This window comes from Vigna unguiculata, chromosome 1 (assembly GCF_037176805.1).
Source record: "Vigna unguiculata cultivar grain cowpea cultivar isolate G323 ecotype 2 chromosome 1, ASM3717680v1, whole genome shotgun sequence".
Lineage (NCBI taxonomy): Eukaryota > Viridiplantae > Streptophyta > Magnoliopsida > Fabales > Fabaceae > Vigna > Vigna unguiculata.
In genome coordinates, this window is record NC_140792.1 from 30,694,664 (window position 1) to 30,763,343 (window position 68,680).

Here is a 68,680-nt window from a genome sequence, read left to right on the forward strand (position 1 = left end):
AGTCAGATATTGCTCAGTATGTGTCATCCTGCTTGACGTGCCAAAAGGCTAAGGCAGAACATCAGAGACCTAGAGGGATGCTGCAACAGTTGGAGATCCCGGAGTGGAAATGGGATAGCATTGCTATGGACTTCGTGACCCATTTACCACAGACAGTGAAGAGCCATGATGCCATATGGGTTATGGTAGACCGCCTAACTAAGAGTGCTCACTTTCTAGCAGTGAATTTGAGGATGTCCATGACGAAGCTGGCACAGTTGTATATCAGTGAGATCGTGAGATTACATGGAGTGTCGTCGAGCATAGTCTCTGATAGGGATCCACGATTCACCTCCTGATTCTGGCAGACTTTACAAAGTGCCTTGGGCAGCAGGCTGACTATGAGCTCAACTTATCACCCCTAGACGGATGGCCAATCAGAGCGGACCATTCAGTCTCTTGAGGATCTCTTGCGGACGTGCATACTTGATCATCTAGGTGCTTGGGATAAGGTCCTGCCCTTGGTAGAGTTCACTTATAATAATAGTTTCCATGCGAGTATTGGCATGACACCCTATGAGGCCCTCTATGGCAGGAGATGCAGGACTCCGTTGTGATGGTACCAAGATGGAGAGTCAGTGGTAGTGGGACCGAGTTGCTGAGGCAAACTACCGAGAAGATTAAGTTAATAAAAGAAAGGATGAAAACATCCCAAAGTAGACAAAAATCCTATGCAGATCAGAGGAGAAGATCGTTAGAGTTTGCAGCTGGAGACCATGTATTCTTGAGGATTACCCCGACCACTGGTGTGGGAAGGGCTATTCGCTCGAGAAAGCTATCCCCCAAATTCATTGGTCCATATCAGATTCTGCGGAGGATTGGACCAGTTGCTTATGAAATCGCCCTACCTCCTCAATTGGCCAATCTCCACTCGATGTTTCACGTCTCCCAGCTCCGGAAGTATGTGTCTGATCCCTCTCATGTACTGGAAGCAGAGGATTTGCATATCAGGAGTGATCTTTCAGTAGAGGTTCAGCCTATTAGTCTAGGGGATAGCCAGACAAGACAACACATGGGAAAAACCATCAGCCTAGTTCAGGTCATCTCGGACAAGAAAACGGGTGATTCCACTTGGAAACTTGAAAAGGACGTGAAGGAATCATATCCACATCTATTCTCTGGTAAGTCTCAATTTTCAAGTCGAAAATTTTTGTTGATGGGGAGAATGTGAGAACCTTTCTCTGCCACCACTTCACAAAAACAAAACCCATTATCTCTCCCTAATACCCTCTCCTTCCCTTACTCTTTCTTTGCCTTCTCTCTACCAAATTCACCCAAAGATTTACTGTAGTAGGTCTAACCCTCTTCCCTGTTGTAGAATTTAGGGCTGAAGCAAGATCAGAACCACTTCCCCAAGCTGAGTCTTCCTTTCCTACGTGTAAGTCAACTTGTATCCTCCCTCGTATTCTGATTTTCGAATTCTAAGTAATTCCAGCATTTTGGGTTGTGGTAGAATTTGTTCTCACCAATTGCAATTGTAATTCAGTGCCTTAGGTTGGGAGGTTGAGGTATTCTCTTTGGTTGAAGAGTCATTTCTTGTGGAAATTCCAAAGGTAAGGGGGGTTAACGAATTTTTACTCAAATTATTTAGAATTTGTCTTGATAAGTCTGAATTGCATGTTTAATTATTAAATTGATGATTGAATTGCGTGATCACTGTGGGTTGATGATCTTGTGATGAATCTGGACTCTTGCATGTAAGAACAGGCTTGAAAACTGGTATTTTCGCCTGGGCGAGTGGCTCTCGCCTGAGCGAAACTATCAGAGAAATCACCCATGTTCCTGCGCGAAGTCTCGCCTAGGCGAGCTGGAGTCGCTTAAGCGAGAGTTGTCCTCGTCTAAGCAAACCAGCCTAGCCTGAGCGAGAGTTCGCTCAGGTTTTTAATTTCGCCATTGTTAAAGTCTCGCCTGAGCCAGACGGCCTCTCGCCTAGGCTGGATTTTCTAGCTTGGGCGAGGGCCACTGCAGTGGATGGCTTGGAGTCCTGTTTTAATGAGTGAAATGATATGAAGTATTGTAATTATGTGCAGTTACTCTCCTATATGCTTGAAATGTTGTTATGAACATAGTGAGAATTGAATAGTTGATGATTGTGAATGATGAGAAGTTGTGTTTGTAATGGAGTTTTAAGGGAAATTCATAAGAGCTTGTTAGTGTGTGTAAGGACATGAGGAATCCGTATTGGATGGCATCCTGAAATTCCAATAATCATTCATGCTCATGTAAAGTAGAATGGATTATGTCGTGAGGAGTAGCAGGAGGTCCTAGTCTTTGGATTCGATAGAGCCTTAGACGCGAAGGGGACTTACCCTGTGAGAGGTTGGGTGGTAACCCCTTGTGTCCAAACTCTGCAGAGTTTGAGAACCTTCACAGGTGCAAGCCACCAAGAGCTCCAATGTCACTTACACAATCCGGATATCGAGTCTAGAATTTTATGTATAATTGCAATATGTTTGTGATTGATATTTTCAATATGAATTGTAAGTTTTTCTCTCAAATCTTAGTTTGCTCACCCTTATCGTTTATGTTTGTTTTCCTTATGTTTTCTCCTTGCTATGATCACCTGCTGTTGGTGTGAGCAGGGCTGAGTCCAGATGATGATGGCCCTCTCTCTAGCAAGAGCTGAGTGATTGATTTGCAGTTTTGTGATAGTTCTCGTGGATTAGATACCTTGTAGTTTTGGGATGTTTTAGTTTATGTTTGAATACCTATGTTCTTCACCAGGAATTCATAGAATATGTTTTGGATGACTGTATCATATGTATATTCTATATTGCTGCTCTCTTTACTATCTACTGTGCTTAATCATAATATAATGTTTTATTTGATAGCGTGAAAAACTATTAAATGGGATGTTACAAATTACACCCAAAATTAAACTAAAAATTGTAAAAACAATTAGACGGTAGAGAAATATATTTTCAGAATTTGGAAAATTTATCAAACAAAAATGTTTATCTTCAATTGCATATTCTGAAATAAGTATTTAGTAAAGGAACATCTTATATCTCTCGACAAAAGTCAAGTATATCAAGTATATTTAATATTGAGTTAGCTGTTTAAACTTCATTTAGCTATACATGAAAATAATTCAAAAGATGTAAAAAAAAGACTATTCTTCAGATGACAAATATGATTAATAGATTATCAGGTATAATAATTATGATTTTTTTTTCAAGTCTATTTTAAAGATACACCTTTTTGTTCAAGTTTATGTATGTTGTATTAAATATAAGTTAGTCACATTAATATATTATTATATACATATAAATATTAATGTAATTATAAATTCTACTTAAAATGTGCATTCCGAGAATGTCTCTATTTCTAAAAGATAATCATAAAAAAGGTTATTATGTATTCAATTATATATTTACTTTTCTAGTTTACCGATAATTTATCAATCAAATTAGTTCATATAAGATATATTAAAGTGAGTTAATCTAATTTATACAGATTAACTTATAATGAGTCGAATTAAAAATTGAGTGAGTTCAATCCAACTTATTTTATAGTGAGCCAAAAATTTTGCAACCGAGTTCAACTTATCACGGGTTGGTAGATTAAGTGGATTGACTCACCAACCCACATAAAAAAATTATTTATTTATTTATTTTTAAGTATTCAAATATTTTAATAAATTTTTAAACAATTCATGAAATGACAATCATAGTAAGATCAAGAACCAATATCTTTATCATATTCATCACTAATTATGAATTGTTTTTAATAAAGTGTTCATGTAGTCTAAGAAAATATGACTAGTATTATATATTTTGTGTCATGTTATTCAACAAAATATAAATGAAAAATTTACACATTTTTATCATATTAATTTTTAAAAAAAAAATTATAAAACGATTGTTTAAATAATTTACTATAAAATTAAAATATCACCGTATATAACTTTTAACAATCAAATTAATTAAGGATACAAATATTATTAACCAAAATGAAATTAAAAAAAGAATTGTAAAAAAATATTAAATCCACTCAATTTTATTTAACCCAATTTAACTTAAACCCATAATAAATAAACCATATTGACTCACATATTTAAATCTATAAATCCATTTTAATATCTCTGGTTCACATATTAAATTGGCTACAACATTCATTTTCGTCCATCCGCTATTTGTTATGGAATCTCAATGCAACCTTATCTGTCAGAACCTTTCATTAGATAGAAGGCGTTTCCTTCGAAGGAATTTGTAAAAATAATAAAATATTTAATCTTTATTATAAATACGAAGTCAATGTCTAAAATTTTTCTATATTTTAAATATTTTGTAACATTTAACAATGACAAAATCGTACTATACTCGTCACGTGTCTTCACTGACCCATTTTATACCACATACTCAAAAGTCGGCAAACACGACACCAAAGCCATTAATGCCGTGCGTCGAGCTGACAAAATACGCTGCAGAAGGCTCAGCAGACCCCACTGCCGATGGACAAGACTTATGCTTCAGATCACATGCATGTTACACAACTTCCAACCAATAAAAATGGAAATTGCAGTACCAAACGGGCTTCAAAAATGCACAAATGCAAGCCCACGGCCCAGAATAAAACCCAGAATCAAACAAACAACATAGAAAATCTAAAAGGTGATAGAAATCATTCATTGTATCTACTAGTGATACACAGAAGTTGTCTTGTTTATAACGTCTCTGATGGCTCTTTCTCGCTTCATGCAAGAGCAAAACTAAGATTGTTACCTACAATCGCGGAATATTATACGGACAAGGAGGCCGGCTCCTAAAATTTTTGGACTTTTTTTTATATATATTTATATATTTTTTAAATTATAATAGTATATTATTTATATTAAGTTTATATTATAAAAAATAATAATAATAAGTAAAATAAAAAATTTAATGGAAACATTAATTTATAAAAAAATTAGGATTTTTTTATTATAAGATCTTTCCAAAGTTATTGTGAAGGTGTGTGAGAAGAAAAAAAAAATACAAAAAGATAAATTGAAAAACAGATGTCAAAGAACATATATATTAAAATTGAAATATATATTTTTTGCATGATCTCTTACATATCAATGTATCTTATAATGATTTATGTATGTTAAATTTATGATTCTTCTTAGGATGTTTATTTCAAATTAGTATAAACTCTAATTATAATTTTAGGAATTCTTTTATGAAATTGATATCAACCTTAATTATAATTTTTCCCAAATTAGTATAATTCTTAATTATGAAATTTAGGGATTTTGTGTTTTTCTGCCTATGGTAAATTTTTTAAAGTTTTGAATTTATACAGGGTTGCTTATTTACTTAAAGTATGTGTTTTGTTATGTTTTGTAATGTGATAATTGTGAATATAAATTTTATCTTCTTTTTTTTCTAAATAGGTGAGAAGTGATAAATTTATATTAGAAAGATTATAATAAAGAGTAAAATAATGGATTCTTTTTCTGAAGGATGAAGGTTTGTGATAAAAATGAAAAAAAAAATGTATTTACGTTAATTAAACTTAAAACATTTCACGAGAATCAAGAATTCAAGACAACGAAAAACAAATTTCTAGAATTACATATAATGAATTTAAAAATTCATTAGAACGCGATCAGGAAAAAATGTCCTGAAATTTGATAATATTTATCCAATCAAATTAATGAAGTACCAAGAATTTATATAAAATTGGTATTCATAATTTAATATTGTGATATAATAACGAATAATAATTATATTTTTTAAAATATACTGTTATGGGACTTGTTTTAAACATACAAAATAAAAAAAATAATAACTTTTTTTTTTAACTAAAAAAAATTATATATAAAAAATCTAATTTATAATCCTTAAATTTTTTATCAAGTTACCGCTGCATACCTGCTTATCATCTTTTTTATTATTTTCACTATATTGTCATCCGCAAAGTTCTTCCTCTGCTTTGCCCTTGCAAAGTTGCTGGAAAGAAAAAAAAACATCTTCAGAAAAATATGAATAGGAGGAATTATCATCGGTGAAGAGGGTGTGGAAAGAGATGAAGATGACGTGGATAGTGGCAGAGCACCAGCCTTTGATCTCAATGTTATAAGCCAAACATTTGTTTGGGAACTTGCCTCTCGTCTTCACTGTCATCACACGCTTCGCCATTGGTATTCTGCTACGTTCTTACTCTCACTTTCATTTTCCTACTACCATACATTTTCAAAGCGATTCCTTTTCTAGAGTTTTTTTTTTTTTTTTTCACTTTAGCACAGTTTATCATAAATATTACACAAATAGTATAATGTACATTAAATTTACTAATTTAACATGATTTTGTTTTAAATTCAGAATTCGATTTTCGAAAAATTGAATTCTAAACCGAATTCTAAATTACGTTTATGATCTGGTTAGTCTGAAAACAGGTCCGAATTCGATTATCGAAAAATCGAATTCAGAGTTTGATTTTTATTTTTTTTATTAATTTTTCACATTTTTTAAATGGAGGGAAAGAAAAAGTTAAAAAATTTATTTTTATCTTTTTAATTTGGGTATTTTATAAGAAAAGTTTAACAAAGAAATGTAAGAAATATAATAAATTAATTTAATAATGATTAATGTAATAATTTATAATACTATAATTTATGTAATTTTTTAAAATAAATAAATTATCTTATTATTTAATATGTTATAAATAAATTATTAAAAATTAAATTAAGTAATTGATTGAAAATTTATTAAATAATATTATTTTAAAAATGAAGGAAAAAAATATTAACTTGATTTATTAAAAAGTAGTAGAATTAAAAAAAATAATAAATATATTCAATAAAATTTAAATATAAATAAAATAAAAGTTATATATACAAATATAATTAAAGAAATAAAAAAATTATAAGTATATTTAATAAAATTTAAATATGAAAGAAGTAAAAAATAATAAAAACACTAAAATTAAACAAAATAAAAAGCTATAAAATTTAGTAAATAATGACAGTAAAAATTATGAAATTAAAAATTAAACGTTAAGAAATAAATAGTGTTTTATTATTAGAAAAAAATAGTTTTTAATATTCATATTTATTTTTTATTATTAAAAAGTTAATATTATTTGTGTTTGATTTAAGTTAAAATATAAAAAGTGTAAGATGGATATAATGAAAACTAACAATAAAAGATATATGATTTAATACACCTAAAATTTATTCATTCAATATAATTATCGAAGATAAATTAGTGGTGAGATGTTGATTCTTTTAAGTTCAGGATTTGTTAGGATAATTATTTTTTGTGTGTCCTGCTGTTCTATAATATGAACATTTTTATTGTTGTCGTTTTTTCTTGATGTTCATCTCAGATTTTATTCCAGTTGATTTTGGCCGATCCCTTTCACTTTTCTTTGTGGTTGGATGAGGTCAAACCTGTAACTCTTGGTATGGTGGTCAATATTCTTCACACCACCGTTCATCTAGTCTAACAAAAAATTTCCTAGAGGACGTACTTCTCTCGAGTTTACCATCTCCTCCACTCAAAATCTTGTTGTATTTCTATCAAATTCAACCACCCTATGGGTGTTTGATTTTGAGTCCGCATCTTGTAGGACCCTCGTGGCATATTTAGAGTAAACATGACCAGCACTTTCCATTGCAGTTATTTGGTTCCCGTTTTTGTTGAAGTAGATGTTGCATTAGGTGTACGTGGCCAACACTATGGAAGAGATAGGTAAATTTCTTGTCTTCTTTAGGACAAAGTTGATTGCTTCACCCAGATTTGTTGTTAAGTGACCCCATCTTCTGCCTTGATCATACGCAAGCGTTCATTGCTCTCTTGGAATATGGTCAATCCATGCTATTGCTTATAGATTGTTTTCCCTAATTATGTTGTAGTAATAGTTGCATCGTGGCTCAGTCATTGCATATCGTCAAATTTAATTAAAAAAATTACTTAGTAATAATGAGGATGAATAATGAAGATCATATAATAGGTAATAAAAATATATACATGTAAGAACTTTCCCATGTTGACGAAGTCCTCTTTCAGGGTTGAATTCTAAAATCTTTTATGTGAAATTTTGTGCAATGTGTCGAATACAATACACATGCAAATAGTTTCCTTCAGTCCAACCACTTGTGGGTTTGTTGAATGTTGCACTGATAGAGCTGTGGCGGTTTGACATTAATCACAAATTTTCTTGAGGTGTAACATGCCTCCAAAGGTTTTTAAAGAAAAGAAAAACAAGTTTCACTGTTTCACCCCCTACTATAACAAAAGCAATGGAGAATTATTTTGTTTCTCTTATCTTGTGCTACAGCCACTAGAAGGGTGCATGTATATCTTTTGTATAGGAAGGTTCCGTCCATTTGAATTATTAATTTGCAATATGCACATCCATTAAAGTAGGGTTTGAAGGTCTAAAAAATTCTTCCAAAGTGTTGCTAGTTTTGTAGGACCACGTCCCCATTTGTAATTGTATGTGTTTTGAGTTTGTATACAAACCCATAAAGATAAGTTTGCATGGCTTGTAGGAGGCATAACAATTTGTTGAAGGATTGTTCTCAATTCTCGTAGACATCTTCAATTGCTTGTTGTTTAGCCAACCAAGCCTTTATGTAGGATGTTGTACCCCATAGAGGTTTGGATGGAAGAAATGATAGTTGCAATTGGTGTGGACGAGTCAGACTTCACCATTTGACGAACATGTTGGAAAATGAATCGTGACCTCAGGTTCTTGTGGTTATGTGTAATAAGTTGTATGGCACATGTGTGCACACCTTCAATTTTTCTTATTTCCCAAACTTTGTCTATTGTACGTAATATTGCTTGACACTTTCAAGGACATAGTTGTTGGACGCATTGCACCCTCAACCTTGTTGTGTTTTAGTGTGTGGTTCTGTATGTGCAATGTTTTGTTATGTAATATCTGTTTAGAGCATCTACCACTTGTTCTGTTGTTTGGAACCTCATTTCATGGGTTAATGTAGAGGCATCATGGTTGAGGTTCTCATGCAACACTGTATGGTGGTTGTATGCATTTGAAAATTCTTAGTATGTGTTTTTGGTGAATTCTTCATATGATTGAAAGTGTTGGGGTGAGTTGTATGGGACATATGTATGAGGGTGTTGTTGTGTAGGGTGGATGTTTAAGTTTTTGTTGTCCTCTTCGGGTTGCTCAAAAATATTCCATCCTCATCTTCACTAAAAGGGTCTAAGGACGCAGTAGGTAGATCAAGTGTTTCAACTTCTTGTATAGCAAGAGGAGACAACCATTACGTGTTCTGATGTGTTGGGATTGAAAAATATTTGAGTTTGATAGACCTATTAATAGTTGGGTATATGACCCTATCATTTCCCCATTCCCCTATGTAGGTGGTGTTAAGGTCAAACGATTGTTATGTGGATTTGGTGTGTGATTGTGGGTGATGCTCATTACACTGTTAAATAATTTTGTTGCGAATTTGTCGTACCTAAGTTATAAGTCGTGCACAGTTCAATAGATGTTAGATTTGGGGTGGTCAGTATCATTTCGAATGTGTCATCCAAGTTATTGTCATCTTGGATTTGAGTGCTAGTGTAGGTGACATGTCTGAAGTAGATGACTGAAGGTTCATTGCTTGGATCTTTGTTTGTCTTCTCCATTATTATCTAAAGAAGTTGTGACAATCCAAAAGCTCTACGGATGCAGATCATGATTGTCTTTGTAGATGCAAAGGACACTCCAGTTTCAGGGTCGTTAACCATTTCTCCATTGTCATATACACAAACAAACATGAAACCTTCCATTTGAACTTGTAGTGGAAGAATACTTCTAGAGAATTTACAGAAGGAGATGAAATTTGAAGATTGAATGTGTCAGTTTTGAATATGGTGGTGAAGTCCCTTGTTTATAGTGAGAATTAAACATGTCATGTGAGTTGCACGTTACTCTAAGTAATCATGTGACTTGCACATTACAATAAGTTATCATGTGACTTGCACAATATCTTAGGTCATCTCATTTTAATTTTCACCCTAATTAAATGATGTTGAATGAGGTTTTGACTAAGTTAAACATGACCTAACTCATTTGTTAAGGACTCGAAAAATGCGTTTATCACATTTTTAACACACTCACAACACCACTCATTAGAGTACAAAAGTCATAGTCTCGTTTTAATTTTCACCCTTACTAAATGATATTGATGTTGTTTTTGACTAAGTTAAACATCACCTAACTCTTTTCTTATGGACTCAACTAATTCAAATGTCTTTAGAGGATGAAATACTTAAGAAGAGAGAGTGTTTATCCTATCTTTAATACACTCATAACACCACTCATTAGATTGAAAAGTTATAGTCTTGTTTTAATTTTCAACCTTACTAAATGATGTTGATGCAATTTTTGACTAAGTTAAACATCACTTTACTCTTTTCTTATGGACTCGAAACTCATTCCAATGTCTTCAAAGGATAGAATACTTAAGAAAATAGTGCTTATCATATTTTTAATACACTCACAACACCACTCATTAGTGATAACATTCACACAATTCAACTCTGGGGCACAACCTTTCATAGGGTATCTTTGGGTTTCACAATTGTCAACATATGCCAAAATCATTGATCTCGATTAAAAATCAAACATCATTATAACATAATGAGAGCAACCACAAGCTCATGCTCACAAGCAAAATCAACATCATCCCACAAAAAGCACAACAGATAATCATCCGACCCAAGCACAAAAGTTACTCAATCAAAGTACCAAATCATTTGCAAAATATTAGTTCACTAGCCAAGCTATAAAGTTTAACAACTATCAACTGAAAATTAAATATGAAATTTGAAAATTGGAATCTAAAAGCATAAATAAACTTAGGACTATCCACAAAAAGAGTCTTACAAAAGGTAGAATCCCTCCAACTCTATGCGTCGTCCTCGCCCTCTCCATTTGACACCTCATCATCATCATCTCCAAGCAATTATTGTAGCAAACTCCTCAGCTGAGGGAGTGTTTAGCTATAAAATTGTGAGAGAGATGCCCCTCAGCATTTTTATGTTCGCCATTCCCATTCGGTAGAGGGCTTACATTTATGGTTCCAGAAGTTGAAAATTGTCTATTTTGGCCTCTAACAACTCCAACCTCATATCCAAAGTGGGAGATGCATCTGGTTTAGGCTCGGCCTGTGACTTATGGTGCCTCCGGGGTCTGGGAGCATTTTAGCAGAACCTCTGAGTTTCTATCCAACAATATTAATCCCAACAATATTAATCCATTGCATTTCTATCCTTTTCATACTCAAGAGTTTCAAATATTCAAGTTCACCTTTTATTTGTTTATGCAAAACTTACTTTTATGCACAAAAACTCAAATTATGGATTTATTCTTTAGTTTACATTAGTTATTAATTGCACAATTATTTAATATACACGAGTTTTTTGGGAAATTATATTTCGGTCTTACCAGTTACTACTTACACGACTTGGCACGCTTGCCAAAGTCTTAACACCATGCCTATATCAAATGGATTTAATAGTCAGTATACTAGATCGATCTTATCAAATTTAATATCATTGACAAAGTAGATTAAATATAGTTTAAATTTAATTTAAATTGGATTAAAAAAATTCCATATTTAGTTGATGTAGTTAAAATGGATTTAGATTAAACTTCATATCTATTATAACTAGATCAACTAAATTTTGACCGTAGATCTAATCCATTTTATTGGATTTATATTGAATCTTGATGGAAATTTGAGAAAATTCAATCCATGTTCACCCTTATACGTGGGAGATTAGAGACTTCATTCAAAAGTTGTGTGGGGTTAGTGACTTCATTCAGAAGTTGTCCTCGATATAATGACTTCCTATTTTTGTGTGAAAAATTTTCTTAATAATTTTTTTAGGGTGTTTTTATTTAAATAAATGAGATGATTCTTTCGATTTATATAGTTTTTGAATTATTTAAATAAGATTAAATTACATATTTGTCTCTATTTTTGTTCAGATTTTTTAATTTAGTTCTAATATTATTTTTTTTTCAATCAAGTTTTAATTTTTGTTCAATATGGTCATTTTTTGCTAACTCAGTTTAAATTATTACGGTAATAAGCAGTGATTGCCACGTGTCAGAGGTAATGTTTTATACTTAATTTAATTCCTATATTCATCATTTTTGTTCATTAGTTTAATTTTTTTTTAAATAAAACAATTTTATCCTCTTCAAATTGAGACCAAATTTAATTTTAATATAAATGTTATAAAGATGTTTTATTAAAATTCAATATTTTATTAAAAAAATTTGGTTTATGGTTATAATTAGTTTAAAATTTTATACCAATAATATTAATTCTCATCCTTAAACCAAAAATATTTAATAAAAATATAAATTTTAATAAAAACCTTGTAAAATTTATATAAAAATTAAATGTTTCAATTTGAAAAGAGATAAAATTGTTCTATTTTTTTTTAAAAAATTGGGATTAAATCGAACAAAAATAATAAATATAAAACCTCATTCTGACACATGATACATTGTTGGATTGACATTTAAATATCTTTTTCTAAAATTAAAAAAAAAATCAAAAGAATTATGAAGTAACACCTGACCATCATGATTTATTATTAATCATTTAAAAGGAGTTAGTAAAAAAAAATGAACAAATTGAATATATTTTCTTCTTAAAGAGTTAGTAAAAAATAAACATATATGTAGAAAAGGTACGAGGGAATAATATATATCATACATATATTAATGAGTTTCACTTAATTATCAAACTTAAATTCCATAGCACACTTGGAATAAATATATATACATATATATATATATATATATATATATATATATATATATATTTTATAAAATAAATAAGAGAGCAATTATTAACTAAATCAAAGGTTTATATTACACATTTCTTCACAATTTTTCTTAATTTAACATTATTTTCTTCTTTCTCTCATCTTTTCCACTGTCCTTTAGTCCAAACAAAGCTAATCTCCACATAAAAATTTAGAAGATCATAAAGATGACAGAATTAGATCTAATAGTTTACTTTACTCGATCCCTGTGTACCTATAATAGTTTAATTATAATCATATATTATCTTGTGAGAATAAGACGACGATAACATAATTCAGACTTGAATATTTTTAAAAGTATATATTCCGGCACTCGTACACTTGAATTATGGTAATTATTGGGGAGCTGAAATTTTATGAAGAACTTCCTACATGCTCATACACATGCTTAAATACAAGCATGACGGAAATCAATAAAAAAGATTTATCTGATATTTGCAATTCTTCATTTTCCCGTTTCTGTATACAGATAAAGTGGCAAATGCTTTAGACACATTTCATCTTAATATTCTCCGTCAAAAGAAAAACAGAGAAATGTTGGAACTAAATCACAATTGTCAATCATCTCAACATGCTGTAAGCAGGTAAATCTTTAACGCTGGAGATGTCTTCCAAAGCAAGCTCGCGCTCTAACTGCGCTCTGGTGAACTTCAAAACATCCTAGTGAAAAAAAATTATAAATGAATCAAGATTATCAGAGAGTAATAGAAATAATGAAGAAATGAACAGATAAATTTTGATGCTACATTACATTAAATTCCATATATGTCGCACGCTTCGCTAGCCACTGACCATCCATCATTTGAAAAGCAATACAAAAAAGGTTATCAAATGCCATTTCATCCTCTTCAAGCAATTTGAGAAAACGGATTCCGGACAAAGAAGATGGACTCCCTGAAAGGAAAATAGTTGCATCAGAAGAGTTTACATATATGAATATGATGTATCTGACTGAGCAAGAAACAAAGATCAACACTAAGTGCAAATAAGGAAACCCCCTAAAATATCTATTAAATGTGTGAATTGGTGAAACATGATTCTACAATAACTTGATTACTTAGAGGAGAGAAATAACCAGCAGCACCATTACAACAACCGAACACTGATTTCTTCTAGAGAGAATATAACGGTACCTGCTTGAAGATCCAGCATATTAGCCAACATAAAAGAAATGTTGATTCCAGCTACTGCAAACGGATATTCCCAGTCTGCTCTGGTTCCATCTTGTTTATTCAATAATCGCTGGAATGAATCCTATGACAGCGACAGGTAGAAGCGAGCTTAATTAACCAAAACCATTCTACTCATTGAAGTATGCAATACATTGTGTATACGCGTTGTTTTCAAACCATTATTGTAATGCAGAAAAACATACTTAATTGTGCACAATGAATTTATAATCAACTTCTGCTTCATATAAAGACATGAAAGCAGAAATGCAGTGGGGAAAGAACGACTTTATCAACAGTATATTGAAAATTTATATAATTGCAAGAAATTCCAAACCAGAAACACAAGGAAAAGTTGGTACACCGGTAGCAGTTCAGTCATCAAGAATAAATTTACATAATATTTCTTATATGTCAGTTAGGAATTTCTAAAAGTCTTCTCAAATAAAAAAAAAAATTGAATTACGGGAGTAATTTGGTACTCTAATTCAGAAACAGCAACATATAATTTTACTAGCATTGGCTTTGATGAAAAAAAGGAGTAAAATATGGCAGAGCAATGCTTATAGAAGAGCTGGAGGGTGAGGGAGTATTTTTCTATTTTCTATTTTCTTTTAGTTTCTCCTTTCACGGGGATATCTTATCATCCCCGTGAAATTTTCACAGTTTTACAGAATATTTTCTAAGAAAAAGAAAATATCTAAGCTTGAAAACAGAAGCAAGGTATATGGATCTGCAGGATTTTAAAGCTCCATCAACCATAGGCAAAAAAAGGCTTCCTATATACATATAATAACTTATTTTCTAAATCACAACGGGACATTAATTAGCAATCTGGTAATTTATGAATCGAAGTTGATAAATTATGGGCCAATTTCTATCATGCACAAGTAGATAGAAGAGTACAATCAACAAAGGTTATACAAAGTAAAGCACTCTCTTTACAAGGATAGGGATAGAATTTGGCCTTGAGAGAAAAATATGTAAGCAAATTATAACTTTAAATATGATGAAAAATCAGTAAGAAGTGAATGCATAACTGCAAATGCAATAGAAGAAACTTACTGGATACGTCTTTGCGAAGAAGATGAGATTCTCTAATGAAATAAATCCTCCACCCCTGCAGACCATGATTAGAAGTTCAATATTAACTAAACATAATTCCTCAAAATACAAAGAATATGCAATCGACTGTCTAAAGATCAGAGACTTCAAAGAAACTGTTGTTGGAAAATCAAGATTATGATTGAGAAATATCTTGTCAAAAAATTGTCTTTCAGGAGACATTTTTCTGGATAGAAAAAAAGAATCAGTACACGCTACCATAAGAACATGTAGGGAGAACGTAGCACATTAATCCCAAAGGTACACGATAAACTACCCCTCCAAAAAATCGAACTATCAAACATTTAGAGTACAAAACCTGAAAGGAGTGTTAGCCCGCGATTATTACAGAAATCAACAGAACGGATGAGAGGGTCAATATGCTACCACTTATTTACTATTGTAAACCAGTAAAGCGTTAACAGTCTGAGATAATATTTTGAGTCTTTGACTTGTTGTTAATGAAACCCTATCCATACCCAAGTTCCTAACCTCTCCTTAAAAGTATAACGCGTTGTTTTTTTATCACACACCTAAAATCAGTTGAAGGGTCTGAACCTTGCCATCCCATTTCCTTCCAAAGTTCCGATTTAAGCGGAGGAAGCTCCCTGTCAGGGTAAGCTAATTTCCACAGTTGTTTAAGCGCATCCTGCAACCAAAAAAGATTGAAATGGCATCCTACTGTCAGTATAATAAAAAGTATATTACATATTATATTGACTATTTATTTATATTGTACATTCTTAGAAACATCCTATCGGTAGATTAGATACCTATACTATATACTACAGACATGCAACACAGTCATTTTGCTTGTCCACCTTTCAGTTCATCCATGTGAGGGAATTTAATTTTAAATTTTATCTATCTTCGTGTGCAAGCATTTGCAAGTCAAGAAATTGTCATGCTCACATTCCAGTTCAAACACAATAAGATCACATATCAAGCATGCATGCAGATTGCAGAACAAAGTAGAAAAGCAGCTTCATTATATCAAAAGATACACAAGAAGACAACAACAGAATAAAAGACAAGTTAAAAATAAAACAGATAGGATGTAGGATATAGTAGCAAATGTCAGTAAAGTGATATGAAAATTTAAACAGAAAATGCATTATTTAAATACTTGGTGCTCAGCCTTGGAACCATCAAAGGGAACTTCAAGCCGTTGTCGTAGGTGTCTCAGTCTTACTTCCTAAAAAAGAAATACATGTTAAAATAACTATGAATTGCTATAAACAAGAAAAGCAGGCAGCCAGAAGCTATAAACAATAACTACCAATATATAGCATATAACAAGCAGCAAACAAACAAATACCTCAACTACAATCATATCGGTTAAAAGGGCTACAGAAGCTCAACAAAACAAAACAAAAAATCTCCACAGATCAGATGTTTGAGTAAAACACAATTACAAAAGGAGTACACTTCTTCAAATTTCAAAGTTTGCTTCTTTTTTCCATGCAAAATTTACCATTTATAACTGAACCAAATAAATATCAAATTTTGAAGAAATATTGACTTCCCACTTATGCCTTACAGAAAACATTCAAGAAGCCGTGCAGTAATATTAAACTAAATCCAATCAAATTCTTGATTACATTATCAGAATTTCCCTGGCATCATTTCATTCATAAAAGAGGGGTGGTAGATTCAGGAGATTTGTTTTGATCAACTGTATTTGAGATAGGTTCATAAATTTAAGACATTTATATTTTAGGAAATACAAATTTTAAAATCATTCGTATAAATTCATTTTCCAAAGACTTAAATTAGAATTTGGGTACTTGATTTGGCATAAGCAAGCACACAAGAATTCCAGATAAGATTTCCCTAGACATACCTGCAGAGGGCTTAGTGATGAAGGAAGCATCCTATTGTTTGGCAAATTTAAGGCAGAAGAAGGAAAAGACAAAAGACGCCCAATAATAGATCCAGATCCTAGTACAACATTTGCTGCAAAGACAATATGAATTAAATAAAAGCTTAAAGGTCAGAAAATCACTGTTAAAATCATGACATGCTGCATGCATTGTATTCCCATTTGTACACCAGTCAGATATGAAGAAAGGATACAGATAATAATACATGAAATCCTGATGTTTACTACTTACAGTATAGGTTTATATTTTTTCAGAAGCGTAAAAAAAATACATGAAATAAATAACAGTCCTCTGATAGAAAGTTCGTGTATTTCAAAAACTAAATATCCCAAGCACTGTTTCCCGTTTATCTCTAGGCTTTACATTTCAAACCTCATATGTAGTGATCCAATCAACATGTGATTCTGCCCCAAAACTCAATAACTAACCTAGTATCAATCATCTATCTCCATCATTTCAGTCAACTAATACTTAGAAGATCCATCAGAAATGCTTCACAGCCCGAAGATTGATCCTTTTAGTTACCAATATAAATGAAAGACCTCAAGGGAAAAAGATCATTGAATTTCTTCACTTGAAGAGTACCAAAAGCATTGGTTCCCAATAATTACCACTGGTAGAAAAATTAAACTAGCACTTCGCACAAAATGTGTAAACTATTACCACAAGAATCATGTTTAACGTTAAATGCAGAGCTCCCTCTGAGAATGTTTGGGAAACATGGGTCAGTCAACGTATGCACTAAAAGAAGACAACTTCCGCATAGGAAAAAATGAACATAACATCATTAGATTAGTTGCAGCTAATGAAAAAACACTCATGATGAAAAAAGTAGTCAAGTATTGCTCTATGCTAACATTAGTGAAACAGCCTACAACTCAATTACTGATACTATCAGACTTAATTGCATCTGAAAGGTCCAAAACAGTCATCCACCACACACCTAACCACTGAGCCCATTGCGCAATGATGTTTGAGAATATGAATGTCCAATGAAACTGCGCCCTCTTCCTCTCGTCATCCCATAGATCTTCAAGAGTACATATCTGTAAGACAAGGAAAAACATAACATCACAAAAATGTATACACATTTAAAAATGAATTCAAAATACCCGCCCCCCAACACACACACACACCAAAATTAATATAAATAGTTCCTCACCTTCTTATTCTCGGCATAATCATCATCAGCCAGCAAGGGCTCACTCAAAGAATCTAATCCCGAAGAATCGAAATGCTCCTTCCTTTTGCCATCGACATCCCCGTGATGGAGTCGTCTCCTCAACGATCTTGAAGACATTAGTATGCCTCTTTACTATACAGTTCAAGCCTACAAGTCAAAAAAGTAACCTTTATCAGAGCACACAACCATCAAGTTAAAGGAGATTATGATCATCAATGTTCTCAATAAAACTCCATGAATTTCAATTTTCATGCATCACACATGCATCACACCAGCTAGAGCTCTCTATTGTTTCCATAACCCACATCACAAGCATTATTTCGGTTCAGATGCTGATAAACACAAACGCAAGGGCTAATTCCCCCTGATTGCCCTAACCCCGGATACAAGAGCCACAAAAGAACTGAATTTCAATAACAGAGTACGTCCAGAAATGAATAACAACAGAAATTGCATAAACCCTAAAAGTGTCTCATTTACCGATAATAATAAAAAATAAAATAAACTCTTTTCTTCTCAATTGAACCCGAGACGAATAAGTTGAAACGTAAAACACAAAAATTGGGGCGTTCTTAAATACCTGAATTTTAAAAAGGGGAGGAATCTTGGAATGAAATGAAAATAATAAAAATTGTGGTGATGAATGAGAAAAATGAATTAAAAAGAAAAAGGGTTTGCTTAATTGTATTGGCAATGGTTTTCGTGGATGATAAGGAAACAGAAGAATAAAGAAATTAATAGAGAGATTGTGTGTTATGGTGTGTTACCAAATCAACAGTAACGTTCTGGGTGTGCTAACTCTTGACTTGCGAATGATTCAATTTTAGGAAGAGCATTGAGGAAAGGGGAGAAATACTACATGTATGAAATGAAACGAAACTCCCAAATTTTTCTTCCATGAAAACCAATTTATACTCGTATCAATTTCCGCATCATGCTCTATTTTAGTCGGTGATTTATATTGTGTGTCACTTCCTCAAGAAAACATACTATTTGCCAACTGTTCTGTAACACTAATAAATTCCTGTAAAACGAAAACCAGTACCCATTATATTCCAGTTTTCTATCTTTCTATTTCATTTTAATAATTTAATATTTTTATTATTTGTAATGTTAATATATATATATAGAGAGAGAATTTTATTTATTATATTTACAATGCAATGATACTCCGGCAATATATTATTTTTATAATAATATGTAATAAATATCATCATTTAATATTGATTGTAATAATAAAAAATAAATAAAGTAGTAGTTTTCTCTATTATTTTCTTTTCATCATATTTTTATATTCAGAATATAAGATATTATTAAAAGTAAAATAAAAAAATAACTTTTATGCATGAAAAAAGATTCATATATATATATATATATATATATGGCCGGGTCAAGAGTAAAAAACGAGTAAAACATTTCTTTTAAGCCTTCAATAAAAGAAGATATCAAAAAAAAATTTACTACTAATATTTTTCTATTAAATTAATAATAAAATTAAGTTTTAAGAAAAAAAAATTCCAAGAAAATATTTTATTATTAATATAATTCTATTAAATTAATTATAAATTTATGTTTGAAATAAAATTTAATTAAATTAGTATTGTGTGATAATTTTTATTGATATTAAATATGATAATTAATGAGTTAAAAAAATTAATAAATTATAGTTTTGTTTCCGTAAAAGAGAATTATTAGGCATATTTATTCTCATACAATCATTTTGTATTTTATTTTCTTTTATTATCTCTATGTTATCTCTTCTTACTTTCTTCCCTTCTAAGAGTCACTTTTTGGGGGTTTTACTCTATTACATTCCTTGGATCTCATGTTGTTTGTGTGTATCAATTTTTTCATCCTCATTTCTAGTTAGTGTGTTTTTTCTTTCTATTTGTGTTATTGTTATCTTTATTTTGTTTTGGTGTTGTATTAGAATTATAAATGTGTTTCATTTGTCCGATTTTGTTTTTCGGTACTTTCCAATTTACGGGTTTCGAGTATCTTTTTTCATATATCTTGCTCATCTATTATCGAGTTGAGAAGAACAATATTTTTTTTGAATTCTTTTTATTAATGATTAATCTTAAAATAAACTCTACAGGTTTGTGAAAAAATTGAGACTTGAGAAGGAGAAAGAGGCTTGAGACATCAAGATACTGCAAGTCTAATATCAAGTTTACTTTCTTAACAACCAAAATCAGGTTTTATTGTTTTAATTCACTTGTTTTGTATACTTGTTCTTAGTAGTGTTTTATATATTATAATTTTTGATTTCATATAAAAATATATAGATATGTCAACTAGAAAATTTGAATTAGGCTATTCAAAAATCCAAGAGAACAGAAGATTTAAGGAATTAATTGCATCACAAAAAGGACCTATGAATAAATTTATAAAAATATAAAAGAAAAATGAATTAGAAAATACAGGTGGGTGCACTTTGAATGAAAAATATAATAACAATATAGATATAGGTAAAAGCAACAATAGAGAAAGAAAAATAGTTAATGATGATGATAATTCGGATTTTCAAACCTATGACAATGAGGAGGAGATTGAGAGAGTAGATAATGATTCTACTCTTGACAAAAATATATATGATCCAAGCCAATAGAAGAATATTGATACAAATTTGAGAGATTTATTAGTAGAAAGATGTCCTATTAAGATCACTGATATGTATTTTTCTAATGATATACATTTTAGACACTTTTCTTCATCAAATTATATTCAAACATTGCCTAATAGAGAGAAATATGAAAGAAGATGCCTAATTTATTTTAGACATTTAGATAAAGTCTTTTGTTTTTGCTGTAAATTATTTAATGTTGTTTTTCATACAAGTAAACTAGCTAAAGAAGGTAGTAATGATTGGTGAAATCTTAGTAATAAGTTAAAGAGACATGAAATATCAAATGAGCATATTACTAAAATGAATGAATGGATTGATTTGGAAATGAGATTGGAAAAAATAAAACAATAGACAAATATGTTCAAGAACAAATAAATATAGATAAAGAACATTGGAGAAATGTGTTGTTAAGAATTATTGCAGTTGTTAAAACTCTTGGTAAAAATAACTTAGCCTTCCGTGGAAACAATGAAAAATGAAAAGATTTATCAAGAAGCTAATGAAAATTTTTAAGTCTAATTGACAAGATTGTAGAATTTGACCCAATTATGCTTAAATCTTGAAAATTTTTTAAAACATGATAATTTGTTGGATATTGATGGATTTAATTTATTTTCAGAATTAAATATCTTAAGAAAAATTATACGTGTGGAAAATGATAAATCACTTGATATTCTTAATTATATAAAAAAAAGAATATATTTTTTTTTCAAATGCATATATAGCTTATAGAATAATGTTAATAATTTCGGTGTCAGTTGCTTAAGTTGAAATGAATTTCTCAAAACTAAAAATAATAAAAATTTATGTAAGATCAACCATGTTTCAAGAAAGGACTCGTTTTTTAAATAATAATTTTGCATAAAAAAACTCAAAAAATTATTTTTAATTAAAATTACTCTTTTTTTTAAGTTTGCTTTAATCATTCCAATCTCTTTGAACCCCTGTATATATAGAGAGAATTTAAAAAAACAAATGTAGTTGATTCATGTTGTTGACGAAAATTTATTTCTTTAAAAAAAACTGATTTTTGGATAAATGGTTTTAAATAACATAATTATAATGAGATTTTTTCGTTAAGATTATTTTGAAAAGTTATAAGAAACAAATTTAAAAAATAGTTAAAGAAAACTTAAATAACGGACTCATTTCTACGAATAACGAACTCATTTCTACAACATTACGTTAATATATATATATATATATATATATATATATATATATATATATATATATATATATATGGAAAATATTATACAAAATAATATAAGAGGCATATAACGTCATTTCTTACAGTACTTAAGGTACTAAAATAAAAATATTGAGGCATAGATGCCAATACAAAATAAAGTATGAGGATCAATAGTATTCAAAATGAATGCCCAAAGGGCAACTAATACATGAGCTATAACCTAAAGAAACTTGGACAACAGAATTCAATTCAGATAGACTATGCAGCGGAATATCCATTACCCTGTTGACCACGAGTATCACATCAATAAATTGATGATCATCGCAAAAAGAGAAAACCACACACAGAACATACAACAAGCAGAGAGGGTAAGCTATAGTAGAAAATGATTTCATCATACAAGTGCATACATTTTCATAGTCCAAGATACATACATCAACCAATAATGTGATGACTCGCAACCAATACACTAAGACTCAAGACACGACTTATCCAGATAAGTATAATTAATCGAATTCAGCGGATGTTTGCACTTGTAGTGGCCTTTACTGCTCTACGAGCTACTCTACCAAGCTACTCTACCAAGCTAATTGTTACACTGTTTCATTCTCACGCACAAGGTTAACCTTAAAGTGTTTCAGGTCTCCTGCTACTCTCACCACTTGAATGAGTACGCTCTACGTGAGACTCACTAACTCTTTAGAGTGTCAGGATGCAATCCTTACCTTGAATCCTTACTAAATTATATAAATGAGGCACCACCACGAACTCCCACTAACAGGGGTCATGAAATTACGTCCTGACCAAATGAGGCACAACCATGAGATCTCACCTAGAGATTCATGGAATTACGCCCTGACCAATGAGGCACCACCACGAAACTATCGTGGAATTACGTCCTGACCACACCAACATCATGTTCCATCAATCAATATAATATTATTGCTCATACAAATTCCATGTCACTTTTATAACCAACCATCCCATATTCATTACACACCAAGATCATGTCAAACTCATCAATAACAACCCATAAACCATTTTACTCATGCATATTCACTCATCTCATGCTTTAACATAGCAATCCAACTTAACAACACATTATGCAAACGATTTTGCAATTTTAGAAATAAAACTGAAGCTTGTGTAAAGCTCCAAAAATTTTGTATTTATATTCAAATTAAATATGATTGAATCAAGAACCAAATTAAACAAGAACCAACTTAATTGAATAACTATAAAGAAAGTTATGCACCAAACAAGCAACAAAGGTCAATGTTGTCAACAAGCAAACTACAGTGATCTTGCGATAAAAATTTCTCTCCCTATAGAGCTCCGATTCAAGATCGGACCGGTCAAAGTCAATAACTATGCGTTAAGGATCATCTGTTAAAATATCAGCTTGATCCAACGGTTAACGAAGTAGAAACCTTCATTTTACAAAAAGTATGCAATGTTATCAACAACCAAACTACAATGACCTTGCGATAAAAACTGCTCTCACTACAGAGCTCCAATTCGAAATCTGAACGGTCAAAGTCAAGAACTGTGTGTTAAGGATCCGCGATTAAAATTTCAGCTCGATCCAACGGTTAACGTAGTAGGAACCTTCATTTTACGAAAAATGTGCAATACAAAAGAAAAAGAGTAGCACCACATCAATCAAAGATACTCGCACACCATACATTTTTATTCGACCAATATCCTCATTCAAGCATCACAGCCATACAACCAGACAAAAATTTAGCAAAATAACTTTTAAAACATAAACCCTACCTTCCCTTACCTGGAAAAATACTAGCCAAGGTCTCGGGCACTCAAATAGTTGAGCACAGTAGCTCTAAGAGCATATTCGAAGCTGGAAAAAATAGCGCGACAGATTTAGGACAAGCTCACTACGGTAAACCCTAACTGAAATCACAAAAATATAACTAGATGGGAGAGAATACGAGTTGAAGACCAACTTACGTGACATAAGAACGAAATTGAGCTAGCTTGAAGATGGAGGAGATGCAAACCTTAGCAGAACTTCTGTTGAGAGAAAAAGGAGAGAGTAAGGTACTGGTTTTGCAAGAATGACAGAAATGAGAGGGGTTAAGCTGACCCAACAGATAGGACTGAGCTCTTTAAATTTTTAGAACAGAAAAAAAAAAATTTACAATAGACGTCTTAATTAATTGTACAATACGATTTTGAGTTCTTTTCGTATAAATATTTTTTATGAAAAGAACCCAAAATCTAATTTTTTTAGCTTGCATAATTGTATTAAGATTTTACTGTTAAAACTCTGTTTGATATAATTAAAATGTATTTATAGTTTTCCAAGAACTTTATGATAAATTATTTTGAATATCAATTTTTTAACAAATTAAAGAATGTAAAGATCACAAAAACTATACTTTTATATAACAACTCTTTGATACCATCCGCGATCTTACTGTTTAACAACTCTCCTATCATTAACACTTTCTTGTTTCTGCTGATATTTTGACTCTTAATTAATGTAATAGTACAGTTACTTTATAATCTATAATAATGTTATATGTGGTATGTAAAAAATTGTCATATCTAGGTTAAATGAAAATTTATTATTAATACTATTGGCATCATCTTTAAAAATAATTTTAAATAAAATAAATAATTTAATTATTCACTGTAAAATTATTCAAAAAGTAATTAATAGTTAAAAATAAAAAAAAAATTAAATAATTTCTGACAGTTCTAAATTTTTAGTGATACACAATAATAAATATAATATATTTTGCGATAATTTTTTAATTATTAGAAAATGATGAAAAATTATAAAATTAAATTAAATTTTATGATGATTTTTAATTACTAAATTTTTATTTTTTGAACAAAAAAATCGGCAATTAAAATATTTTGTCACAAATTATTTTGACACATGTAATTTTGATGATTATTTTAACCGTTAATAATTTTATTTGTGACAATTTTAATTGTTAAATTTTATAATTTTAACCTCCATAAATATATTTTTTAGTGTTTTATGTCATTAACCTCATATTTATTTCCTTTATAATTAGACTTCCATAATTTTAAATAACTAACAAATATTGTCATCATGCTTGCAATTAATTACCATAAATCTAAAATATAATTTAAAAATTTTAAAGTTTTTATTGAAAAAATTAATTATAATATAATAATATAAATATCTGAAAATATTTACCAAAACTTTATTTACAACCTGTCGCGGTGAGTATGAGATTATATTTGAGGAAATATCTCAGATAAGAGAGATAACCAGTGGCGGATCTTGCCCAATAATATTGGGGGAGCCAAAAAATGTACTCAATTTATATTTTTAATTATTATCACTATATAATAAAAATTAATACATAATTTAATATAACCGTAACTACAAAACAAATCACACATATCTAAAGTATTGTTTTTTCATATTTTTAAACTCGTCAATAATTAAATAAAAACTAAAAATTTCAGCTATTTCTTTTAATATAAATATGAAAACATTTCTAAATAATTAATAGGAAATTTCTCATGTAACTCGTTGAACTTTAAGAAAATGACCTTCTAATTGAATAATATGATTATTAGTATTATGTTTCAGAATATGTAAAAAATTGAATTAGTCTTGTTTTCATCTTCACATGTAGCTTTCCTTTTATCACTTTAAAATAATGAATCTATTATCTTATTCTTCATTAATATTTATCACAACCTAATAAAAGATTGAGAGTTCCTAAAAATGATTAAAATCAAAAAATAATTTATTACAATCTAATAAAAAATGAGAATTCTTAAAAAAATCTATGATAATAAAGTCATAAGTCAAAATCGGTTATGAAAAAACACATCATACATTACTTTTACTTCTATATTCATAAAAAATAAATATAAGACTCATGAGATAAAAAATAATGCTAACTATTAAACAAATATTTCAGGATGAAGTAAGACATGAGAATTTCTTTTTTTTCTTCAATAGTAAAAGAGAAAAAATGAAATTAAAAGAAAAAAAAAGTTTGTACCCAACTTCTTTTTTAAAAGCGAAAAAAAAAACATGTGAGAATAAGAGATAAATATAATATGTAAAAAAACTCAAAAAGATAATAAAAAAAGAAGTATCTTAATAAATATTTTTAATTTTTATTATATTTATTTTATATTTTATCATTTATTATTATTAAATGTTATACTTGATAAAAAATTAAAAATATACTTAATTTAAAAATAATATTTTTTTAATATAAACTACATATAATTTAAATTTTTTAAAAAATATTAAAATTTTCTAAATTATATATAATATAAAAAAATTTGGGAGGGAGGGCCATGGCCCCTCCCTGCTCCTTAAAACATCCGCCACTGGAGATAACCATGAAAAGAAAGAATCAGAGTTCAACTCTAAAGAGTTAGAATAACATTGGCGGACCAAACATCATATCAAAGCAACAAAGACAAAACAATTCTCTTTTTTTTTTTTTTTTCTATTTCAAACTATTGGGACCAAGTTGATGAAGAAAACTTTTAAAGGTGGGGAAAAGTGAAGAGATACACATCTCAATGAAGACAAATGAGAGGGGTTTTCTCATGGCAACTTTATCATACATGATCAAAATTTCAATATCTATCTCCATAAATTTTTGTATTTCAAAACATTTTTTTATTTATTTTGAATTACATATTATAAAATATAAAATAAAAATATATTTCAGATTATATAACTCAGAGTACAATTTTTATATTTCAGATTAGTGATTTTCAAAACATAAAAAGTTGTACTTTAAACTATACATTTTAAAATATAAAACGAAAAATATATTTTAAATTAGACAATTTAAAATGTAAAATTTACATCAATATGATATAAAAAAATTTATGAAAATAAAGGCTAAATTTATGGAAGTGTAAGGAAAAAGTTGTCTTTTGCTGAATACCTAAAGGTAGGGAGAAAAAAGGTGTTTTGTTTATGGTGGAACTGTGTGGGTCATGTACATACACTAAAGAATTGTTATTTCCTAAAAGACAAATTAATCATGGAAGGAATAACAACCATAGAGGAATGTAGAGTAGTTGGTGAAAGAAAAAAAAAAGATACAATATGAAAAAGTTAATGTGGTAAAGTGTGGAAGAAAAAAAGTTAGTGTCCTTCAAGATTGACTTTGAAAAGGTGTATAACTAAAAAAATGAGTCGGGTTTCCTAAATTTGATGATGTTTGGGGTTTCATGCAAAATGGAGGAAACATAATAGATAATTTATCTCATTTGCTATTATGTTTGTTTGGTCAATTGATGCCTTGTAGAATAGGTAAAGGGGTTGTGTCAAAGTGACCTCTTTTCATCATATTTTTGCATAAAGTCTCAATATGATTTTTAATGAGAAAAGAAAAACAAGTTTGTAGGGTTTGATTGATTAAAGTTAAGCAATGTTGTTTACCATGTTTTACCATTAGAGTAAATGTCGTAGTGTTACTTGTATAAGTAAACACTACTTAAGATAAATTATATTATAAGATAAATTATATTATAAGATAAATTAATAAAAAAATTAGTTATTAATAATGAGTTAATCGCAAGACTTATAAAATAAGATTAGTCATTCACTTCAACAACTTTAACATTTGGAGTGAATGTTTGTATAAAGTGCTTAATTTTATAGAATTTCAACAACTTTAACAATGATGCTCACGTTTCAAAATTATTCTTGGATACATCAATCTATTTTTTTCCTAATTGAGAAAGTGATTTTTGTTCATGTCAGTTACATTACCCTTTGATATGCCTTAAAAACAAGTATATATCATTGTTGTGATGAAAACGTTGAATAAACACTAATATTGTATGAGAAAACTATATCCTACTAACATTGAAAAGTGTTGTGACAAGCAACAGGCAAAGCACAAGCAAACAATTTCTTAACATACATTTTGAGATTTTGAATTAGAAATGATAAAGGTCTTATCTGTTTAGCGTGCATCAGGTCGTATTAGACTTTTTCTTATAACACTTCCAAATCTGGTTGTTTAACAGAAGTTTCAGATTTTAAAAATTATTCCCGAAAGATTTGAGAATACAACTTTTAATTGAGAAAGGGGTTTTGATATAGTAAGAATACCATGTTACATTTAGAACATAATTTAATGTATAAAAAGTATTTAGTTATAATTAAACATTAAGAAAATCATAATTATTGAAATTAAAGACTTGCAAAAGTCATGACCACACACAAAAAGATATTTATCTTCCACTGAATGCACCCTTAATGAATAATTTAATTCTCATCCGTATTTCTTTGTCACTATAACTTGAAACAAACACTTTAAGATATTTTTTTAAAATTTACTTTTAAAGTGCGATATACTTTTTAAATACCAAGTGTATTTGCAATCATTCATAAAAAAAATCAACTAGTATTGATAAAACTACATATTAAAGTATAAAATACACTTCCATATGAAAAATCAAATCCATATTTTCTACGACTTCATCTCAACTTTTACATTTCATATCAAGCTAGATACATGATGGGTAAAATAAAATACTTGGTGAAACCATCAATTAAAAATCACCTCACGTCAATCAGTTAATTTCAACAATATGTAAAGTGAGGTATCATCACTTTATTTTCATGAACTAACACATGTAGTTGTGTGTAGGTAAATGGTTGTCCTTTCATTGAAAACTTTGTGAAGAGTTCAACCAACACTGAATCTGACGTCATCTTTGAAACACATTTTAATCTATTTGTTAAAATCACGAGTCACAAATTTAGGAATAGGACGCACCAAGTAAAAATTACTCATAACTAGTCTAACAGGAGTGAGGGGGAATCAGGAAGGGAGTATTAGATAGTGTCAATCAAATTTCTCTAAGCATAAACAAAGATCCTAACACACCAAGCAGACAATAAGAATATCAACATTTGTCAATTGGTATTAATCTACATTAACATTCCAACCTCGAAGGCGTTAGAAAGGTGAAGCGCTGAAAATGATCTAGAGGTGAATAACACCATCTGCCAATGTTTATCCCCATAGGCAGCTTCGTACAAACAAGATGTCCACATGCACCGTAACAAGGGCCTCCGTGATGTTTCAGATAAATACTTAAGGCACCAAGAGGTTCTTTCTCTTAACAGTTAAAACTGCTGAGGTAGATCTCAACTATTGCTATCAAAGCCTACTACTACTCAGACTTTAGACAGCAGGCGGAAAAAGGCAGAAGTGTAAAGAGACTACAGATTAATTCTGGCCACATCTAATTCTAACAATTTACATTATTACACAGCAATTTCCCAGGGATGATCTTGCTACAAGGTTTTTCAACAATGTTGGCCAATGATCTTCAAATCATGCTCACTGCCTAGGTACCGGGGGTGGTGTTGAGGGGTGGCTTTGCCCATAAAACCCTATGCCAGGTGGCCGGTAATATCCCCCCGGAGAAGCCTGCTGTTGCTGCTGCGCCGATTGATTACCAGGCATTGACAACCCCATTGCCACATGCGGAGGCAAAGGAGGCGGAGGTGGAAGGCCATTTGGTCCATATCCATAAGGAATTCCCCCAGCCATCAAACCAGTTGATTGGACATATTGGTTTGATGGTTGATTTGCTGAAGAATGAGGCGGGGGAGGGGGTGCTGAAGCAAATGCAGCTTGTAACTGGTTGGCTTGAGACCCAGTTTGCATGCCAACTGACGGTGCAATTGGTACACTTGCCAGTGATGGCTGTTGTATAGGAGCAGCATAAAAGGAAGAGCTGGTCATATCAGAACTGTTGACATCAAGAACAGGTGTTGGTTTTTCAAGTTTGGGTCTTTTCTCTGGGTTGAAAATAGGTAATCCCGATGAAAATCCTGTAGAATTTAAGCTCCCATTCAAGGAGGCAGCTTCTTCAGCTACAAAAGAACAGAAAACAGATGTAAGCATCTGGGCAGAGGATGCAGAGGCAGCAAGCTTAGCAGCAACAGCAGCTGCTGCTTCCTTCGCTTTCTTGTTATCATCTTCAGTAGTTTGGAAAGGTGCAAATGGTACTGATTGGGTGAATGCAGGCTGAGATGGATCTGCAGCTTCTGCTGCTTGGTTAAGCCGTTTCTTAATACCAACTGCTTTCTCGATCTGCCCTCGTGCAACCTTCAGAATATTAAAACCATCAATTTATATGAATAAAATACACGTGAATCAGTTTATAAGTAGTAAAATGTTACACATTTAACCATCAAATACACCCTTTTGATGAGTAATTGGTCTTAGTAAAGTGTACCCTATCTTAGAGAATGACATACTAACTTTCTTTACATTTTAGACAAAATCTAATGAATTAGTTAAATTATACATATCTTTTTTAATATTCTTTAACATTTTCTAATATATACTATCTAGATTCTACTTAAATTAATTATGCGTGTCATTTTATATGTACCAATTTTTTCTTCGAAGTATTTCCTGTCAAGTTGCAATTTTTAAATATCACCCGAGTTTGGAAAATGTTACTAAGAAGTTATATCTCATGGATGTAAAGAGAAAATTTAAACTGCGCCTATCAGATGTTAACCAGCTACAGTTATTTTTTTCTTGATTTATCTACAATTAAACCAGGCCAATAACTGAACAGAAAAAAGTTTCAAAACAAGCAGAACATAGAATCTCAAACAATTGTGGGAGGTAAAATATATTTAAAAAGGAAGATTAGCATATCAATTGTGACTTCATGAGTCACTTATTCAAGTAATAATAAGCTCACAAAAAGAGTTCGAGATTCCTTGAGACACATTTTCTGTTATAGTGAATATACAATTTGGTCTCTTAAAGTGGCAATTTGTTAATTTAGTCCCTAAAAGTGCAGACTTATACAGTCTGGTCCTAAAAAGTGCCACTAGAAAAAAAGTCTGAAATGTTATAAAACTAGGCAAGTTGAAGAACCTCAAAGTTAGACTCACTTAGTTAACTCATGTCCCATTAGTAAATATCTCAGATATTTATCTTGCCCAGATTTCCTAACATAATTTAAATACATGGGCTCAATCAACCAACCGACAGTAGTATCTATAAAAAGTATTTTTTATTTTGGTCCTTAGAAAAAATGTTTATCTTCCTTATAAAATTTAGAAAATTTGTTTTTATTTTCCTATAAAATGACTAAAATTTTGTTTTGGTCCCTATGTATATTTTTCTTTGATTTTTGTCATTCCAAAATATGAAATTACTTGTGACCCGTAAAATTTATTTTTATTTTAGGGATCTATAAAAAAACTTAAAGTATTACATGTTGACATCATGTCAAAAACACTAACTGGCGTAAGTTGGATAATCACCTAACTTTCAATAAACACATAAACATATAAGTATTGCATAATAGTAGGAACCAAAAACCAGATTTCAACTTTTTCAGAAATGAAAAGTAAAATAAAATTTTATAAGGACTAAAGACATGTAAACCTATCTATTTTCCATCATCTCAGTAATAAAATTAATTGTGTTATGTCAGGTGACCAATTGACCATATTGACGAAATCTACATATGTCTTCAGTTCAAAATTGAAAAAGTGTTCCCCTTTCTTAGTCAGTGTAACATACTAGCCAAAAAAGACAGAAATCTTAAGAATGCTTGAAATGAACGTTATTAAGTGCCAACAAACACTTAAAATCATATTGTAATTAGGAAGAGTGATACTGATAGAGACACCAAGAAAGCAAATGCACAGATTAAAGACAGGCTGTTCTTACAAGCAACTGGGCGTGAACAAGCTCTTGCCTTGATTCCTGAAAAAGCAGTTTATTTAGATTAGTAAACAATCATCAATTGCAGTCTTTTAACATAAGCATACTTGTAGAAACGACTATACTTGTTCCTGAAGTGCGTGTTTAAGCTGAGAAAGCAAAGAATCCCTTGCAGCCTCAGCTTTTTCTAGTTGCTCCATGTACTGCTTAAGCTTTTTTTCCTGCTCTTGTAAGTCATTGAGCAAGTCGTTCACCAAAGTGGATCCTAGCTGGTTTCCTGATGTGATATCCAACCAATAGTCAGCCTAACTAATTTTAGTAAAGTATTGCTTGGCTAGCAATAGAAATCATATAAAAGCTTCTGCTTGAAATATAGAAGAGTCATCAAGTAGGAACAAGCCTTGACATGCTCTAAAAATCAGGTGGTAAGTGCAATATACCAGCACAAAGTGAATTCTTTGTATGGCAATAATTTTGAAAAAAAATGTGTAGGCAGTAAGCAATGATTACCGAATTACTTTTCTTGATCTAAAAAGGAAACAACACATTGGTATTTAAAGGAAAAATGAAATCCTAATAAAAGGAAATAAAACTCCAGACATAAAGACTCTAAATCTGGAGCAAAACTACCAAATAAACTCCTAATCCCAATCCTTAATTTTAGGTATTTCTTACAAACAAATCTATATTTATTATCCAATCAATCTATATTTATTGTACATTAAATATGCAATATTTACACCCATATTTGAACACTGCCTCTCAAGCTGAGGAATAATGTCCTCCATTCCCAGCTTAGTTATGAGATTATGGAAGTCTAAAGTAGTCAGCTCTTTTTGTCAGCACATCAGCCACATGTTGCTTGGACGAAATGTATCACATGAATAATAAACCTTCTCCTAATTTTTCCTTAATGAAGCGTCTATTTATTTCTATGTTTTGTTCTATCATGCTGAATGCGACTATGTGCAATGTCTATTGCTGACTTATTATCACGCTAGAGCTTCATGGGTCCCTCCAAATTAATCTTCAAGTCATCTAAGATAATTTGGGTTAAATATGTTTTTGGTCTTTTTAGTGAAAATTGAAATTAATCCCTCTTGGAAACCTTGAACCAATTTAGTCCCTTGCCTTTATAAATATGTGAAACGGTGTTTCAAATGCATTTCTCAGCTAATATTGAAGCGAACATATGTCAAACGGTGTAAAAAAACTTAAATACTATAATGAAATGTGTTTGAAACATCAAATAAACTTAATAAAATTTGGTTAAAATGACTAAATCCACACATTTACAGAGTTGAGGGACCAAATTGGTTCAAAGTTTTCAAAAGGGACCAATTCTAATTTTCACTAAAAGTTGAAGGACAAAAAACATATTTAACCCAAGATAATTTTTAGCCATAATAACTAAGCCATTGTGCTATGGACCTGAATTTCATATTCAACTGATGATCTTGCCACTACATTCTGTTTTTTGCTTCTCCATGCCACTAAGTTCCCACCTACCCACCTAGGAAAGCACAACATTCAGTTGTTGATCTTCAATCAACAAAAGAACCTGCATAACTTGCATCAGTTTAAACTTCAAGTGTTAGTCTTCCATTTCTTTTGAATAGTACTCCGTTGCCAGGGCTGCCCTTCAAGTAATGTAGAATTCTATAAGCACCTTGAAGATGAAATTGCCTCAGTTCATGCATAAACTGACTGATGACACTAACTAATGAGCAATGTCTGGTTGTGTGTGAGCCAAATATATTAATTTTCCAACCAGTCTCTGATACGTCTTTTTGTCTACTTCTGATTCCTTCTTCAGCCTTAACACTACTCTGCACCCAACTTTCCCAGTTTCTCCCAGCAAATCAATTAAAGATTTCTGTTGAGATGTGAAAATTCCTTGGTTAGAGTAGGCTACTTCAATCCCTAAAGAATATTGTAATCTTCCTATCTCTCAGTTCAAATTCGTGGACTAGTCCATGTTTCAATTCTTTCTTCTTTTTCATAATTTCCATTCAGTATAATATCATCAACATAAACTAGAAGTTCTGTTACCCCCTCTTTCCCTAAATGTTTAATAAACAAAGTGTGATTTCCTTGACTTTGTTTGTAGCCAATACCTTCATAGCTTTTGTGAATCTTCCAAACCAAGCTTTAGGGGACTGTTTCAGTCCATAGACTTTTGCAGTTTGAACAACTTTTTAATCCAGACGAAATACCTATGGAGAAAGAAATTTTTAATCAAAGTCGGCAACTAAGGAAAAAATAATCCTTACAGTATTAATCTTAGTAACTGGTGCAAAAGTCTCCTAGTAATCTATTCCATAAGCTTGAGTGTATCCCTTTGCAACCAACCTTATTTTGTACCTTTCAATAGACCCATCAGCCTTATTCCACATGTACTGTTTTTTTTTCCAATGCATCCATCTCCACTTTCATGGCGTCTTTCCATTCTTTTTGGTCGAAGCTTCAGTAACAGTGTTAGGGACAACAAGAGACTTCAAACTAACAATGAACCTCTTATGGTTAGCCAATAATCTATCTGGAGATGCATAATTTGATAAAGGATAGAAAGGTTGTTTTATGCAGTTCGTAATACCTCTTTGATGGCTATTGGAAGATCATGGTCATTTGGAGAGTTTGGAGTCTTCTCAGTTTCTGGTTCAACTCTGTCTGTAGTTTTAGGTTTTAGAAATTGGATTGGATTGCTGAATCTTGGAAAACTATAGGTACTAACTAACTCTTGGGGCTGAATCTCTAATTCTTCCCATATTTTCTAGTTGCAGTTCAATAGCATAAATGATATTATTAGTTTCAATTTATAATTCTCCCAGAATTAATTTGCTCAGCTGTTGGTTCACTTTTGGAGGCTTCAGTTGGAGTATATAACAGAACAAAGGGTTTTCAAGGTGGTCATCACAATATTATGAAAAAACTTCTTTGGATCCAACATTGGAGAAAAAATACTTGGTTTCAACCAAGGTGATATCGATGGAGATATACAATTTTTTAGCGGAAGGGCTACTACAACATTTCTAACCGTTTTGAGTTGCTTAATAACCAAGAAAGGCAAATCTAACAGCATAGGGATCAAGTTTATCCCAATTTGGTTGTGGATATGTACACAAGTTGTGCACCCAAACATTCTAGGAATGAGGCCATTTGAGATCTTAAAAGTGAGGGAAAAAGGTTTTTAGGGTTTCAATAGAACTTTTGTTCTCTAGTATATGTGAGGGAAATCTATTCATCATATATGCAGCACTGAGGACAAGTTCTTCCCAATAATTTTAACTCTGCTTTGAAAGTGTAATGCTTGAATGGTGTTAACTAGTGCTTATTTTTCTTCTCTGCCATTATCGGTGAAAACGGTTGTGGAAGATGTAGCATAGGACGTAATGACTAGAGATGAAGCCCTCAAACAGCTCAAATTTCATTTAGATAGAGCACAAGGACAGATGGTTAAATTTTTTGATTGTTGCAAGAAACCATCACAGATTAAAGTAGGTGATTGGGTGTACCTAAAAATTTGCACTCATTGACAGACTTCTATGCCTACACGATTACACCCAAAATTGTCAGCACGATACTACAGTTCATTTGTTGTACTCAAACAAGTGCGGCCTGTGGCTTATTGGTTACAACTTCCCCAGGCTTCTCGCATAGATCCAATTTTACATGCATATCAATTGAAACTAGTTGTAGGAACTCATCCATTCAAGAGAGAACTACCAAAATACAGGGACAAATTTTGATTTTTTTTCCCAAGTCAGATTTTGGATAGAAGGACTATGATAAAAACCAACTGGTATAGAAATAGGTACTGAATTATATTCACTAGGACTGGTACTGTAATACCAAACTGCATAGAACTCCGAAACGGAAACAAAACAACACCATGAACAATGCACCTTCCAATTCACAGAGCTTGGTCTCTCCCTTTCCTGATTTTCTCTCCAGTCTATCTCTTTCTTTTTTCTCCTCCTACCCTTTCCATTTTTCTGCTGTTCTCGTAACTGCCTAAAGGCAGTTATGCTTGCCCCAGACTAAAACATTAAAGCTGCCAAATTGATTAAGAAAACTGTCAACAACAACTACAATAACTGTCCTATTTACTGCAGCCCTTGCAAAACCTTACTTCTAGTTTCTCCACTTATAATGCTTACTTATAAGAGTCTAACAATTCTCTCCCCAAAGAGAGTCACCTTGTCCTCGAGGTGAAAAAAAGGAAACAGGTGCATAATGTCCCCCAAAAAGAGTCACCTTGTCTTCTTGACTTCCAAACACCGCTGAAATTCTTTTATATGTTCTGAAAAACCCATAATGTCCCCCGTAGTTGAGTTGTGAAAGTCTTGAAATAACAAGGGATTTCTACAAGACCCTTTTGTAAACATTAACCACCCCTTATAAAACAACTTCTGATTTTAAAAATTATAACCTGGATGAGAAGTTGGATCTTGGGTCATTGAATAATTCCTTAGAGATGAGGGTCTTGATAAATTTCAAATCCCTATCATCGAATTGGTCAAAGTGAATTGTTGACAAAGTTAAAAATGTCATTTTTCTGAAGAGAGCATCAGCCACCCCATTCTTCATTCTCCTTGCCTGGATGATAATCCAAACTCATAACTTTAGAATTCCATTTGATATATTCCTCGCTCATCACCCTTTTCCCATTATAAAAACTTGAGGTTTTCTGATCCGTAATAATGATAAAATGTCTTCCCAACGAGTCGTGGCACTATTTCTATATCGCCAACACAATAGCCATTAATTCTCTTTCATGAACAGACTTGGATTGGGCCCGTGTTGAGTGTGTCTGAATGAGAAAAGCCATTGGCCAGCCCTCCTGCTTTAAAACAGCCCCTATCCCTTGGTTGCAAACATCCGTCTTTATAATAAAAGTCTCAGAGAAATCAGGGACGGTCAAAATAGGCAAGTATGCCACCAAGATTTTTAACTTTTCCATTGTTGTTAGGGCTTTTTCTTTCCACTTAAAGTTATCCTTCTTCAGCAGTTGAGTTAAAGGTTGGGTTATCTTGCCATAATCTTTGAAAAATCTTCTATAGTAACCTATCAAGCCCAAAAAAACCCTCAACTTTCAAATCTTTTAGCATTGGCCGATCCAACATAAATTCAACTTTTCTTTGGTCTGCTGTTACTCCCTGTTTGTAAATTATATGACTTAAGTACACCAAATGATATTGATAAAAATTATATTTCTTCTTGTTGGCAAATAATTTGTTATCCTTCAATAATGCCAATACAACCCTTAGATGTTGATGGTGTTCCTCCTCACTCCTACTATAAATTAGAATATCATCAAAGAACTAAAACAAATTTCCTCAAAAACGGCTCGAGTAGCTCGTTCATGAGAAATTGAAAAGTGGAAGGGGATTCGTGAGTGCGAGAGGCATGACAACAAACTCATAAGGTCCTTCATGAGTGATCTTGTCCTTCATAATGTCCTTGAACGTCCTTGATGAATTGGTGAGTCCAATTCAACAAGCAATTAATCAATGATAGCAATATGAAATTTATCTGATATAATGATCTTGTTAAGAGCCGAATAATCCACACAAAAATCGCCACTCACCATCTTTCTTTTTCACCAAAATGATGGGGCAAAAGTAAGGACGGATACTCGGTCTAATGATGTTAGCTTTGAGCATATCATCTACCACCCTTTCAATTTCATTCTTCTAATAATGTGGGAAATTTGAGACCCTTCCTTCAGGAAGGATTCTGTGATCATCACATCTTCTATGGATTGAACTTTTCATCACACCTAAAACACAACCCCTATCGAGACTTCTCCTAGAGTTCTACATCAATGAGACTCCTAAAACTTCTTCCTCAAGAAGTAGTAGAAGGTTTTACTACACTTCCCTCATTTAATTGTTCAGCAGTCTTGGCTATAGTTTCACACATCGCCAACAAGCCTTCAAGCCCCCTGCTCCAATTCCTCCACCCTCACTTCCATGTTCCGTGTTGTCACCATCAATGGTCCCTAGAACTGATTGCTCTAATACCAATTGATAAAAAACAATTGGTATAGAAATAGGTACTAACTTTGCCTCCACCCTTCCATGTTCTGCGTTTTCACCATCAATGGTCCCTAGAACTGGTTGCTCTGATACCAATTGATAGAAAACAATTGGTATAGAAATAGGTACTAACTTCTATTCCCTAGGACTGGTACTGTAATACTAGATTACATAGAACACAGAAACTGAAACAAAACAACACCATGAACAATGCACCTCCCAAGTTACTGAGAGCTTGGTCTACCCTTTCCTACTTTATGTTGTCCTCGCCTAAAGGCATTTATGCTTCCCCCTACTAAAACATTAAAACTGCCAAATTGATTAAAAAAATTGTCAACAAGTACTACTATAATGCTTACATATAAGAGGTCTACCAGACTATCCAACACCAAGGTGAGCCAATAAACAGGTACTAGTGCAATGGTAGGTGGGTGGTTTCAAAGCGGCCACATGGGAAAATATTTCCACCATAAAAGACCAATTTCTAGAATTCAACCTTGGGGACAAGGTTGTTCCAATAGCAGAGGGTATCTTAGGAAGGGAAGTAATGAGAGGGGACGAAAAGTGTGTTAAAAAGTGGACTTTAAGCCTAACTCAACCCTACAAATTTGGCTTGTAAGATGAGGTTTGCACCCACATGTAGACTCTAAATTGGTTTTATCTCTAGTCAATATAGGACTTCCAACACACCCCCACACTGAGATATATACATCTTATGCGTGGGACTAAACATTACTGGATGGTCTGATAGCGGCCCGATAAGGGATGGAATGATGTGCCTAACAAACGCAAATCTCACTATGACAGGCTCTAACCCATGGCTCTGATACCATGTTAAATATAGTAAAACTATGCATAGGAATAATCTCCATTATGTCTAAAATACACATAGAGTAATATATTTATAATGAATAATGATACAAGTATATATGGGAACCAAACATAAATATGGTAAATAGAAAATATTATTACAAACAATATCAATAGTATCTACCAATATCAAACAATATCAATAGTATCTATCAATATCAAACAATATCCATGTTTCCGTACTTAACATAAAATGCAATAATATATCTAACAAAAAGAAATTTAAAAATAAAAAAAAATTAAGAAGTTGGTTGTTATGGGAGGTGAGACATTTTGAGAAAGTATATATGTAGTCTTATAGTGTGGGGTGTTGGTTAAGAGAGTTTTAGTTCGGGTTTTTTATCTCAATGGTACAGTTTTGCAAAACAAATTGCAAGAATGGGCATGTTCTATTTTTATTACAGCTTTTGGGTAAGTCGTGCATGGGAGGGACGATACTAAGTAAAGAAGTTGTGCCCCATGCACACGATTTCAAAGAAGTCATTGAAGAGAAAGACGACTTGAGTGAAATTGTATATGTGAAGAAGGCGCGCTGCACACGAATTTTAATTTAGTGTATGAAATTAGAAGTCGTGCCCCATCAACACGAGTTATGTAGTTGGAACATCAAACTGAAGAAGTTGTCAGTCATCACACTTTTCAATTGTTTTTCATGCAATTGGAAGTCGTGCTGCATGTGCACGAGTTCAGGGAAGATTCAAAAACAAGAAAACCTTTACAGCGGAAAACAACTTTTAATTTCGTATTTCTAATTAGAAGTCGTGCAAGTGGAAAATGATTTAAGGGGAAATATGCATACAATAATTTACAGCAACTACCACACCTACTCATTCTTTATTCAGAAAGATATCAGCAGCTTTTATGCTGAATCACACTTTGCTAAACTTAATATTATTCATTCCACCAAAACTCACCTTCACACCCAAACCCACCTTCATTTCCTCCACCAAAATCACCTTGTTCAGCTTTTGCTCTGCATACATAGGCCACACCACCATGGGCACCCTTTCACACAGTCTCCAACACCGAGTTACACCCACAGTGAGTCACGAACTCTTCCTAAAATTTCCCCTACTAATTACTTATTAAATATATTTGGTTAAAATAACTTCCACCTAACTTTCATATATAATAAATCAAAGAATAAACCTTTACAGACCAGCTCTTGGTTTTAAAAATAAAATACAGAAAAGTCATTACCACCCAAAACGACTTCTTCATTGCATGTTTCAGCCAAAGTTGTGTTACAAAGGGATGACTTATAATTTCATAAAACCAAATTGAAGATCATTGACCCCTGGGGATGACTTCCATGTAAAAAGCATTGTCCTAAAGTCGTCTTTGGTTTGCACGACTTATGATTAATCACATTAAAATGAATGTTATCCCCCCTGGGCACAAATTCTTCATCGGAAAATTTCTACCAAAGTTGTCATATATAGCACGACTTTTAATTTTATACTCTAAATTGAAAGTTGTTCTAGTGCACGACGACTTTCTACTCTGAAGTCGTCTTCCCCTTCAACAACTTTTGATTTTCAGAAAGAAAATAAAAAATAGAGTCGTTCTCCCAAGACAAGACAAGACTTTACTTTCAGCACTCTTTTGGAATCGTTTGCATGAGGCACGACTTCTTAACCTAAAGTTGTCCCCACCATGCATGACTCACCCAAAAAGCTGTAATAAAAATAAAATTTACCCATTCTCGTAATTTATTTGTTAAACCACCATTTGGGTAAAAAAGTCTAGTTGTTAAGACAGGAAATGCCCTGTGTGAAAGGAAGAGTTTTCCTTTGTAAGATGATGTTTGCGTTCAGAGTTGACAATTCTTGAAAGAACACAGAAAAAAAGGTCTTAGTCTACATTTTGTCTCTATATTGTTTTCTAATCTTTGAGGCGTAGTACGCAAAAGTATATAATATGTAAAAAATATGATTTTATCTTAGTAAATAGGAAAATATGTATAACCCATAATTAGAGACATTCTCAATTATTGGTCATAATTAAGTCTCCCAATATTATACTTTGAAATATTATAAATAAAGGATGCGCAATCCTTTCAACATAATATACATCAACTACGAAAAAAAAAAAAAACTCACCAAGCGTTGGTTATCCATTGAAGTCAAGTGTTAAAATCAACATTTTAATATGAAGTGTTACAATCACACTTAAGAATCTCTGTTTTTTTTTTCACAGGAGGGAATCCATTCCCCTTCAAGGCCTATTACTTCTAATTTTCTTTATTCTTTCAGTCACAACCAAGTACAACCTAAGAATTCAAATTTTCTACATAATATTTTTACATTTTAAAATTAGTATTTCAGTTATAATAACCCTTCTCCCAAAACCATCTACAGTTAGTCCTGGAGAATTATACCAAGAAAATAAAAATAAAAAGATTCATCATCATTTCATAGATGCAAGTAATTTAGAAAAATTTCATCCATTTAACAGAAATGTTTCCATCAGTCAAGCTAGAGTAGACGGCAGAACATATTGAGTCACTCTAGAAATATTCTTACCTTGAGACAATGTATTTTCAACATCTTCCACAACTTTACCCACACCATGAACAGAAGCACTGCAGTTTTTTAAAGCAGCTTCCTCATTAAGATGTTCATCAAGAACAGGCTGAAAGGCAGAAAGTATTTTCTCTGGCAAACACCCAACAGCCAGTTTCTGCATTGAAGATGACCAAGCATTGACACATCTCAAAATCAGAAATATCAAAGCATCAAACAGGCAACAGATCAAACTCAGACGTGCTATTGCAACTTGCTTACTATTCTCACGTGGGCATCCCTCTTCGCTATCTTGATAGAATTTGAAATCTTTCCATTGCTTGTAGATGGAGGGGGAACCTTACCCATTATTATTATTTCATCCTTAAGACCTTGAAGTCGTGAACCAAAAACCTTCCTCTCCTCCCATACTTGAACCTATTAAAATACAATCCAACACACCAACATCAAAAAAGATTCAAACAAAAAGGAAATATAAATGAATGAAATGTCATCTTAAAAAATACTAAATGATAAGATGAATGACAAAAAAAATTTAGAAATTAAGGGTTAGTAACTTATGGCTAACAACCAAACATTAATGGATTACAACCAAGCCCCGACCCTCTAATGGATGTTCAGTATGAGTACACTTTCAATCACATTAAAAACACTTAATTTTAGATTTCTTGAATTATAATTAAGTTTAAATTCACTATTTTAACTAGAATTTGTCCAATTAGGATTAATTGAGCTCTAACAATAATCATTGATTAAAATCTGTTTTTAGAGCCATGGTAAATGCTAGATGTTTGGCTGACGACCTTAAATACACCTACAGATGACAAAAAAAATTCATACCCGCATATTTCCGAAGGTAAAATATGTGAGTGATGCTAAATACATATCTTTAATGGATATCCACAGGTAATGGGAATGGATATTTAATTACTCGCTTTTTGCTTTTTGATAAGCCAAGTAAGGTGTCATGATATCCGACCTGTAGGTATCCACTATACCCTAATAATTATTAAAGAATTTTATTTGAGTATTTCTTTTTTTAATTTCAAGTGATCAAAATAAAACTATTAGTGAAAAATATATTAATCATGGAAGAATCATTTAAATTTTGATTTCAAATATTTCTATTTTTTTATTTAGACGTATGAGATTGAAGTTATTTTTGTAAATGATTATGTTTTTAAAATTTATATTTTAGCACAACTTATTTAAATTTTCCTTTCAAAAAGATCAAATTTAATTGCATTAATATTTTTATTCTAATTGATTATGTAAAATAGTATAAATATATACTATGTGGTCTACATTAGACACACAATACATTCAAAACATATACTATTCAACATTATATCAAAGTCAGACTAGAGCCTATCCTAGCAAGATTTGTGTTTGTTAAGCATATCATTTCACCCACTATCGAACCACCCATTAATGTCTAGTCTCACGCATGAGATGTATATACCTCAGGTCGAGGGAAGTATGTTGGAAGTTCCACATCAATTAAAGATAAGGCGATTTCATAGTATATAAGTGGGTGCAAACCTCACCTTACAAGCCAGTTTTGTGAGGTTGAGTTAGGCTTAAAGTCTACTTCTTTATTTCAAGTTCTCCCGCCCTTTTAATGTTGTTTTTACCATCTTGTGTTCTTTTCATTCTCTTACTTGAATCTATCTCTTCTCTCTTTTGAGCTCCTATGAGGTGCATTTTCACATGTAGATAACTTTATTATCTTAATGTTCAGTAAGAATCTCTTTAGAGCTTTCTTAAGGAACATTAACACAAACACCTTACACTCATTCAAAATATAAGATGAACTCACATCCATTTGTCTTCATATAATTGTTCTATTTTTACATGGTATACAACAAACCCACGTTTTAATGTTATTGCCTGATTTTATGCTTTCTACAGACATTCTAAGTGTTAATTCAGTGAAGTCTCAGTTGAATGCATTGGGAGACAACTGAGTCAACTAATCCTATTTGTACTAACATTTTCAATAGAAAAGATGATCGCTTTGATAGTGTAATCAAGGATTAGACTATACTCCAGGAGTAGGCGAGCTGCCCATTAGACTATCTACTTCTACTCAATTTGATTGTGGAAATGATAGTGATTAGTTCACTAAAGAGGACATATTTCACTTAAGTTGATTTAAGGATTAATAACACATACACAAACCCCTTCCATGACCAAACCCCATACACTTATTTTCAATTACTATGTATGCCAACCTAAGAAGCACAACTACAATACACATCATCAAATTTGTAGACATGATAAAAAATAACACGAACACAAAAATAAGACAAATGTAAAAAATGGATATATTGCGCTATGTAAAATTAGTAGAGTTTAATTGATTCACATCAAGAACACAAATAAAAAAACTCCCAATTTGAGCGAACAAGACTTCTTTTGTTACTATGAATATATATGCACACTGGGTGAGAATATACATCCCATGGTTTTTCAAGTTGGTATTAAGAGCCCTAGTTGTTGTTGGCCCTCTTTTGTCCACTATCTCTGGCAGTCATTGTGAAGTCCACCACTATTGTGTCACCATCCACCACTAGGCCTCAAAGAGCATGACCCAGCCTTAGTGGTCTTTGTTCAAAAGCACTTCGACATGCCACTACATTCCACGCACTACTAACCACGGGGAAACTTATGATCCCATATGTTTGTCAAGTATTGAATCATATTTGTCTCACAGTAGACCTGATGTTCATTTGCAGTGAGTCTAGTCAACCAGTTCATAAACCAACCAAAGGAGATTCACTAACGGGTTGCACTAAGAATTGTGCAATATCTGAAAGAGACTCCTGCCAACGGAATTTTGTTCAAATAAAATGGGAATGTAAATCTCAAAGTATATATAGATGCTAATAATGTTGGATCATTTGTGGATAGGAGATCAACTACTAGATATTGTACTTTCCTTGGTGGGAATCTTGTACTTGGAAGAGTAAAAAATAATGAAGTAGTAAATCTAGTGTTATGGCACAGGGGATCTGTGAGCTACTACGACTAAAAATCATCTTGGAAGACTTAAGAATGAATTGGATAAACCAATGAGACTTTAACATGAGAATAAATTTGCTATTAGCATAGCCATAACCCAATGCAATATGATATAATCAAACACATTGAAATTGATCCACATTGTATCAAAGAAAAAAATGATAGTGGTCAAATGTGCATTCTGTATGCCTGCTTTCAAAACAACCTTGTACACCTTCTAACAAAGGGTCTGAATACCAACAACTTTGAAAGGATTGTTTGCAAGCTAGAAATGGAAAATGTATATTCACTAGCTTGAGGGAGAGTGTCAGCAATCATATTTTATTATTCCATATTTAGCATACTATAATTAAACTGTATAATGTAAATATCCCTATAAGGATCTAATTTAAGCCAAAATAATAGGGATTTGATTATATCTCTGAATAATAGCGATCTGATTGTATCCCTAAATCATACAAATTTGAGTAGATTAAAAGCTATGTTTCAAAATTTCAAAATTACTTTTCCATTTTTTTTTATGTGTGTATTTGTATGAGTATGAAGTAGTCTTAGCAATAAACTTATTCCATTCTACCCTAATATTTGAGAAACATCATACTCCATGAGCTTAAAATAAAGGTTAATATCCATATACAACTTTACTGTGATAACAACTCATCCATGAGAGCAACCCAGCATGGTAAGACCAAACATAATGAAATTGGTAGACACTTCATCAAAGATATTCTTTACAACAGTCTTTACAAACCATGTCTCGACAAGACTTCAAATAGTAGACATTTTTACTAAAGGGCCTTCTCGGACTAAAATCTCAAAGGCAAGTTGAGAAGGAACGATATTTATTTAACAACAGGATGCAGAGTGATGTAAATAACAGATTGTTAGGTGTTAGATATTTTTAAGATATTATTAGTTATAATATTTTATGTTAGTTAAAATATAAAATATTATGTATACTTGGGTTTAGCCTATTTTTTCCTTTATTATTCTTCATTATAAATATATTATCCTATGTCTGTTTTCCACAAAAGTTGGAGTCGCCACCAACACCGTAGGAGATGCCACCGAAGTTGTCGTTGAGATCGATCCATCAATCGAATCGTCTAGGATAGGCAACCACCACGCTATAGAGATCATCACCATCGGAGCAACCACGTGCTCTCACGCACCTCTCGAAGTCGCATAGCTATTCTCTTTTGCTACCACGTGTGATGGTGTGTTACCCCTCCTCTTCGGCAGCGATCACCTGCATCAAGATCGTCTCCTCCTCTTTCTATATTAGTGCTTGCTACCTTGATTGGAGAACCTTGAATTTTAGGGTTTTTCTCTTTCCTCTTCATCTATGGCCTCTACGACTTCAACCTCTGCCTTTCCCTATTGCTACCAATTCGTTTGATCTATCAATCTACACTAATTATGTTAATGAGCATCTAACCATTGACAAATTAAATGGCACTAATTATGAGACTTGGGCGTCAGACATTAAATTTTGGCTAAAGAGTCAGGGGTATGTTGATTATCTCACTTAGCGTGTGACTTCTATTGATGCAATTGAAGCTTCCTGTGGGTTGAAAACTGATGCTCAATTATGTATGAATCTCAAACCCACTAGTTACTCATATTGAAAAAAACTATTTCGTACCTATGAAACATGTTTAGAAATTTGAGAATAGGCAAAATTGTTATACAACAATGACACTCAACATCCTTCTGGTGTTTGTCACAATCTTATTGATGTTGTTGCTCTGAAACATCATGGCTCCAATGGCTGAATATTTGGGTAAAATTCATTCTCTCCTTCATGACTCTAATGAGTTATTACTCCAGCCTCTACTCCTTCTCAAGAACCAGAACAACGACCAAAGTTCTTTATGTTATTGGCCTTACTTGACTTTTTAATGACTATTCTCATGTTTGTGATCAAATTTTGGGGTCCCTGTTGCCCTCAATTTTTCTTCTACTTGTTCCACCCTTTTATGTGTACCAAGTAAATCGATTGTTGTCATTCCTGCTTCCGTTGATGATTACTCTACTTTAGTATCTCAACATAGTGAGCATAATTGCTCTCGCAAGCGAGCAAAAGAGCGTCACAAGTGTGAACATTGTCACAAGCTCGGTCATAAGATTGACAGATGTTATGACTTACATGGTCATCCTCCTCGATCTATGGTCCAAACAAATCCTCCCTCACAATGATCCTATTTCATCTAATAACACAGGACACTCTGTTATACTCACTGCATTTCTCGAATGGTATGAAGATCGTCAAAAACCTAGTTGCACGGCTTCTGTTGCACTTTCAAGTAGATCTTTTGTTGGCCTAAATCACTTTACTTCCCTTGGACCTTGGGTTCTTGACTCAGGTGCCATTGATCATATTACGAGTAACAAATCTTTGTTTTCTTCTCTATCTTCAATAGGTTATTTACCTATTGTTACCATGGTTGATGGATCTAAGGTCTTATCCCATGGTGTTGGTATTGTTAATCTTTTTCCTTTACCATGGTTGATGGATCTACGGTCTTATCTCAAGGTGTGGTACTGCTAATCTTCTCCCTTCTTTGTTCATTGATAATGTTCTTTATGTCCCTGAATCTCCATTTAATTTATTATCCATTAGTCGTCTCACGCTTTCCCTTGATTGTGTTATTTCTTTTACCAAATATCTTTTTTCTTTAGAAGACCAAATTTCAAGATAGATAATTGGCACCAGATGTGAGTCTCAAGGTCGAAATCATCTATGACCTTCTACACACATTGGCACGATTTGGATGCTCCATCACGAAATCAATAGGTCATCCAAGTCTTGCCAAAATGCAGCAATTTGTTCCCATTTTGTCCACTTTATCTAATTAGTCGTGAGCCGTGTCAATTAGGGAAACATAATCATAGTTTATTTCCTCGTAGTATCTCAACATTCTTCATCCCATTTTGTCTCAGTTCATTATGACATTTTGGGGCCCAACCGTGTTAAGTCTAATTTAGGGTTTTCAGTATTTTATTACTTTTATTGATGATTATTCGAGATGTACTCGGTTAATTTTAAAGAAAAATCGTTGAGTTGTTTTCTATATTTCAATCCTTTTACAATGAAGTTAAAATCAATTTGAGATTTCGATTCACGCTTTGCACAGTGATAATGGTCATGAATACCTTTCACATTCTCTTAAGCATTTTATGGCTTTTCATGGCATTCTTCGTCAAACCTCATGTGCTTAGAAACCTCAACAAAATGAGATGATAGAGTGCAAGAATAGACATCTTGTTGAATTTAATTCATGGTGAGGTTCCTCAGTATTTTTGGGATGATATTTTTCTCACGGCATGTTATCTTTTTAACCGCATGTTATCTTCAGGTTTAGATAGCAAAATCCCTCATTCTATTTAGTTTCCTCATGAACCTTTTCAACCCTTACCTCTAAAAGTTTTTGGATCAACATGTTTTGTTCATAATTTTAGTCTTGGTCTTGATAAATTATCTCCTAGGTCACACAAATGTGTCATTTTAGGATTCACCATATCACAAAAAGGATATAAGTGTTTATCTCCTTCTATTCGCCGTTATTTTATTTCAGCTAATGTCACATTTAATGAGTCTTCTCTTTACTTTAAGTCTACTTTCTCTTTGTGAGTGTCTTCATCTACTACACTCAATATTTGTGTTATTTGTGATCCTCCTATTGTGTCTAGTCCAACTCTTCAGGTGTTAGTCGACAACGTTCTCATCATTCACTAGATGACTCATTTCTAGTGCCAAATCCTCCATCCCTCTAGCTCTGAGAATTGAGTTTGAACTTCTAATTTCCCTTCAAAAAGGTATATGCTCTACTTGTATTCCATCTCCTCATTATACTGCCTTGAGTTATGATAGATTATCTCCATCTTTTTATACCTTCCTTTTGTCTATTTTACCTGTGTCAATTCCAAAATTTGTAGCTGATTCCTTAGCCCATACTAGTTAGCATCAGACCATGCTTGTGAAATCAATCTTCAAATAGTGGAACTTAGGAGCTCGTCCCATTATTGTCTGGGAAATCCGTTGTAGGTTGCAAGTGGGTCTTTGCTATCAAAGTTGGTCTTGATGGTACTATTGATCATTTCAAAGCTCGTCTTCTGGCCATAAGTTTCACACAAATTTTTTGTTTGGATTATTGGGCAAAGATGGTTTTTGTTCGCTTATTTATAGCCATGGTTGGTCTTCAACAATGGCCTCTTTACTAACTAGATGTAAGAATGTTTTTCTTAATGGAGATTTACAAGAAATTTATATGGAGCAACCTCCAGGTTTTGTTGCTCAAGGGAAGTCTTCTTGATTAGTATGTAGTCTATGTAAATCTTTATATGGTCTGAAACAAGCTCCTAGGGCTTGGTCTAAAAAATTTACCAGTGTTGTTCAACAGTTTGGTATCACTCAGTGAGGCAGATCATTTAGTCTTTTACCGTCACTCGAGTATCAAGTGTATCTATTTAATAGTAAATGTTGATGGAATTGTTCTTACACAGTGATCATTGTGGCATCTCTCAAATGAATCAACACATTTGTCATAACTTTTAGACCAAATATCTTGGCAAACTTTAATATTTCTTGGTGATTGAGGTAGCACAATCCAACAATGGTATTGTTATATCTCAAAGGAAGTATGCATTGGATATTTTTGAGGAAATTGGGTTGATGAACTCAAAATTTGTTGATGCACCCATAGATCCCAATACCAAACTCCTACCTAATAAAAGGGGGCCTTTCTCAGATCCTCAGAAGTACAAAAGATTAGTTGGAAAATTGAACTATCTCACTATTACTTGTCCTGACATTTCCTTTGCAATTAGTGTGATGAGTCAATTTCTTATTTCCACATGTTTAGATCATTGGAATGAAGTCATTCGTATATTAAAGTACATTAAAGTATCTCTTGCAAAAGGTTTGCTATATGGTCACAGTAACCATATTAAAGTTGTCTGTTATTCAGATGTTTATTGGACAGGATCTTCGAATAGAAGATGTACTTCTGGATATTGTGTTTTCATTGGAGGTAACTTGATTTCTTAGAAGAGGAAGAACTAAAGTGTTGTGGGAAGGGCTACTGCAGAAGCAAGATATAGAGTTATGGCCTCAATCACTTGTGAACTTGTTTGACTTAAACAATTACCTAAAAAATTGCAGTTTAGATATGTCACTCAAATGACACTTATATGGGACAATCAAGTTGCTCTTCATCTTAGCTCTAACAAAAGGACCAAGCATATTGAAATTAATTGTTATTTTATTCGTGAAAAGTTTGTATATGGAGACATCAAGACTAAGTTTCTTAACTCAAGTGATCAATTAGCAGATATTTTCACTGAGTCTTTACGCGAACCTGAAATTGATTATATTTGTAACAAACTTGGTACATATGATTTATATGCACCAACTTGATGGAAGTGTTAGATATTGTTAAGATATTAATAGTTAGAATATCTTACATTAGTTACAATATTATGTGTATTTGGGTTTAGCCCATATTTTCCTCTATTATTCTTCATTATAAATATATTACCATGTGTCTTTTATACACAAGGGAATTAATGGTATACCTAAATTTCACTACTTTCAACATTAGGACAAAAATATTCTCAACATCTCCATAGTGATTAGGAAAGATATGTTTACGATCTTCCAATTCATTGTATCATACTTTTATTTCCTTGTTTTAAAGAATCTAATTATTACAAACAAGGATTATTGGAATGTAATTCGTGTTGTTGTTATCAATGAAACAATTCTTCATTTCCTTACAAAGCACGATGAATACTACAAACTCTCAATTCAGCTTCCAATGTCTTTACACACCTATCAATTTCACTCATGTTGATACTACAAATCTAACCCTCACTTTTGACAGTGAAAATCATGTTAGTACAAATATTGCATCTAAATAAACCCTAACGTTACAAATCCAATTTCATAGGTTCTAACCACCAAGGTGCTCACAAAGGCAATTTTGGTCATGCATGTGGTTCTGGTGGCAAAAGCCCAACACAAAGTCTATTTTCACTATGGACATATTCAATCATCATAATGAGGTTGTTTTCATTGACCAACGGTGCTTCAAACTAGTCTTGGAAGTGGTATCATCCAGCTTCAAATCAGTGCAATTTTGACTGTGGTCATAGTGCACCAAGTTGCTATAACATTTAATCCTCAGTTTGAGGCTATCTCCATTGATCAATGGTGATTCGAAAGAATCTTGGCAGTGGTGTCATCCAGCTTCAAATCAGTGCAATTCTCCCCAACCACCTTATGCTAACTCTGCTTACTTTAATTTTCCTGGTCCCTAGACTGTCGTGATCCTCACAGCAATTCAATCGCCCCAGATTCCTAAGTCAATGTTGCTAACATTGCTCCTTCCACAGCTTCTACATGGTTTCCTGATTCTTATCATGTAACAAATAATTCACAAAATATACAGAAATCCTCACTATTGGAAGGACCTGATCTTCATCGGTAATGGTTAAGGTTTGACCATTTCTAGCTCTAGTACATCTAGGTTTCAGTTAGCCTATAATCTTAATATCCAACTTGTTCTTCATAATTATTAATGTGCTGCCCATAAAACAAAAAATCTCATTAGCATAAGCAACTGGTGGTGCAGCACACTCCTGATCAAAAGATCATTGGGCTGACCTATTTACTAAGCCTTTGTCACTAGATTTTCTTTTCTTCAGTACAAACTTGGTCATCTTGAGTTTGCAGGTAGACGTGAGTGTATAACTTCATTGTACAAAATAAAACTGTCGTTGTTAGTATAGTAGTTAGTTATCAGTTAGATGTAACTAATTTATTAAGTAGTTGTCTGTTACAACAATTTTACCATTGACTGTTAACATAGAATTCAGTCAATAACATACACTCTGTTCATTTTTCTTCCATAGCAAGAAATGAGAGTCAATGGCATTCTGTTCAAAGAAAAAAAGAATGGTTTTCGAAGAGTCACCAAAAGAAAAGGTAAGATGAAACTGAGCCCTCATGCTACAAAAGGGGAGTTATCCACAGTGGATGAAACACCACCATATGGTCACATGTGGATTACATGCACGATTGACAGAAACCAAGTTTGGCAACGACTGCAAGTTGCAAACTGCATTGCTTAGGTTAGTATTAGCACTCGTCACTGCAACAGTGGCTAGGAACAACAACAAAAACAAAGGGCACATAATTGAGGGCTCTAATACCAACTTGCACAGAGAAGAACTTTGAAAAGAGGATTATTCTATTTTAATCAATTGTACATAAATTGGAAGTTAAAACATTGAACCATCATCCCCTTCCAAATAAAGGACTGGTCTGGGTTTTCAAAACATCCCATGGGAACACATGTTAAAATTAGATAGAATAGGATAGTTTAGTGGATTATACTTAGCATAAATGAATTCCCAGAAAAGAAACCCACACCTGGAAGGAGAAATGTTTGATATATGATGCAGGAGAAATATATACCAATTACAACATTGAATTCAAAACTACAGCACAATATAGACAAGTTAGATACTTTAACCTGAACAGTTTTAACATTCTGAACAATATACCTTACAATTCAGTGTACTCATTCTAATAAAAAGGGACAATTCCCAGAAAAATAGAAAGGAACAAGAAGATATCACCGAAACCAGGCTCCTACAATTCTACACAGTTATAATATAAGTAAAGCATAAAAGATTGAAGAGAATAACTATACTGTGGTCTTATACAATTAATTTGGAAATTTTGTATAAAGTAAAAATGAGACTTACTAGTCTGGCTACTGCTTTCTTTCCAGAGTCATCATTACTTTCACAGACACGCCTTAGAGCTTCTGGAAGAACTTTCCAGAATTCGTTGACAAACTCACTACCCTTTCGTCTACTGTTTTGCAATATGTCATTAGCCAAGTGTAGATATGCGATACGCTGATCCCTCTGGGAAGCATTGAATAATTTAACCCAAGTTTCAACTATTTCTTTTGCTCTCTTCTGGTGAGAAATACACGATTGGGACAAGGCTGAATTATTTCTTAAGAAATACAGATAGCAATACAAATATCACTAATAGATAACCGGAAAGAGGAAGGAGAAATAATGTGAAGGAAATTAGATTGAACAACTGAAGTAAAATGAGAAAAATGCTACTAGCTTATTCATAACTCTGGTACAGACAGGCACAAATACATCTCAAACAAACTTTTAAACAAGTTATGTTTAGCTTCCCTACACCATATGCTCGCTGTCTCTTGGGATGGATGGGGGAGGGGCCTCTCTTAGGGATTTGTAAAGGGACAAATAATCTTTTGTTAGTTCTTTTGTTTTGCTGCTTTATTTCGTTTTACAGCATTCACTGTCTCCTTGATTCATACGCATCTCTTTCTCTGAATAAAAACTCATCATAATCATCAAAATGATAGCTGAAACTTAAAATGCCATTGAAAAATTTAAGAAATTGTACGAAAAAAATGTTATTGTGAGCTATTGAAATAAATAAATAATGCGAATATTAAAAAAAAAACACTGGGAAGGGGACGAAACTTCTACAAAAGAAAAAAATAATGAACTAACAGGGCAAAAAAACTACAGCCCAATTTCATAATAGATTTAGCAAGTCCATCACAAGAACCATAAACAAAACTTCAGTCGGGTAATTAATAGAAGCCAAAAAGATACTTATGTCCCCATAATGAATAAAAAGGAAGAGCGAAGAGACATTTTCAAAAATAAATTACTCCCATCTAAAATTCACCATATAACTGCATAAACAGCAAATACTAAAAAATCTTCATAAACATGTTACCAAGAAAAGATCCTACACGAGAGGACACCCCCAAATTTTCACCCCTCCACCCAGAAATTCAATAAATATTTAATGAAAAATTAGCATACTATACAGAGTATCTAGTGTTATGAAGAACATTCTTTACACGTTCAGGCTGGGGATGATTTCAGCAACATGAAAAGATATGACTATAACATTCAGAATTTTTTCATCCAGTCCCCTTCACACTCTTCAATTCAGTTTCAGTTGACCAAATACCATCATTGTCTGTACTGACAATTTTTTTCTTAGTACATTGCTTCTTCAGTCTTTATTTCTTTGCTGCTGGTGATTTCCTTATAAATTTTCTTGCTTTATACTACCTCCAATCATATATAACAAGTAGTTAATTCATCAAGTTCAATTGAAATAGTCAATTTTAACTAACCATGTGATAAATTTAAATTTTATTCAAGAAAAACCCATAGAACTAAATGAATTAAGGGTAGTTATATTTAATGGCACAACTACAATCCAATGAATATTTTTTCTACCAATGAGTGTGGCTTAAATTGTTAATAGGCGAATGAATGCATGCCCTTGCACGTATTGGGAGTATTGGGTGTTTCATTAATACACTTCACAATACATGAAGGGTATAAAAGGATATTAAAACTAATATATTTGAAAAATGGATAAGATTTCGTATAATGAGAAACAAAAAATGCACTACTTTGTTGCTTGTACAAAGGATCAAATATAGTACTTGGTAAGGGTTAAAAACAAGTCAGAGGTTTAAAAGACTGACATTCACCTGTTTTTATTTCAAGTGAAACAAACAGTACCATCATATAATGAAAATCTTTACCAAAAATTATCACAGATTTCCTGTAAAAACGTCTATAGAGAAAGCCTCAATAGCAGCAACAATTTTCTTTCACTATGAACACAAGCAGGGATGCTTAACAAATGAATAATAATACAAGATGCAACAATCCCTCCTATGATCTGATAAGAGAGAGGGTTGTTTAAGAACCAAAATACCAGCTCCCCAACAATAAACACAACTAAAATTTAAGAAATACTTCTCATGGTACTTAACCAAAAAAGTAAATGAAAAAATATATATTCAGATAAATTTCTCCGTAACAATTCAAAGAAATTAAATTAAAACGAAAAAAGTTAAATAACATTCTCCATAAGCTAAAATTAGTTTATGAATAAGTTAATTTGTAGAACTCTTCCGTATAGTTTCTCTAAAATCTCATTTCTTTTTGTATAAGCTAATTTAACAAATATATTTTATTTTTCTCCTAGGGGCCATATGGAGAAATTTGTCCAAGCAGGACCAAAGTGTAATGGCTTTTTTAACATAAAATACAAAAAAAAAAAAACAATCTATAGGTACTGCAAGTCAAAGTTATATCATAGTCACATCACATCCATTGTCTGCCAAAATTTAGACATATCCTAATTCAAAAACAAATGTTAACTCTATGTAGGCAACATTTCTTTACATCTATTTTTCTAAATCCAAAAAAGCCACATTGAGGTGTTGTTGCAATTGTACTTCATGGAATGAATAAATCATGCCATACAAAGTTGCATGAATAATGTATTGGCAATCTGATAATGCATATACAACCAAACAGAAAATTGCCATTAAAAACAAAAACAATACAAAAAATAGGGATCAATGAAGGATACATTGAATGCTTTGTTGTGTATTGCTGACTTTCGACAACTGCTCAGCAAACAACTGTCCGTCAAATATGTCGTCACTCATACTGCCTTTTGAAAAGTTTCACATATCCTGGAGAATTACCTATAATTTACAAGTGGGATATCAGTCACAGGCGGAACTTAATGTGTATATTGAAACAAAAAATAAACATTCAAAATCTAACTATTAAGGAAAGCCAATCATTTTATGTTAAACTAGAGAACATAGAGACATCAGACTAAATACCATGTTTGTGAATACAAAACAGATATAAGTTGTTTATAGACTCAAATTTATAATGCATGAACAGAGGACATTATACATGCTAAAATAAAGATTACAGGACTAAATAATACACATAATTTTTTTATTTTCAACACCCTCACTCAAGTTGTAGCATATAAATCATATGCACCAACAAGTCAGCAGAATTGACTGAGATTGTAACAATGTGTCCTAACTATGGCAATCAACCTCAATATCTTTAGGCCTTTTGTGAAATATTGGATTAGAAGCAATATACAAAGTTGGTTAATTATTAGAGTCGGAGATCTCACATCGACTAGAAATAAAGTCAAATTATAATATAGAAGTGGGATGCAATTCTTACCTTACAAGCTAATTTTGTGAAATTGAGTAAAGTACAAATCCACAATTACTAAGATGATATCAAAGCTACTGTCACAGTCAAGTTTAGGGCTCTTGCTAAACCATCCACGCATATCTAATCCCATGTTCATGATATTCATTTCTTAGCATGAGAGAATATATTGGAGATCTCACATCAACTAGGAATAAGGCCAAATTATAATGTATAAATGGGGGCAATCATCGCCTTACAAGTAGATTTTGTAAAGTTGAGGACATAAACCCAATTATTAGAATCACAAATCACAGTCATTTTAGCCCCATCCAACTTGGGTTCTTTAACCAATTGTTTTAGCCATATCAGTTCAAAAGTTACCATAGACATGTCCTTATTCTACTTCAACAATCTATATTGCTCCAACATTTTGCTTCATACTTTTCTATGATATCAAATTTCCTCCAATGACACACAATATCCAAAATTGGATAGGCATATCACCAAGTGAACCAACCAAATTTGCATTTGAGTATCCAACTACTTGAGTATTTACCTCGATTTAGTAAATTAGATCCTTGCTTAGAGCACTCTTCATGTACTTCAATATCCAAATCACTAAGGTGTGTTTGGATTGCAGTTAAAAAATTACGTTTGGTTGAATGAAACGAAAATCTCATTCAATGGAGAAGCTTTAGGGTGTTGCTTTGAAAGCAGCCCACATTTAGTGCTCAATGAAACAGAAAAAAAAAATGTCAAACATCATTGTGTGACTTTCAATGCAAAGTGAACCTGCGTATGGGCTCCCAAACGTTAAAACAGACACACACTAAATCTCAACGGTCATGACAAGGAGAGTTGAAGAATTTACTCACCAGACTCACAAAAAAGAAAATATATGGATGAGTGAATGTAAGATGATTTAGTTTACCAACCAATCAACTATAGTTTTCAGGATCAGATAAGGATTCCCTTATTAGGAAGTAATTTGATATTAGGATTCATTGGAGTGTCCACTAACTTATCATTCAATATGCAAATTTCCTCCTGGATGTCAAGAGCCTACTTCCTCTAGGAGATTACCCTATACTTCAATTCTGAAACTTCTACCCCTAGGAAATGAGTAAAGGACAAAATTCGTCCCTAAAAGTGTGGTCTGTCATTTTAGTCCTTGACAACAACATAATTATCAAAAAGTCCATAAATGTGAAAAAATTACTCAAATATGACCTGCCACTAAAAGAGGTCCATTAAAGTTAATGTCTATACATTTGTGGCCCGTTGTTTGTCTACACAACAATTGAAGTTACACAAGTAAATGGTGTGGCAGTCCAATGTGAAAGTTGTTTTTATCAAGAATTATGACATCCTTACATGTTATTTTCTTCTAGTCCTTAAACTTAACCACTTATTGTCATTTTGATCCTTGGAAGTACTTTCAAATTTTCAATTAAGTCCTACATTGTACTCAAATTTTCAATCAAAGACATGGCCATTGTCCCCATTTCAATTTCTTATTTCTCATATTTTCTACAATCATTTCAAATCATTTATGATCCACCTTGACTTTCATATTATATATCTTTATACCAAGTTTACCATTTAAAATTTAAATGCTCACAATATCCAATGTAAGCTTTAAAATATGATTTTAAATATCATAAGAGTGTAAAAAGTAGGTTATAAAAATTTTACACACATTAATAATATATAAGTTACTAACTTGATTCAGATAGAAGATTTGGTATAAAATATTATAAGTGTTGTTTTGGATTTAGTAAATAACTACTACTATACGTGATCAATCATAAATTAATTTAATATGATCAAATACATACATATCAAGCAAATTTTTTAGATACATAGGCAGCACTCAACTTTAAGATCTGCTATAAGATTTTTCTAATTTTAACTTTAATTGAACAAAATATAGTCATTTCCTTAGCACAACAAACAATATCAACCCTTTACCTTCACATATTATTTGGTCAAAGAAACTACAACATGGTAAGAAAGTAACTCAAACTAAACATTAAGCCTTAAGGCTAGTGCTCAATACACCTTAAGGCAGTAAGAATTGTATATTAAATGGTGAACTTGATATAAAGATGGATGACACGAAAGTCAAGATGAACATACATTTTGTGAAAGGAGGGTACCAAATATGAGAAAAAAATACAGAAAGAAAGAAGATGGTGATGTCTTTGTTAATAATTTATGTGCAACTAGGACATAATCGAAACTTCAAAACTACTTTTAGAGATCAAATTAACAATAAGTGGTTAAGTTCAAGCACTAACTTAAAAATGACATGTGCATCATAATTATTTAAAATAAAACAACATTCACTTTGCACTGTTGTGTAAAAAGGTAGGGTCATACAAATCACAACCCAAACCAAAACCAAACGAAATTAGAACACCCCCAACATGATCCACTCCTTACTTCCTTGCATCTCCTTTCTCGATTTTGCCCCTTCATGCCTCCATCCTGTTGCACTAGCATCGCCATTGTCTAGTTCATCATTCTGCTACAGTGAGCCTCCCATCATTGTTCGTACTATAAGCTGTGTCATCACCATCGCTTTGCTATGCGCCTTGGTCCACCCATTATGGTTTGTCCTCCTTTTTCCTCTATTTGCAGAGCAGCATTGCCTATTGCACCACACACCCTCCCCTTTTTCTTTCTTCTTTTCTACTAAATAGTTATTCTCTAATATATAAATTTGAAACACAAACTACATTTATTTTCCAGCACCCTAATGGCAATTGAAGTACATAGTTCAAGAACATCTAACAAGAATAACCTGGGTTGAAACTATTGACATTTATTGGATGAACCTGACTTGAACAATATTGTCAGTAATTGTGAACATTTATGAAGAGGGGAATTACTAGAACCAAAGAACATCTAAAGGCAAAGGATAGTGTTGCATCTTGCACCAAGACTTGCAAAAGTTTCAATGAAAAGTTTTGGAAATTAGTTAGAGAAAAAGAAGCCACCTCTGTAAATCCGATAGATAATGCAGTTGATGATAATGACTGAGAAGAAGTTCAAAATTCCACACCTAATTACCTCAAGGGGAGAAAGAAAGAATGGTGCTAAAAAAAGGGCCAATAGATATGTTTTGTAGAAATTCAGTTATAACAACAGAGAAGAAAAAATGGAGAAACTAAGACAAGCTAATATCAAAGCGGCATGTGACATAACTTTAGCATAAGGCAAGTCAGGAATGTAAAGAAAAGAACAACGAATAACAACAGAAAGGGATGTGAACCATCATGAATGAACATAAACAGTGAGCAACTTTAATTAGCAGTGTCATGAACAGTGAGAGCAGCCCAGGTCGCAGCAGCAGCAAACAACAGCAGACTGGACAAGAAACTTGACCACAAGAGCAGACAGACAAAGCAAGATCAAACCCACTCGAATACAAAGTTGAACAATAATATTTAGTGAATTCTACAGTAAAAAATAACTCAGCAACCTTATATTTATATTGATTCTAGAGTTTTACATTTAATAGTTAAAGTGCACTAAATACATTTTCCTAATAGCTACATGAATCTGGACAATCGTGTGACTTATTAGACCCATTTCCAACATATGTGAAGGACTTTCCCTTAGTAACCCAGGAACATTTACCACTCAAATCAATCATTCAATAAACAGATGAATCTTCACTTTCTCCCACTTCAACAACAGTAACAACAATTAAGCTTTTATTCCTACTAGGTAAAATTGGAAACATCAATCAAATAACACTATAATGTTCTACTGTCAATCATGTCGACAGACAAAACCTATTAGATCTAAAATTTCCTCCTTATCTCCTATAGCCTCTAAGCAACCTGGACAAAGAGCCACAACATAAAGAAGATTTCAGGTTGAGCACACATCACCAACATTAATACATCAACCTTCTGTGAAAAAATAAATCAATTCATTAATTAAAAAACATTCCAATCATTCCTGCTTCAAAATCATTTGTTGTTTGGTCCAGGATCATGGCACTTAACAAAGCTCAAGGTCAAGGGATTAGGAACTTCAAAATAAGCAAGAAGGAATTACAAAATATGGCACACAGCTAAAAATACGAGGGAAAGAATATTAGGAAGGTCTACATGAAATTAATGAAGAGGGAAAAGGATATTCAAAAATTTAGTACAACACAGTTGACTCTTCCAGAAATAAGATTTAGTCATCAACACACTGCAATAGCAAGATGCCACAACCTCCTCCAAATCTCACTCTCACGCTCTAGTAAAGCCCTATTTACTACAACTACAAACCAGCAAACATAGCACATCCGCAACAACTGAACGGTAAAATAGTCAAAAAATTATAATAATTTCTAAATCGAACAAAACAATTGATAACCGCAAGTGATAGAAACACCACTTGTATTTCCTTATACATTAAGAATCAGAAGACAGTGCAATAACCTTAAAGGGATGTGAATGCATCGCATGTAACATAACACCGACCGAATAGGACCCATATTTCTCCATAGTGGAAGCTATAAGACTCATTCGGGTCTCGGCTCTATCATAATGTCGATAACCAAAAAAATGGGTAAAGAAAATGGTTTGGTCAAAATCAAGAAATGCGAAACTTGGTTGAAGAAAAGCGCCAGTACACACAGAGAAACTTTGTCGATTCAATTTGTTTGAAGAACTCGAAACCTAGCATGCGATAAATAAATTAAGAGAAGCGGCTCACGATGAACAGTGAGAAGGAGAGTTCTTCGAGGAGTCGATAGATCCGATATACTTACAGATGAAAGAAGTCTCGAAGGTGAAGCACCGCCGTGCACGACCGCCGCCTCCGCCGCCGAGATGGAAGAGGTTTGGAAGTTGGGGTTTTATTTTTCTTTTGGATAGTTTTTATTTATTTTTAACCAAACTTATTGCTGTTGCAGTGTTGGATACTGGAATTGACAGCAAATTGGATACAAGGTTCCGTTTCCTGTGTTTTTTTGGATCTTATCTCTGTATTTTTTTTTAATTTAAATATTTTTGTACATAAATATCTGAGACCTGCTATACTTATTTGAATATTTACTTTACTATAAAATTAAAAAATTGTATAACTTAAGGATAATTCAGGAAGTGACAATAGATTGTTGGGTATCAAGAGCAATGAACTATAATAATAATATGTATATTAACATATTAATATATTAAAGCTGATTTTGGCATATAAATTTGTTGCAGGACAATTTTACCCCATTGCACATTTTTTTTAAAATTAGGATTTAGTTTTAGCTTTTAATAAATGATTATTGTAATTAAATATGAAAATTAAATGTTGATGGATTTAATTTTGATAAATTTAATATGAAATTGAATAAATTTGTTGCAGTACAATTTTACCCCACTGCTAATTCTTTAAATTATGATTTAGTTTTACTTTTTAATAAATAGTTATTGTAATTAAATATAAAAACTAAATGCTGTTAGATTTAATTTTGATAAATTTAATATAAAAGTGAAATTAATCCAAATTATTGTTTTATAATTAGATTTCAACTAGATTTTATAGTTTTAAGTATTATAAAATTTTAAATAATATTGGTATTATATTTATAATAATTCCAACTTTCTTTTATATCTTATTAACAAATTATATAGTTTCATGACTAAATTTTACTTACACATTGTACTTTATTTTAATCTATATAAATATACCATAAATAAAAGAAATTAGAGTATGAAAGTGTAAGACTTTAGAAAATTGTATTTTAAAAATAATAGTAGTTTAAATACAGTGAGATTCGATTATTTTCATATTAAAAAGTTTAAATATATATAAAATTGTTATAAATGAGTTTTATTATTTTAAAATATACTATCTCTCTAAAACTTTTCTCCAAGAATTTTGTTTTTTTGGTCGTCCGATTGAAGAACTGAGACCGTAGGATTGATCCACCATCTTGTTAATCTATTTTTGTTTCATGTTGCATGTTAGTTCTCTTCAGCTTGCATGCGTCCTTTTAATCATCAGTGTGAGTCTTTGTTAATCAATAATCATAATGGCATGTCCTTATCGTTCTTGTAATATTTCTATGTGTAGATAGAGCGTCATGTGACGTTAGAGGTATTTTAGCATTTATAGAGTTGTTTAAGTAGGATAACAGTTAAGGGAGTTAATTATACTGCTTGGAATTTGTGTAATTGTTAATTGATAGATTTCATCATTGAAATGAGGTTTAACGTGTGAAATTGAGTTGTTTATTGATGTTATGATGTATAAAATTTGTGTGTAACTTGTAATGGAGATTGTTTAGAAATTGCCTAACTTGTTGGGCGAATTATGAATCAAGGAATGCACTGATGTGAGAGTTGTTGGGCGAGTAATTCTCATTGGACGACTTTCAAAGCAAGAATATCTCTAATTCGAGTCTCGTTGGGCGAGTATTTCTCGCTGGCTGAATTATTGGGGATTTAATTCCCTGGATTCTCAATGAGACACTTGTTGGACGAACCATCTGGTCATTGCTTGAAATGCGTGTTTCGCTCAACGAGAGGATGTGTTCGCTAGATGAGTGTTCCAGGCTCGACAATATATCAACCAGTGTAAAATTTAAGGATTATTGTGTTTTCTACACCTAATTGATGAATATAGATATATTTTCTTGTGTTTCTGAGAGCATGGAAAGATATTTGGCTTATAGAATTTCAAGGAGAAATTCTAGGTGGAAGTAGATGTAAAGTTTGTATTGTTTCTTGTAAGAGATTTGGAGGTGAAAGTGAGTACATTTTAGGATGAAGTTTGTGAGTGATTTGACTGATGCGATAGATAATTTTTTTAATAAATTAAAATATAAGATTACTATTTTGCCTAATAGTAAAAATTAATGTATTGTTATTATTTATCACTAATATTACATGTTATTATTAATAAAAAGTAATAGTAAAAAAAAGTAAAAACTATTGAATTGTGTTGGAAACGTTGATCCAAACCTTGGTGTTGGATAGTATGTTAGACCTCTTGTAGGTAAGCATTATAAAAGGAAAAACTAGAACTAAGGTTTTGCAAGGTCTACAGTAAGTAAGACAATTATAGTTGTAGTTGTTGACAATTTTTTTAATCAATTTGGCAATTTTAATGTTTTAGTAGAGGGGAGTATAAATGTCTTTAGGCAGTTACGAGGACAAAAAAAAATATTAAAGGGTTGACCAAGCTCTCAAATTTATTCATGCACTCCTCCTCAAATCCATCATCTCAAAGGAATTGATGCCATGCCAAAAGCAGTATAAAACTACATGGTCACCATCACATTTTATCACAAAATCACTTTCAGCCGAACTTTCGCCAAGCTCTTACATTTTAGTGATTTGAAACCAAAGAAATTTGTTGTTTTAAAATGCCAAGGAAATCAAGTGATTTGAAACCAAAAGCATTCTCATCCCAACAAAGATTTCTTATTAGAACTGCATATGTTGGATCTAGTGATTCTTTTGAAAGACTTAAAAACCAACAATGCCTGCCTAAGGTGTAACATCCCGTCAGGATATTACGGATTTTAAATAAAAAGTAAAGAAATATTAGATTAGTTTCATTTATTAAAGCATCATTTCCCAAAACGCGAGAAATTTAAAACTTAATACGCAATAATGAAATACCTCAATTCATAATTATACGTGTAAATCCAATACATAACTAAAATTCGAGAAAGGAAAAGTTTACAAATCACTAAAACCAAAAACATTTAAAAAGTGCCGATAAAACTTTTCATCCCCGAATAGCCCCGTTCCGACTCTAAGTCTCATCAGCTCCACTTGCAATATCCTCTGCTCACATGTACCGCGTACACGATCATTGCCAAACACAAGCAGATATGGTGAATTAATATAATAACCACATATATATCAAATATACATATAACAAAACACATCAAAGAAATCCTTTCTTTCATCCCACATGGCCACAACCATGTGTGATAACTATTTGCATCAAAGGAACCCCATCCTTTTCTTCCACATGGCCACAACCATGTTAACCGTGTTCTACATCTTCCTGTGAGTACCTCAAGATGCCTTGTTGCTACACCTATCGACCACAACCGATAAAGCATGTGCGGGAAACCATGCCACGGATCACACACCGTAACGCCAGGTAGAGTTCCCAAATACGAACATAATCCGTAACGTCCCAGGACTACCAAACACGTCAGCTAAACACTGGGGAGGGCAATCTATTTGGACCCATCCATAATGGCCACAACCAACACACTCACACCGGCAACACTCGCCAACCTGAGCCACAACTCAAGAGTTCCTCGTGTTCATCCGTTATCCCGAGCCACAACTCAAGGGAAGTCATTTCGGACCACAACCCATAGAATGCCACGTGCTTAACCCCTATCCCGAGCCACAACTTAAAGATACGTTCCGGGCCACAACCCAAGGAACACCAGTAACCCACCATTGAGATATCTTAGAAGCCTAGTAGACCACGTATTACAAATCCAACACATCCAATATGACACAGTAGTAACACTTGCTTTGAACACTCAAAAGCACCATAGGTCACTTAGGCAAAAAGCCTTTGTCCGAACAGTTCAGCCTATCTGGCTTAAACTAGACCCACTAGCCTAAGCGAGCCTTTAGTACAGTTGCAGCCCATGAAGTCTCGCTTAAGTGAGCTCCTTCTCGCTTGGGCGAGACCCTCCTTCGTTTAGAGCTAAGTTACCTCGCCTAGGCGGCGAGCCATACAACGTACCAAAATAGTCCTCGAAAACTCGCTTAGGCGAGTAGATCTCGCTTGAGCGAGACGCCCCTTTCGCCCAACACAACATTCACCGCCTGTGCGAGATGTTCAACACAAACCCCCAACACTTACGAGTTCTCGCTTAGGCGAGACATACTCGCCTAAGCGAGATAGTCTGTCGCCCAAGACGAGAGCCCTCCGCTCGAGCGAGACGCGCGAGCAGAAACAAATTCAATCCTCAGCTAATCTTGTCTAGGCAAGCCTGGCTCGCTTGAGCGAGAGTTGCAGACTTCGACCTTGTTTACGCACGCACACAACAACAGCCATGCCAAAAACTCATACCAATTCAGACCATTCATTTGGAAAGCAGTGCACGCACATATGAACACAATTTTGACATAATATAGACCTCAAAAATCCATGTTTTGCACAATTTCAACTGATACATTGCATAATCTCATTATAATCATACCATTAGGTAAGAATTCCTATAACCAATGATAAAACACCCCAAACCCCAAATTCACCTTAGGTACATTACAGAATCCATAGCATATAATCATAAAAAACATGCAATATGACCAAAAGCATACAATTTCGGGTTCAGCTCACCTAAACTGAAATTTTCTTTGCTTAGAAAAATGCAAATTGTTGAGAATCCCTCCTTGATCACTAGGCAACCTAACATCTTCCCTTCACTCCACACTCAATTGCCACAATCCTCTCAACTCACTCTCAATTTTCGCACACTTTGCAAAGCCCTTAGAGAACAGTTTCTCAAAACCCCTCTTCTCCCTCAAAATTTGCCTTTTAAAGGCCTTAATGCTACGTTAATGAGCCAAAACGAAAAATGAGTTTTAATGACGAAGTTAATTGTTATTAAAAGCCATTATTAGTTGTTTTTTAGCCCCTCTTGGGGGTTGCCCCTTCTGCTAGGGTTTTCTATGCCCTTTCACATACAAGCCACACTAATTATTAACAAAAAGAGAGTTAAATTTGGGTCACTAAGGTTCAAATCCAACCATGCCTATCATCAACCAAACCAATGCACAACCACTCAACTAACTTATGTTCAGTGATAATTCACATAAATACAGGGTTACATTATCACTCCTCATGCTTCAACATATTATTAAATTTAATAATAAAACAAACAACACATACATGACATACATAAGACTCGAACCCAAGTCCTTTCACACAAACCAAATACTCTCAACCACTTAAGCTAGTACTTTTCCACATCACATCAAACAATATTTAATGCCATAAAGGCTCTCCTTACCCGCTTTTATTAATTAATTAATTAATTCTCACGGGTTTTACATGAGGCTTGGGGGTATTCTTATCCACTATCTGAGGCTTGACCTGAGATTGCTTCCAGAAGTTATGCATGTCTTCCATCTACATAAACTGTGTCGCTCATTCTCTCATCTCCTTCGTGGTCTTAGGCGATTTCTTGCAATTTTATCAGCGAAGACTCCAAGTTGTATGCCGGTGGAGATGAGGTGTATAGCGATCTAACCATTGAGGTCCTTGACTTTGACTGACATTCCATTGAAACGATCTACAAAGCTTCTTAGTGATTTGTCTTTCCCCTACCGAACGTTGACGATCGTGACTACTGTCAAGGCAGCTGGTCGGAGAGAGGCAAACTGAGTGTTAAATCATGTCTTTAGAATGGAAAAAGAATTTATGTTATTAGGGGGAAGCTCAGAGAATCACTCTAAGGCTTTTCTAGTAAGGGAAAAGGAGAAAACTCTACACTCGATAGAGTCGTTAATTAACTGCATGGAACATCATATCTAGTTGGAGAAAGCTCTGACATGGTTGTCTGGGTTGGTGGTTCCATCATATTTTTCAAAGTTCAACATGTTCCACCACTCGGGCAAAGGGGTTTCCAGTATGAAAGGGGTGAAATGGAATTCTTCCTTTGTATGGACTACCATCATAGACAAATGATCCCCCCTTACTAGCTCCTGAATTATCCACAATTGTGTGAGTGGGCTCATCCTTAGAGTGTTGCGATCTTTCCACTCGAGAAGGACAAGGTTGCTCTTCTGCTCCGATCAGTTAAACTCGATTCTTCCTTGAGGGGGTTTAGGATTATTGGGGTTGAGGGCATATGATCCACTTTTTGTCTCTCTTGCCTTATGACAACATTCTCCTCCTTCAAGATTCGAATTTGCGCTTCATAATTCTATTGCATTTTGTCCATTCGTCGTTGCATCATCCTTAGGGATGACAATTCAGGACGGGCCAGGCGAGCTAGCCCGTAGGCTCGCACAAAAAAACGCGGGGATATGTTGAACCCGCTAGTCCGTAATGGCCTACCCCGCATAGGTTCACAGCCCACGCAAGCTAAAGGTGGGGTGTGGCGGGTTGGCCCGTTGGCTCGCTTATAAAATTATATGTTCTTATTTTTTTAGTTCTCACATCATTCATCACGTTATTTCTTTAAGTTCATTTTATTTTTATTATTATTATTATCATGTTTATGTATAATCATTGTATATAAGATAATGATTTTAGTTCTTGAATATGAAATATGTTTTTATGCATTTTTAGGTACATGTCTTGTAAGGTGACATATTGTTATTGTACTTTAGTTATAATCTTTGTTGTTATTTTTCTTCTCTTTGATTAGGTAAACTAATTGGAATTATTTCGATAGAGAATGAATATCAATTATTATGAAAAAAAAATTATTTTGCTCAACACAAAAAAAATATTTCACTCATCACAAATGCGGACCAGCCCGCAGGCCAGCGAGATGGGGCGGGCCAGGAAAGTGAACGCGAAATTAAACTGGGCGGGCCAACCCGGCCCACACTTTGTGGGCCAAAATGCGGGGCAGGTCAAAACGAATCGGGCTAGCCCGCTTTGTCATCCCTAATCATCCTTAGCATCTCTCGGGTGTCCACTTGGTCATTAGTGGCATCTCTTGCTTCTACGTTGCTCATCATGTTTCTTGTGGTCACCATAAGAGTTTATCAAACATATGCTCGGTCCCACGAAGGACGCCAAAATGTTTCGGGTGTAGGGGCCTAATGTCTACTTAAACAACTTGTCCAATCTTCTAGTATTCACTCTGGTCGCTCATTTGATGTTCTTGTCCTTCGTTCGGTGCTCCTACTGATCGGTGTACCTGCTGAAGAGGCTTTGATGCTTAAGTCAGCGATAATTTGATTGGTGATAACAATTAATGTTGTAATAAATGTAAGAGAAAAATTCATGTAAGAGAAAAATTTTCAATAACCTTACCTTTGACTTATAGTTATAGTTTTCTACACGGACCTTTGGTTAGGGTTGATCTAATCAAGGCCCAATTGCTTTAAAAACTTGATTAATGTCTTATCTATCCTTAGTTGCTAGTTGACTCATTTACGCTAGACGTTGTTCGGTTGTGTCGGTTGCCCTTCGTTGTCTAATTCATAAAAAACAACACATATTTATGTCAAACCTTAACCTAACACTATGAGCCGCTCGGTGTGGACCCATAATTTCATATGGTCAATAATGGATCCCAACACTCATTGTGTCATACGCTTGGTACCGCTTGTGGGTAGTCGCTCGTTGATACATGATTCCATAATCTCTAAAGTGATAACCACATTCATGGAGAGCAGGGCATTCATTGACATAATTCCATGATCTGTAGAGTGATTGTTGCGTCTAGGGAAAATTGGTCGTTTGTTGCTTCAACCTTCACATGGATAGGATTTGTTCTCTAGACTCGTGTTTGTTGTGCGACGATCAGTGCCATACGAATTACTTTGGGCACCGATCGGCATTGGTTTTGTAGTCTGCCCTTACGATAAATACATTTAAAATGTTAAAGCAATCATCCTTAAATAACTTTGAAACATTTATCAACTATCAAAGTTAATGAGAACATTATTTGAATTGTATCGATACGACCCCATGCCGAAATAAGTTAATGGTAATGGGTTTCTAAAGCTTTTGAAATGACTAAATATAAATTTCTGAATGTTAGAGTTGTAATATTAAGGTTCACTTGAAGTAATAATGCAAGTGATTGTTCATGAAGAAGCATTGCTCTAAGCATTGGCGGACCTTAAGAGCATGCCCACCCCCTACCACCACACTTTTTTTTTTTTACATTTATATATTTAATATATAATTTTTGATATATTTTTTAAAAACTTAATATTTTTAATATATTTGATATTTTAATAAATTTTTATTCATTTTTATGTATATATTTAAGGAATAATATTTTCCTTTTTTCCATATTTATTTTTTAATTTTTTGATTTTACCTTTTAAATATTTTTTAAACAAAAATAGTTATTTTATTAATATTATCTTTTAAATGATTATTTGCTTAATTTAACTATTTTTTATTTGATTATTATTTTAAATTTAATCATTATAAATAAAAATTAATTATAGTAAAATTATAAAAATTATTTATATTTAATTTTATAATTTTATATTATATAAAAGAAGTAAATACAATGCTTTTACTAGTTTATATAAAAGTTTTGAAATTACTCTTCTGATTCCTGTTTTTTTTTTTCAAAAATATTAAGTTGGCCTTCCAGTTTTTCTAGTCTCAATTTGATTTTGATATTTGAAAAAATGATGTATTTTTGTTCTTTTTTCGTTACTTTATTGAATCGGGACAATGTTTTTTCATAAAAAATAAAGTTGTAAAAAAGGATGGTTTATTTTGTTGGTATAATTAACATAATTTTCATGTCAATTTTGATAAA

At 32.7% G+C, this 68,680-nt stretch overlaps 2 protein-coding genes across 3 annotated transcripts; both read right to left on the reverse strand.

Annotated features, from left to right (window-relative positions):
* Positions 1-13,239: 13,239 nt before the first annotated feature.
* LOC114189547 (ELMO/CED-12 family protein) lies at positions 13,240-19,116 on the reverse strand. The gene is made up of 10 exons (XM_028078144.2): positions 18,940-19,116; positions 18,152-18,319; positions 17,933-18,035; positions 16,950-17,062; positions 16,233-16,301; positions 15,640-15,755; positions 15,068-15,122; positions 13,967-14,087; positions 13,585-13,727; positions 13,240-13,493 (listed from the first exon to the last, which is right to left on the reverse strand). Exons 2-10 carry the CDS (start codon positions 18,287-18,289, stop codon positions 13,395-13,397), a joined length of 957 nt encoding a protein of 318 aa, XP_027933945.1. The 5' UTR covers positions 18,290-18,319; positions 18,940-19,116; the 3' UTR covers positions 13,240-13,394.
* A 9,714-nt stretch (positions 19,117-28,830) lies between these two features.
* LOC114180169 (uncharacterized) lies at positions 28,831-60,217 on the reverse strand. Of its 2 annotated transcripts, XM_028066509.2 has the most exons (9): positions 60,005-60,177; positions 59,673-59,912; positions 54,629-54,746; positions 51,931-52,178; positions 41,395-41,550; positions 41,134-41,290; positions 31,823-31,974; positions 31,704-31,739; positions 28,831-30,110 (listed from the first exon to the last, which is right to left on the reverse strand). In XM_028066509.2, the coding sequence occupies exons 3-9, from the start codon at positions 54,705-54,707 to the stop codon at positions 29,337-29,339; spliced, it is 1,602 nt and encodes a 533-aa protein (XP_027922310.2). In that variant the 5' UTR covers positions 54,708-54,746; positions 59,673-59,912; positions 60,005-60,177; the 3' UTR covers positions 28,831-29,336. The 2 variants fall into 2 exon arrangements, with proteins under 2 accessions (XP_027922310.2, XP_027922309.2); XM_028066508.2 differs by lacking the exon at positions 59,673-59,912 and having other exon boundaries at positions 60,005-60,217.
* Between the last annotated feature and the right edge of the window lie 8,463 nt (positions 60,218-68,680).

Excerpts from the sequence above, each read along its gene's own strand:
- LOC114180169 (XM_028066508.2), bottom strand. The coding sequence starts at position 54,707 with ATGAGTGACGACATATTTGACGGACAGTTGTTTGCTGAGCAGTTGTCG. Across the intron at positions 31,740-31,822 it reads AACACGCACTTCAGGAACAA|GAATCAAGGCAAGAGCTTGT; the intron begins GTATAGTCGTTT and ends CTGCTTTTTCAG. Across the intron at positions 30,111-31,703 it reads TTGTTCACGCCCAGTTGCTT|GTTGCACGAGGGCAGATCGA; the intron begins GTAAGAACAGCC and ends AATATTCTGAAG.
- LOC114189547 (XM_028078144.2), bottom strand. The coding sequence starts at position 18,289 with ATGTCTTCAAGATCGTTGAGGAGACGACTCCATCACGGGGATGTCGAT. Across the intron at positions 15,123-15,639 it reads GACCCTTCAACTGATTTTAG|GGGTGGAGGATTTATTTCAT; the intron begins GTGTGTGATAAA and ends CATGGTCTGCAG. Across the intron at positions 14,088-15,067 it reads TCTTCGCAAAGACGTATCCA|GATTCATTCCAGCGATTATT; the intron begins GTAAGTTTCTTC and ends TCGCTGTCATAG.